The 57099-nt window shown below is 38.0% G+C and overlaps 2 protein-coding genes across 4 annotated transcripts; both read right to left on the bottom strand.

The window, feature by feature from the left end:
* Positions 1–8643: 8643 nt before the first annotated feature.
* adar (adenosine deaminase RNA specific) lies at positions 8644–27600 on the bottom strand. Of its 2 annotated transcripts, none has more exons than XM_048152042.1 (15): positions 27443–27600; positions 19707–21832; positions 19277–19475; positions 18882–19030; positions 16209–16344; positions 15859–16097; positions 15553–15706; positions 14820–14991; positions 14640–14733; positions 13995–14114; positions 13762–13892; positions 11842–12024; positions 11022–11134; positions 10777–10904; positions 8644–10644 (listed from the first exon to the last, which is right to left on the bottom strand). In XM_048152042.1, exons 2-15 carry the CDS (start codon positions 21710–21712, stop codon positions 10293–10295), a joined length of 4176 nt encoding a protein of 1391 aa, XP_048007999.1. In that variant the 5' UTR covers positions 21713–21832; positions 27443–27600; the 3' UTR covers positions 8644–10292. The 2 variants fall into 2 exon arrangements, with proteins under 2 accessions (XP_048007999.1, XP_048008000.1); XM_048152043.1 differs by lacking the exon at positions 27443–27600 and adding an exon at positions 25689–26003.
* A 1161-nt stretch (positions 27601–28761) lies between these two features.
* On the bottom strand, positions 28762–47163 carry snx27b (sorting nexin 27b). Of its 2 annotated transcripts, none has more exons than XM_048152738.1 (13): positions 46590–47163; positions 41039–41270; positions 40729–40921; positions 40544–40608; positions 37040–37144; positions 36869–36947; positions 34366–34529; positions 34189–34278; positions 33159–33308; positions 32881–33009; positions 32746–32805; positions 32609–32671; positions 28762–31993 (listed from the first exon to the last, which is right to left on the bottom strand). In XM_048152738.1, exons 1-13 carry the CDS (start codon positions 46913–46915, stop codon positions 31949–31951), a joined length of 1701 nt encoding a protein of 566 aa, XP_048008695.1. In that variant the 5' UTR covers positions 46916–47163; the 3' UTR covers positions 28762–31948. The 2 variants fall into 2 exon arrangements, with proteins under 2 accessions (XP_048008695.1, XP_048008694.1); XM_048152737.1 differs by having other exon boundaries at positions 32623–32671; positions 46590–47160.
* Between the last annotated feature and the right edge of the window lie 9936 nt (positions 47164–57099).

Raw genomic sequence — 57099 nt, 5'->3', positions numbered from 1 at the left:
AATTTGTGTTCCGAAGATGAACGAAGGTCTTGTGGGTTTGGAACAACATGAGGGTGAGTACTTAATGACAGAAATTTCATTTTTGGGTGAACTATCCCTTTAAGAAATAAGTGAAAAAATAAACCGGCCACATTTGAAAGGGAACTCCAGAGAAAGGAAAGATACAGCAGAAAGCTAGCGGCCCATTGGAAAGGTCAAAGGTGACCGTGCGAGGACAGTGACAAAATGGGACACAGCTGTCCAGTTCTAACTGGAGAAGATGACGGACATGACAGCTAAGAGCACAGCTCAGAGGACACGAAAAATAAAAAGAAAAGGAGAAATCCATCATGCCGATTTCAGTCTCTACGACAGGGAAGGTTATGAATGCGAAGAGATGGGGAGAGTGACACCAAACAAGTGCTTTTGTTCCTTTTGTGAAGAGAAAAGGTCAGCTCGTTCCTAAAGGACACCTATGAAGTGGTGTATTACAGCGCAAAAGTTCGAGAGAGAATGATAAATGCTGGAAAAACACTGGTCTGATAAATATATATATATATATATATATATATATATATATATATGACCAAACAACAGAATGAGCACAGGCAGAGTGGTTACCATGCCAACACCAGAGTACACAGACAGTTGTCTTCTCTTTTTTCCCCTGTTGGATGAAACCATTCTGTCTAAATGCCATACAGTCTGCATCGACACAGGAGGAGGAGCTCTCCATCTCGCCTTGATCTTGTTTTATTTTAAATTGCACTTCTCGCTAATCGACGTGTAGGCCCAGTGCGTTTGATTCACGAGTGCGCGGAGGGGATGACCGCGTCCACGCATCTAAACAGGCCGTAAAATTCCCATCATCTCCACCTGGAGTGAAACACACTCACACACACCCATGGATGCTAATCAATAGCAGAACAGCATCACTCAGTGGGCAGCGGGGCGAAAACAAACCCACCTTATTTACTGCTAATGTGAACTCAGCAATACTACACTTGAGCTATGCATCATCCGCCGGTTCGTTCAAAACACACCGTGTTCTCGAAGTCAGTGGGAGGCGTTGGTGACCCCTATGATTCAGTGGACATGCTAAACTCATGAAACGATCCATCAAATTGAGTCACGGCCCATAATCTTTCCTCCTTCCAGCCATTCGACGACTCTTGCTCCTGCAGTCGCATGCTTCCACATCGTTTGATGGTAATGAACAAAAAGGGTTCGCGGGACTGACAGAGGCAGAGAAATTTGAGAGCGAGATAAAAGGGGTGAGAGTGGGAGAAGGACGAAGCAAGGAGAGAAACAAGGAATAATAAGAGAATGGAAGAAGATAAGGAGTAGAAATGACAGACATTAGATGGTGTGAGTGATGGGGGGCAGAGGGAGAAAGAGAAGGAGAGACAGATGGACAAACAGAGACAAGTAAACAGAAAGAGAGAGGGGTGCCACAGTAACAGTCTGGCGTTACGTCAAACGCTTTGCTTTAGATCCCATACAAGTATGAACACACACACACACACACCGTATATATCCCTTTTCCAAACAAATAACTGTAACCTTTAACGGAAAGACATGGAGAAAACATGCACGCACAGTTGGACTAAAAATATACATGGCCAAAAAAATAATAAAAAAATAAGTAGCATGCTTCTAAAACAGCAGGTGCAAGTCTAAATAATCCACAGACAAATGCAACACAATCGCGGTGACGTCCTCGCTCTCGAAACAAACACACTCAGAGAGAAGTATTCTTCATGTTCACTAATGGACTTCCTTACTGCCCACACGCTCAGGCTCAGTGCTACATCAGCACTCTACCGCATCCCATCCGGCCCTAATGTTCTAGCAGGGTTTGGTCAATGTTCACCTACTGTTCCAACTTGGCTGGGCTAAATGATGAGACATGTCTTAAGTGTTTTGAAAGACAATTTTGAATGGACAGAGTAACAAAAGAGTAGAAGTTGGGAACGTGGCTCTGTGACGCTGGAGAATTCGATCAATGTCTGGCAATATAAAGATGCTCTCAATTTGTGATGCGCTCACTGAATGATTGATGGTCATTGGCATCTTTGCCGGTATCGCTTTTGTTGACCCAATAAGAGCAAAAGCTAGACTCTTTTGTCTAAATATTGACAACTTGACTTTGACCATTTGTCCCAGATTTCAAAAAAAGATCAAACTTTTTTCAATCAGAAAGTTCTAAACATGCGCAAGAGTACAATGCAGGGATTTACAGAGCTTATAAGATACAATTCATCTTTGATGTCTGACTGCTGCAAGTTTTGTTTTGTATTTTGGGGGGGGGTGGGGTTCAAGTTTTGTTTTGTTTTGCAACAAATTATCTTGGATCCTTGTCTTGTACTAATGAGAGTGAATATACAATTTCTCTATAATGTATGACTATTGCAATATTTTTTGTTTGATTTGATTATGTTTGCAAGTTTGTTTTGTTTTTGTATGTGTGTGTTGCCATTTTTGTTTTGCGAAAAATTATGTTGGATCCTTTGCTGCGTCTGAAATCGCATACTGTATAAAGTAGGTATTCCATTAAGTTTGAAACTTACTTCGCAACCGTTAAAAAAATTATGTTCTATACAGTATGAGTGCATGTATTCGGATGTACTATTTCCGCCATGTTGTCAATGTGACCTAGGGCATCAGTTGCTTCAAATCCATTCACAAATCCTCTCCCGTGGCCTCATGGGATAAAGTGCGATTGAATGCGCACTTCAGATTCTCGCCGGAAGTAGTAGGTCATCCGGGTACTTTTCTTTTACTGTTTAATGAATACTGTGATATCGGACATACTACTCGGCTCACATACTGTTTTTCATCTACTAGTATGGAAGTACGCATATTCTGACACAGTGCTTGTCTTTAACTCATGAGTGTGAATACAGTTCATCTTTGATGTATGACTGCTGCATTATTTATCTTTTTTTTTTGAGTTTTTTGTTTTGAATGATGGTGATGTAACAATCGGCCTAATAACTGCTGCTATCCATTACCATTTCATATCTAATTCATTATTAAACTGGTCTTCAGCCAAAATGCTTCTGAAATAAATGTAGTCAATCTTTACTAATTCTGGATCACTGAGAACAAAAATTATGCTTAAAATTGTTGATTGGCTCTAGTTTTCAAGATATGCTATTGGGTCAGTATACGACCCTTGACTTGGGAATGGCAGAGGATAAGTGAGTTATAAAGGGAAGGGATCTCAATTTAAAACAGAAATGACTACAATACATCTTTGACTGGATCTATGAATAAATTGATGACTGGTTTTAGACAGTAGGCCTACTTGCTTTTTAGGCAAAACAGTGAGCGATGCGGTCTGAAGCTGGTATTGTGTCATACATGATATGAATTGCATCATGCTAGAAGTCATGGATGATGCCATCATAATGAAACTTACATCACTCTGCTGAACAAATTGCCCTATATCAGCTCTAAAAATCATAACGCAGGGGTGCAAAACCCAAAAATTGTAGATCAGTATTATTAATATCTACTCACCCCCAAAAATCTACAACAAATCATTTTTGTAACTTAAACTGTGTTTGCCGACCTGCATATGATTTAGAAAATCAGATGACAGCTGCCTGACTGCATTTTGTTTCTCAAATGAGCATATATTGCAAACATTGTGCTTGAGTCTCAGCATTGAGCTGACTGTTATTCTTCACTCTAATTAAATATTACAGACATTCTAATTGAATGCACATTCCAATAAGATGTACTAATACTGGAATAAATGAATTGACATAGTCAACACATGTTGTTAGGCAGCAAATATCTGACTGGATTTTCAACCACTCACCAAAAGTAATAACAGCAATAAAAATCACATTTTAATTCTATAACAGTTGTTTTCTACATGTTATTGTGGTCTTGTAATAAGGGCAGCTTAAAGGCTAAACCACTTTTTGTGGGAAGGTTCACTGCAGTAAATGTCTTGAGTATTTTTATGTTTCAGCCTGGTCACTGTGATTTTGCCAAGTAAGACATGTTCCTGGATCAACATATTTTGTTGATCCTGGAACAACATTCCTGTTCGAAAATTTAGTCTTAACCCTATTCCTAACCCTAAACCTAATCCTACCCATAACTTATTGCTAAAATCAGAGGGGAAAGATAGGTGAATAACACTGATGTAGAAGCACCTAACCCTGGTTGCAAGCCTAAACTTGACATAAATGGTAAACTTTTCCCTCAAATTTGATTGGTTGATTGGAACGTTGTTCCAGGATCAACAAAGATGTTGATCCAGGAACATGTCGTACTTGGTGAAATCACATTCACCTTTTAGCCTATACTGAAGCAGACAAAACATGGGTTATTAAAAAAAAAAAAAAAAGGAAAGCAATTAGGCTCTGTCTATCATACGTTTTGAGGCTTATCACTCTTGACCCCCTTCAAGGTTTAAAAGAAAATAAACCAGGGACTCCAACATAACCCTTGCCACAATTTGAACACTGCCTGTTCTTTGTTCTTTGTTCTCTGTTCCGGCTGTTCTTTGGCATGTGAGGACATTTACTCTGTTCTCTTTCTGCCTTATTTGTGAGCACTGGAAACCTTTTAAAGCTTTCTCATTACACACATACCACCTGCAGCCCCTGGAAAATTCCCTAAACTAAAGGCGAAGCCGGTCAGGGTTAGCCTACTATAAACAGATTACTTCCTAAATACCAGTCCATCATCCCTACCCTCCACTCTCACCTTCCACTCACCTTTTCATTCCCTGCTCTCTCCATTTCAGTGCTCCTCTTTTTCAGCCAATTTTGCTTTCAACCTCTATTAAATGTTGTCTTTCATTTGCTCCTGCATTATGCCTAGGAATCATATTTCTTCATTTAGATATTTTCTGTTCTAATTCTAGTTCTTTTATTGAGCCTCATTGTAAATTAAATTTCTTTTCTCATCAGTGTCACAACATCAAATAAGTATTTTATTAGATCCAAGTCAATAACATCAGTTAATTCATTAAGTATCAGTAATTAATAATACCTTTACATGATTTATTCATGTTAAAAGGACAGTTGACACAAAAAATAAAAAATGTAGCTAAAACATTAGAGCATGGCGCTAACAACGGCAAGGTGATGGGTTCGACTCTCAGGGAAAGTGAGAACTGAGTAAATGTAAATGTGTATCTTTAAATGCAATGTATGTCACTTTCGAAAAATGCGTCTGTCAAATACATAAATGTACATGTAAAATGATCATTTACTCACCCTCATGTCGTTCCAAGCTGAACGACTTACTGTCTTCTGTATATTTTTAACTGTTTTTACACATACAATGATGTAAATGGTGTCCAAAACAACATCGGACCCCATTGACTTCCATTGTTTGGAAAAAAAAAAAAAAACAAGACATTTTGGGTGAACTATCCAAGTTTAACAAGTATAAATTAACATTAATGTTTTAACATAGCCTAATATAGGGCATATTTATACAGTACAATTAACAAAAAATAATAAATACTTTAAAATATATATTGCTTAAAGGTGCTAAAGAGGATGTTGATGATAAAAGACTATTTATTAGGTGCACTGAAAGGAATAATATTAATATACATCATCTGTGCACGAGGTAGGGCCTTAAAAACATCAGCCAATCGTTTACGCGATCATCACGTAAACGATTGGCCCTCTGGCTTGTCAATCACTGCCGTGACGTTCCTTGTGAGAGACGTGCGCGGCTGCGCGCTCCAGCTTTCCACACTCCACAGGCGCCGCATGCAGTGTTTTTGTCAGGAGACAGGAGTAACAACTGCAGATGAGTTACCTGCGGTAAGTCCGACATAATGAATCCACTAACACGACACAGCGAATGCCGGTGGTAAACAAACACTCGTGTTCCAATACTCGTGCACGAGTTTTGGGAGGCGTTCCCTCGAAATGAGCTGTGAAGGAGGGGGGTTGTTCTTACGCATGTGCTCATTTCAAAAACTCACTAACAGTCTTTGGTTTCTCAGTTGACGAAAAGATCCTCTTTAGCACCTTTAATAGTTCATGATAGCTAATAGACTGACTAAATGTGAAGTGTTACCATTAAATCTTTTGGTTGCTATGCTTCTGTGACACCCAAATTATGTCCTTTGAGGTAAAGTCAATATAAAATCGGTTAATTTATGAAAGAAACTCCATATATTTGGCATGCGCTGTGTATAGCAGCACATTATAACCTCATTATGTAAGCCACAGATATGCACAGAATTCTAAATACAGTAATAACACTTGTGCCGCGACAGTTGGTGTGTAGGTGGAAGTTAGAAGGGAAAGCCCTCAGAGGTTGATCTCTCACACACACTCTAAAAGACACACACATTTCACATTACATTATTGCATTTGTCATTTTAGCCTAGGCAGGCCTAACAACTTTGATTTTACTGACTCAGCTGGTGGAAGGACCGTGTGTGTGTTTCAAGGGAGGGTAAAAGCTCTGTGATGACCTACAATGCGCGAGCTGTCTTAAATATTTCGTTTCAGGGCTCAAAACAGTGTCAGCTGTTGCGATGCATCACTTGGATGCCACGAGCACTGGGAGCAACACCCATGAACACACACAGTAGTAGCTACAGTACCAGAGTTTAGTGACCTTTGCTTTAGTATACTCATTAACCAATGGCAGTTAGCTTTAGTTTCGCGTTTCCCTGTTCTTTTCACCGAGGCTTTCCTGCTACCCACACTTTTCCCTTACGTATTCCCTCTTATCTGAAGCATCGATCACCTCATTTACACGGCGTATAGACCAGACTAATATTTCATGTACGCTTGTTTGACATATCCGTCGAAATATTCGCGCGGACCCGGAGTATAATGACTTTTTGTTGTTGTTGGGAGTCTGACAGCCTCGTTTATACTGCATGCGTGCGACGCGACAAGACACGGTGTATGAAAGCTTTATGTGGACGTGTCAGCTGTCAGTCTTCGTTTTCAACTCGGGTTAAAATCGAGACTCCACATGCTTTTTTAATAAAGTGTGAAATTATCAATAAAGTTCACTACCGCAGCTGGTGGTATTTTACTCATTACTCAGCCTATAAAAATGCTCAGAGACCGAATCAGCAGACTTGCCAGTGAAATTAGTGAGGGGAAAATGAATAATTTCACACTAATGTTCTGTTTTTTTGCAGCAATCTCGTCCAGGGGTTTGATCATTCTCAAAACTGTCACCTGTGAACTACACGAAACAGGGAAAGGTCGCCATCCAGCGGTAATAAAACCCTTTAAAAAATAAAGTGTATGTTGTGACAGGTTTTGAAATTGTATATTTGAATTCCACTTTCAATGTCACTTTGTTTATATTCATATTTATGCTATAGCCTAGCCTAGCTGTTGGGTAAACAAACATCACTGGCATACAGCCAGGCAAGAATCAACTAAGATGAAACTGTGTTTGGACAAGTTAATACACTTTTTTATTTTATTAAATTGATGGGCAGGCAGTCACTCTTTTTTAAATGTTATTTCATACAATGTATTAATTACAAAATTGCTTGATATTTTGAGTCAACTTGAAATTTGATGAAATGTGTAGTTGGGTATCCAATCATATCCACTGAGGGCTATGAGGAAAAATAAACACACTGCACCCACTCTATAATATAAAATACTTATTTCAAATTAAACATATATAAGGGCCTATATTACCAAAGGTGAACCAAAGGATACTTTGACCAAGAGAAACCGGTCATTCCAAGAAAATTAAGGATTTTCCTCATAAACTTGATTACTTGAACTGCAAGAACGGAACAACATTTTGTTTCACTGCAATCTTGAGGGTTGGAATGTGAAATAATGTCTCATTTTCAGTCCAATAAATATACACTGTTGTGTTTATTTTTTGTTTGTTTCTGTAATGTATTGATTTTTTTCCCCCACTACATTTAAATATTCACAATATTAAACCTTTGATGAATGTCTAAAAAAAATAAGGGATAGTAGAGCAGTGAATTAATAAATGTATACTGCATTTACCATAAATTAGTTAGTTAAACATGCAAATCATTCACATAATCCTAAGAAGTCATGGAACACTTTTTCCCTACTTATTTTCAATTATATATTCTGGTATCCATTTCAGTCTGAAATACATTTAATATTTCAGGGTGTGTAAATACAGATTATATAAATAAAAATTTGGTCCCACTTTATATTAGGTTGCCTTAACTACTATGTACTTACATCAAAAAAATAAGTACAATGTGCTTATTGGGTTCATATTGAATTGCAAAACACTTTTGCTGCTATTGAGGTGGGATACGGGTAAGGTTAGGGACAGGTTTAAGGGTCGGGGTACGGTGTAAGGGATGGGTCAACAGTGTAATTAAAAATGTAACTACAGAAAGTAATAACAGATGTAATTACATGCAGGTGTTTTTAAAATATAAGTACAATGTAAAAACATGTATGTACACAATAATTGCATTGCATTTAAATTAATCATTTGATACAAGTACATAGTAGTTAAGGCCACTTAATATAAAGCGGGACCGAAAATGTTAACCTTTTCACCTTGATTAGAGGAAAATGCAACACTCTGACCTAAATATTACCTTCCACCTGGGAAAAGAGCATCTCAGTTATACTATGACCAGAGTGCGTTAAGTGAAATGCAAACCATAAAGACATTAATCTGCAGCTCATGGAAAGAAAATGCTTTTTTACTTTTTTAATAGAACAGAACTTGTCTTAAAAGAATCTGGGAGTAGAATTCAATGGTTTGATGACAAATGTTTGGAGGCATACAGATTCACATTTGCTGGAAGAAGAAAACAGAATGTTAGTATTGCTTTAGTCTTGAAGCAGTTCATCAATTAGCAGTGTCTGAACACATTAAACAAGCAATGCAGACTTGAGCTTACAATATAAAGGGTAAAATAATATTCCAAGAAACAGTTCAGATCCACAAAAGTACACACACACACACAAATGCGCATATGATTGGTTTGTGCCGTTCAACCACCCGCTATAGCTTTCACCACTCAGAATGTAGACTGTTTGGCTGCATGCATTATCTACCACAAACCCCCCCTCCCTCCCTCCCTCCCATGTATAACAAAATGCACATCAACGATAGTCAAAACAGAACATACACACCTCATATAAAATTACATCCTAAAAATTAAAAGATAGAAAATAAATTGGATTTCAAAGTTACGAATCATTACAAAATATATACATACAATATATACACATACATAAACACACACGCATATGTATAAACTCGTTCAACAGACCTTATATATACATCTGTGTGCATATGTATCTGTATGTACATTATGTATATATTTCAAGCAGTCTAGTCAAGTGTTGGTATGTGGAACTTGCAAAAAAAAATAAAAAATTGAATATAAGTAAATACAGAAGCAGTTTATCCCACGCAGATTTAAAGCAAACAGAGCATTTATATGAATTCAAAAAAAAAGGTGGGTAAATGACAAATTGGTACATGATGAGCAGCTTAAAGTGATAGTTCACCCAAAAATGAAAATTCTGTTATTTACCCTCATGACATTTCAAACCTATATACATTTCTTTCTTTTGAACACAAAAGATATTTTGTAGAATTTTGGTAATGTTTTTGTTACAACTGACTTCTACTGTACATACAAAAACAACACAAACACAAAATATATTTCTTTTATGTTATCTTTTGCAGGGAAAAAAAGTGATTCAGGTTTGGAACAACACTGAGGGGAAGTAAATGAGAATTTTCATTTTTGAGTGAACGAACACTTTAACCTCCTCAAGTCACAAATGACCCTTTGCAACAACTCAGATAAAAGAGGTGAATGTCAGTAAATATGTACCTGACTAGCATCAGCTGTCATTAAAAATCTTTTTATTAAATGAGAAATACCTAAATGTATAATTTTGAATCGAAAAGACTACGAGAGAGAAAGTAAGAAACAGAATTATTCTTCAGCTATGTGTCTACGCAGTCACACAACAAAGTATTGTGATGGTCGCAAATAAAAAATAAAAAAAACCTCGCAACCCTGTAGTAATGGCTTTCTAAAAAAAAAAAAAAAAGAGAGAGAGAAAGAAAAGGAAAAAAAAAAGGCAAGATTCTACTTCATGTCTCATCAAGTCCAATTTGCCTTGGGTTTACAGCTCTGTTGCCATGGCAGCACCCGTTTCTGCTTTGTCATGATGGTTAAAGTTCAAATCCAAAGCCACAGGCTTACCCTGTTCCTCCCTCTCTGTACCTCCTCAATTCTCTCTCTTTTACTGCCGGCCACTCTTCCACTCCATCCATCCCTTAATCTGTTCTCTCTTCATCTCTCTCTATCCCTAAAAGCCCTGTGTTGCAGACTGTAAATTGTTGTTTGAGCTCGAGCAGCTATTGGGGTCAACTGCGCAACACGGAGCACGGACGTCCCCGCTTCCTCCCCTTAGCTCAGAGCCTCTGGCTTCTCCCTCAAAACTTTTTTCTTCCAAGGGCTTCCCGATCCAGGCGCCATATCCATGTTGGTTCAGCGCCAAGAAGAACAGCCTCTTGGCATCCTGGAATGAAGTGGCAGCCATCTTAGCGTGGGCATAGGACGGCAGTGCCAGCAGATCGGCTCGGCCCGCACTCTGGCACAAAGCTTGGAAGAGACGGAACAGATTGGACTTGGAAACCCGTGATACCTCCATCTTGGGACTGGCATGAAAAGAGAAGGATTGATCAGGAACAAAAGCAGGTGTCTAGGTCTTGAAGTGCTTCGGATAAATATTCAATTAGCTAGATAAGCTGGATTTCCTTTTTACAATGATGGATGCTTCTGTCTCTCACCTGTCCACTTTGCCTTTGGTGCCATCCAGTACCTCGACGGTGAGCTGGTCTGGTTGACTCCAGTTAACGCTGGACTCTTTGGTCTTACTTGTGTGGCGTGCGGAGTCATACACACTCACCCGTCCCACCTGCAGAGAATACAGAAAAAATTGAACGAAATCCAAGTAAAAACAAAAGTTTCATAGTACTAAATGCATTGTGTTGTGTGTGTGTGTGTGTGTGTGTGTGTGTGTGCGTGTGTGTACCTCAGGGTGGTTGAGAGTAAAGTTTGCTGGTAAACTATTTTTGAACACATCACCGTCTCTAGCCAATCGGCAACATACAGCTCGAGTCAGGTGACCATGGCTGTAGAGATACCCTGAACAAATGCATATCAGGAAATAATCCATGAATGAAGCTTGATGCACAATAATAATAAAACAATTTATAACAATAAATTATAATTTAATATACTTTAAACAGATATTCTTTAAACATAAAACAATTATAATATAAATATATAATAATAATAATAATAATATTATAATAACATAATACAAACATTTGAATTTTAATATATAATTAGATATGTTTTATATATAATTTTATACAATTTGCTATTACTACTACTTTTAATAAAAAAAAAAATACACATTTTAATAATTTCATAAAACAGCATTTACATAATTTTTATAATGAATTGTAATTATATATATATATATATATATATATATATATATTTATTTATTTTTTTTTTTTTAATTAAACCATTTATATAATTTCATTATTTTTAAAAATTACAATTTATAATTTTATAAAAATATAATTTAAAACATTTTTAATTATTAAATAATATAATACATTTTATAATGAGTTTTAAATACTAATTTTAATATAATTATCACAATTTAATATAAATTATTATTATTATTATTATTATTATTATTGACAATTTTTCAATCAGTTTCAATTAAATACCTTTAGGACTTCCAATGTAAAGCCTTTATTGTAAATAAAACTAAATAAAAAACACACAAACTTGAAAACACTGGATATCATTACTCAAAGCACGGTAGCAGTGTTTACCAAGAGTGATGGAGCGCAAATAAACGGGGTGGATGAAGTGGCTAAGGAGCGCCCCCTGTAGGCCGAGCACATTCCAGCGCAGGATCTTGTCACTGCAGCTCATGGTCCTCAGGCGCTCACCATGCTGAATGCCATCCCAGGTGGGCACAATATCACTGGACTCCACTGGGATAGTGCCTTCACCTAAAAAAAGGTAAGGTTAATGAGAACAGAAAAAGGAAAAGGTGGGGAATCTTAGTTAATTCAATAATATGAAAGAATATATGAAGTGACAGACATGTAAATAGAGTGTACAGTAGAGGACCAAAAGAGAAGACTGTAACACTGTCTACGGTAGCTCTAGAAAAGTAGCTAACCAGACAAATAGCATTAGCTGGAAGCATAATCTGGCTTATCGCAGGACTGTCAGAAAAATGTCTGTCACAATATATCATGAGGCTGTTTTTTTTACTTCCTTGACAGCAGTGTCAGGGTCGGCACAACAGCTAACCAAGCACAACTGCCAACATCATGTGCAGACTTGTCAAGTTGAATTCACAGACATAATTCCGCTTACCTGCCAACCGCTTTTGCCTTGTAATTGCTTTTCTTCTATCCCACTAGACAATGGCTGTTTTGCCTGGCAAAAGGCCACGTTCACGTGGCTATAGAGAACCTCTTTGGCGAGGTAACAGAGCAGATGGCACGACAAACACTGCTGAGTGCATCTTGTTTAATCCGACAGTTAGCGCACTAGAGTTGTGTACCTGAGGTCCTGGAATTATGCCACGGCATGTGCATATAGTAGTTGGCCATTTAAAGACCATGAAATCAAAACTGACAATTCTTGTTTTTTAATGGAATGTTGTAATATTATACATTTTTTTTTAAATTAATATGCCCTCAATTTTTCATCAAAATAACTCCCCTTTCCAACGACATCTCTTCTCTCTGATTACAGTAAGACTGGATAAAAAATAAAAATAAATAAATAAATAAAAAACCTATCAATTTGAAGAACCGATATCGATTCTTAAATCCCAAGGAATCGATCGTTCAGTCTATGCTGTTTTCAGCTGATGAATGAACCAAACATAGCGTGCCTCTCATCCAATAAATCTCAATAAGCTTTGTTACTTCTGAGATGAAAAAGTCTCAGCTTTATTACAAAATTCAACCAATAAATACGGTTTTGGTGCTCTTAACATGTGGCGTGACAGGTCACTGTAGCGCTTCAGTTCAAGCGAAGTGGCAGCGCTGGGTGCATGTGAACTGCTCATATCTTCTGCTCTAGTACTAATTACAGCACAAAATAAACATGGGAAGGTCACATGTAAATCACTCAGTGTTTCAACCACGGAAAGAAAATTGGGAAAAAAACAGCTTGTAAACAATGTCACGTAATGTTACTTTTACCTCAAAAAAGACATTTGTCAAAGTCATTTTTGTTTTGTATTTGCACACAAAATGTATTCTCGTCACTTCGTAAAATTAAGGTTGTAGTCACATGGACTATTTTAACAATGTCTTTACTACCTTTCTGGGCTTTGAACGTGGTAATTAAATTGCTGTCTATGGAGGGGTCAGAGAGCTCTTGGATTTCATCAAAAATATCTTACTTTGTGTTCCGAAGAAAAACGGTCTTACGGGTGTGGAACATGATGGTGACCACTTAATGACAGAATTTTCATTTTTGGGTGAACTAACCCTTTAAGATCAAGAATTTCAAGTAGAAACTAAGACAGCATGTGACAGCTGACACTAATAGAAATATTTTTTTCAGGATTTTCTGCATTAAGGCACAGATTAAAAGATTGATCTTTGAATTTTTAAGTATAAATATCAAATCATTCAGATCTTGACTAATCTGAAAATCTGTTTGTATATTGTTTTTTTTACCCCATTGATGACGTTATTTACAGTTCTTTCTCGGTATCTTACCATTCTCCACCTTGGTTCTGAGCTTGCCCTGTTTTACGTTCTCGAAGAGAGGCATGTGTCCAGACAAATTTTCTTCAGCGGCCTCGCTGCAAGACTTATCGAACAGAGCGCCATCGCCACATGGAGCAGTGCTTTGAGACAAAGAAAAAGGCACATGAAAGCAGTGTTATCCATGTTTGCGGATGAATATTAGTTCTAAAACTAGCTTGAATAAGAGGAAGTGCATGTCTCACCTAATATAGAGATGAAAGGTGATGTCAGATTTGATCTTCAGCTTACCATCGTCTGCAACCTCAAAAATACTCTCATCACTAGGGCTTTCCCAATGCTTCATCAGCTGACCGTACAAAAACCTGAGCCATACAGATTTTACAAACAAGTGAGTTTTGTTAATACATTGTTTTTTATATTATTTTAAAACTAGGGCTGATAAAAATTAAACAAATTTGTGCAATAGTTAAAGGATGGTGCCTTTTTGTGCATTTGTATAACTTTTTTTTTTAAAATAGATTAAACTGTTAACTGTGCAATGTATGTATATATATATATATATTAATTTATTATTAATTAATATATGCATTTATTGCCATATAAGAATAAATAGCTATTTTAAATATTAATATTTTAATATAATTTTTTTTAATGTTTTATTGAGAAAGACAGAGAAAGAGAAAGACAGCAGGCATATGAGCAGACGCTCTGTCGGTCTCACAATAACATCTTCAGAACACCGAATATAAAGTCAATATATTTATGAGCTGCTGTGAAATAAGACTCCTTCATCTTGAAGAATGAGACAGAAAAAGCTGTAGAATGAGAAGAAAAACGAATTATGGGATTGACAGTGAGGGAGAGAAAGTTCTGCTGCAAGCTGATACCGGATAAAGCCTCTCCTGGAGATGATTTCTGCGTGGCAGTCATTAACGGTGTCCCCTCGAAGACTAAGCTCCTCTCCCTTAACACAGCGGTTTCCTACAGGCGTAAGACAACAATTACAGCACATCTCTAATTACAGTGCACACATCATGTTGGCTCTGTCTGTGTTCAAGTCTATGTACCTGTCCCAAGGCTGACAACTGTTCCAAGAGTATCTGATCCATTTCTCATAACGATGGTAGCAAGAATCTTCCTACCCAGAAGGCTGTGCTGGATGCGTGCTGTGAGTGCATTAAAGCGCTGATGGCTTAGCATGGCGATCTGATCATGCATTGTACTGCCTGATACCGGCAACTGAAACATACAAAAACTATATTACTACTATTACTATATACAAAGTTATATTACACATCTCTCTAAGATTTTGATTGGTCAAATACAGCATTCACCAATCAAATGCTTCTGAATAATGACAGTTGTACAGGGAAATAATGTACAACTGATCACTAATCTTGGTTTCCTATATAATAAAAATATAACTTATTTGAATATTTATATTTTTATATTGTTTATACATTTATAAATTAATAATAATTGCAAAAAAAAAAAATAGTTTTAATATAAGAGTTATATTTAATAGTTATATATAAATCATATGAAAATAAAATGTCAGCACTGGTCTGTTCTTTTGTTGTTGTTGTTTTTAACAATTTAGCATCAGAAGTTTACCAAGAAAGTTTTTCAAATGTAGGGACACATGTAGCAAAAAACCCCCAAAAAGTTAATTTTGTACTGCTTTCAAATATTATGACACCTCAATATTTAATGGTACTTTGTTAATGAGAAGTTACTGCATAGTTAAAAGTTGCTGCTAATTTTATTATGAACTTTTATTAAAGTTTCTGTGTTTAATACCTCTGGCGTGAGCTCTCCAGTACGCGCCGCTTTCTCTGCTTCTCCGATGAGCACTCGTAGAGCAGCGTCCGCTGCCTCCTGCTTCCCCTGCTTCTTATTACTAGCACACACTGCAGGAAACCACCGCCCTCCCAATTTAGCCTGGTATGTAAACCTGTAAAAAAGGGGAGATAAAATTGTGTGACCTGATCTTTTTATTGTGTGACAGAGCAGAGGGGAGACGGACACAATGATGAGAATCCTGCCGATTCTGTAATAAAGACATAAAGATCACGAAAACGTGACCAAGTAAGAGTGCAAGTTTACTTGGGCTCATGTGAGAGTCCGGACTGGCCCACCAGACGGATTTCAGCAGCAAAGCCTCGAGCACGGGCGTACTCGAGGAGGCCGGACACTGCGTTGTTGTTCAGGTGGTTGATGAGGTCACCCACACCTGCTTCATGGGCTGCCTGGAGCTCAGATGCTGTCAACGGGGGTAGCGAGGGGCATGCAGGAATCGCTGGCTGAGACTCATTGTCGCCCAGAGAATGGAAAGTACCTGGAGGCTAGAAGAGAAAGATTGTGTTTAGTCTACCAGCATACAAATTTCTCTTTTTCTTTCCATCTTTCAAACAGCCTTCTTTTTCTTCTTGTACTGTCTCCAAACCTCTCTTTACCTTGTTAAGATGTAGTAGTCCATCTCCCATTAGCTCTTTCACGGCCTCTTCTGCTGCCAGCTGCTTTGCTGCTTTCTTACTGGGTGCTGAGGCTTCTTGGAAGAGACGGTCCCCAACCTTTACACGGAACATAAACCTGACACAGGAAGTAAGAAAAAACAATAAAGATTGTGGGAGAAAGAAGTGAAAAAGACAAATCAGTCACAGTGGACACTATATTTTCAAATCTGTTGAGGCAGTTCTATTCCATTGAGCTCTGAATCAGTTTTTACAAAATCACACAGAACAGAATTGGTCATGAGCATGAGCAAAAGACTTCTTTCAAAAACATTAATAATCTTATGACCCATCTACAACAAACTACCTCTACTTCTTCAGCTATTCAAATGTACCAATATTTGTTACACCAATAAAGCACACTGAAACTGAGAATGATAGAGAAACAAAAATATGCAATTATGCAGACAAGCATGCTGTCAAATCATGCTTTTGCCTACTAGAGCCAAAAAATTGTCTAGTAACCAGGCTAATTTGGCAGGCAGTGCTACATTTACATCAAGGCCAGTAATTAGAGTCGCTCTTTTGCTAAAGGCCATGAATATCCACTGGCACATGACAGAATTATATATAAATGTTTGTGTAGGCTGTCCTGAACCAAACCCATACTAAGATTTCTCATTTAATAAGTTAAACAAGAAATGAAGAGAAACTACATTCATCAACTTCATCAAGATATTATACTTGAACGATATCTGCAAAAATACAGCAACACAATCTAAAGAACTGTAACTTACTGCTCAGTCCTAGAGTAAAATAAAGCTTTTTTCCTCAACAGAGACAAAGTTTCTCTGATCTATCGGTTTTGTGTTGTTAATTAGGGTGTGCCTGAGGGTTTTTCTTTCACACTTGTACAACTTCTAGAGATGCACAATTTGTTTTTAAATCAAATTGTGTTTTGAAATGTGATATAACACACATTTAACATCTCATATTGCTGCTGCTTAGATATCAAGGGTAATAATGACAGAAGGTATAAAATCAGACTGAAATTACATTGGGATTACATTGCAACAAATTTCTCATTTGCAATAAGCACTTAATTTCAAATCTGACTTAGACCAGTTCCTAACATGGGTTTGTGTGGAGCGCTGAGATCAGTGAAAACACTCTGAAGCACACATGCAGACTATATATTAATTTCATTAAAGGTTCTCTAAGCGAGTAACTTCCTGTTGACGTTCGAAGTGTTGTAAAACAAAACAGATGCTAGCTAGACCCTCCCTCCTCCTCCTCCTCCCTCCTCCTCTCCTCCTCCTCCTCCTCCTCCTCCTCCTCCTCCTCCTCCTCCTCCTCCTCCTCCTCCTCCTCCTCCTCCTCCTCCTCCTCCTCCTCCTCCTCCTCCTCCTCCTCCTCCTCCTCCTCCCCCCTCCTCCCTCCTCCTCCCCCTCCCCCTCCCCTCCGTGCTTCCTGAAACAGTCATGAACGAGCATTTAAAATCGTTCTTGTCGGTTATTGGCTGGAGCATGTTTATTGTGATTCATGGTCCAGGCTGCACCAGTTTGTTTTTATTGCCGTTTTCGGAGCTTGTGGCGACTACAGAGACCACGTTTTTTACAGTGTGTTCAGGGGACAGGCAGCTAGCGGATAGTGAGGAGATGTTTGCTGTATGTAACAAAAAATGTTTTGGCCTAAAAACATGTGACATCACTTAGAGCACCTTTAAATATTCAGTTTAATAATCAAATTAGGCCATATCATGATTTCATTTTTTCAATGCAAAGTCCTTTAAACGCTAATGGACAAGAGCTTCTTTCCACATCTAATACTTCTATAAGAAGCAAACTCAATTTGGGGAAACAGTGAAAGTAAGATTAGTAAAAGGAAGATGAGCAGTAAAAGGAGGATGAGCAAAAACCAGGAGAATGCAGACAAAACATTTCAGGCCAGGATCAAACAAAGCAGACAAGCATTGTGTTTCACAGCCAGCAAAATCACTTTGTAGGGGCAAAGGTAATAAAGGACAGAGAAAAACAAACGGCGAGAAAAAACGGAAAAGAAAAAGAGATAGAGGGATAAGAATAGCGCTACCAAAATGACAACATAAAAGCTCAGCAAGGGGCAATGGCGACAAGGGGAAATGGTGAAAATACATTTAAAAAAAAATAATAATAATAAAAAAAAAAAATCACTATGTATGGGGCAGTCGTGCCCTAATCAGAGAGTCAGACTGGTAACCCGAAGGTTGTGGGTTTGATTCTCAATACCAGCAGGAGCTGACTGAGGTGCCCATAAGCAAGTCACATAATCTCCAATCACTCCCCAGGCGCCGCAGCAAAATGGTGTGTGTGGGTTCACTACTCACTACTCCTAATGTGTGTGCACTAACTAGGATGGATTAAATGGACAGGACAGATTCTGAGTAAGGGTTACCATACTTTGCCTTCATGTCATAGTAAAAAAAAAATAAATAAATAAATAAAAAAGGAGAGTTGAGGAATAGCAAGAATGAGAGGAGATAGTACAGAGGGTGTGTGGAGATGTGAAGAATGTGAGGACAACAAAGGGGACAGAAAAGCCTGGAAAATACAGACATCAGGACAAAAAGCATGTGACTTTCTGTAGCAGGTTTAAAGGGATGTAACATAAAGCCCTTTACTGTGGGATGTATTTTACCGTGGATCATGGGGAGGCCCTTCCTGTCCTGTCTTGATAAACTGGATGGCATTCCCACTGCGCTGACTGTGTTCCATCAGGACAGAAACAGGATTCTTTCCTCCAGGTAGAGACCGAGACAGAGCCTGGGGCGGAGTATCTGTCCCACTCTTTAGAAATGATTTGAAAGAGAGAGAAAATAAATAAACAAAAACATTTTATATTAATTTAAATATAATATTAATTTAGTTTAAGATTTTTATATTATATTTTATACACAACAAATATATTTTTATAAACATACATAAATTATAAAGTTAATGAAAGGTAAAATAAGACATCAAAGAGATTATCTATGGGAAACTAAATGATCAGGTTTCATGCAACTTTGACACAGAAACAGAAAACAAGCATACTGGCATATCTTCTGCCAGGTCAGTAGTTGACTCAGCTCCCTCAATGCTCGGTTCTTCCTCTTCATCTCCACCTGCTCCCTTCATCTCCCTCCAAAGAATCCTCAGGGTTGTGGCTGCAGCATCTTTTTTGGCCACTTTTTTGTTTGAACCCTCAGCTGGTGGAAACCTGCGGCCATCTAACATGACCTGCATCCGGAACCTGGAGACAAAAAGGGGAGGGAAAAAACTCAAGCTATAAATCCATGTAAACACAATTTGTGTCTAATTCTTAATCATGCAATCTCATTTCACCAAAACTCACTAACAAGAGAACATTACTTCTTTAACATGTCCAAAAAACTATTGGGTGTTTCACAAATTCTTAAATTAATCACAGCTGTCTTAACACAGACAAACAAATGCACTATAAACAAACTTTTCATCTACTAACCGGGGGTCATGTGAGGGTCCAGACTGGTCCAGAAGTAGGAATTCACAAGTGTGTCCAAGATGCTGAGCAAACTCCATCAGTCCACTAACTGGGTTCTTACTACGGGCTTCCTTCAGTTTCTGGAATCTGCTTGACTCCAGGCTTTGGGTTGGGGGAGGGGGAGCAGCCAATGAAACAGCGACCTCAGAGCGGATTGTGTTCAGGAATTCTGGAATATCATCAGATGCCCACTGTAAACGTTCTCCTCCATTACTGGCCATATCCTGATAGTAGGAGAACTGATGGGGAGGAGGTTGGTAGGTGGAGGTGGAAAGCTCACTGGGTTTGGGGGCTATTGGCTCAAGGCCAGGCATATCAAGCTCTGTGTTACCAAAAATGTTGTTGTTGTCCAACATGTCCACCAATGGATTTTCACCCCCTTCCATCGGAACTGCTTCAAAATCAAATTCATCATCTGCTTCCAACTTGACCGAAGCTATGTCTGCAATCCCTTCAGATGCCAAGTTCAACATCTCAGCACTGTTCACATCCTGTTTTGCAGTCGCAGCTTTTCGTTGGCGGTCCATCTTTTCCTGCCGGTGTGCACTAAGTCCCCAGGTAGGTGGAGTAACTTCGGTGTTGCGCCTTACATCACCTTGTTTCTCCATGGCATAGAGGGTGGGATTAACCTGCTTGGCACTGCGCAGACCGAGGTTCTTGGCGATCACAAGCGCATTACCCGTACCCACTTCGTAGAGGTACTGTAGAATCTTCTCTTTGCTATCTTTAGACTCGGCCATCGTTGACAAGGTTTCCAACTGCACTGCAGGTAAAAGAATCTGTTGATCCTGGACAGGAAACAACGTTTCACAGGTATCGTCACCTTCAGAATCCTCCGATTGGTCACTGATATTGCCGTCAGCCTCAAAGAGGATCTGAGATGCAGAGGGAGCGCCGGTGCTGGTGGGATGCTCTCTAGTCTCTTGGTTTATGACTGAACTCTGACCTGGCTCTTTCTCCAAATCCTTTGAAGACTGCGATTGGTCTCTCCCTTTGATGGGCTCACCGTCCTCTTCCTTACAGAGTCTCCACAGAGGAGGAATCTCACCTTGCTTCACTGCTTGGTTTGTCCTTAAGAGGGCATATAAAGCCTTATTAACAATCGTCTTGGGGAGATTCAGCTTTCTGCCCAAGGCCCTTGCGTGAATGGTCTCGTCTGGCCCGAGTGACTTCAAAAAAGCAAAGACCTGTTGCTGGATCTCAGGGGTCAAATAAAGAGACTCTCTGACCGAGTCGGGAGAACTGGAAACCTTGCTTGCAATGCTACTGCAAGACAAAGTGTCAGAGTCGTCTACCCTTGTTATTCGGTCACCTAAACTCAGACTATGAAGGCCAGAGGACACATCATCAACCTCTGTATTCCAGTAATGCTTAGTGTGTTGATTCGGATAATAATGTCCCTTCTGTTGAGGGTAATTCCACCCTGACTTTTTCTTAGGTCCAAAGTTATGCTCCCTTTGCCAGTTTCCTCGGCCTCTGCTGTAGCAGTCTCTTCTTCCAAAACTGTTACCGCTTCTTTTGAAGTCGCGATAACCTGTCTGGTAATGTAGAGGCCCAGTTGAGACCTCTTCCCCTTGGCTGGAGGTTTGGGACCCTCGCTGTTGAGGTGCTTTGAACTGCGGAGCGTGTGCACTCTGCCCCCTGAGGAACTGCACCTGATATTGTCGGAAGCTTACACCATTTGTGTCAGAGATCTGATCACTGCTGTGCTGGGGGGGTGCCCACAGGGGTGGTTCAGAGGGACTAGGGGGAAAAGGACGACCACGTGGAGGTACGCCAGGAGCACCCGGGTAAGAGGAGTAAAGAGAAGGGTGCGGATAGCTGCCAGATACAGAGCCGGGGCTTGGGACACAAGGGCCCCGTGTACGACCAGTGGTTGTGTAGGAATGAAACTGAGGTTTTCCCTGTTGGGGAGGGAGGTAGGATCGCTGACAATCTTTGTTAAACCCTCCTCTACCACTGCTCATAGCGCAGGGGTCGGGGGCGAGGAGGGAGTAGCGTTGGGCTTGGTGGATGTGTTAGGATGAGACTCAGCTGTCTGGATGTAATTTCACAACGATAGCAAAGGCTTAATCTGTGCACTGCTTCTGCAGAGAGACAGAGAACAACAGAAAAATCCATTAAAGAATGCAAAGTGAATGCAGGTCACTGCGCAGACACACAAATTCTGTCGGCACATTTCTTGGCAACACAGCAGACTGTAATTTGAACACTTGGTAAAAGGCTCACAGATTAATTATTCATGCTTATTGTGAAACAATCAATTTATTTCTGGCTTAGCGAGTAATTTGCAGATCTTTATGGTGAGGGAAAGTGGTCATGGGTATTAGAGGAAAGCACTTTCAAGGACATTCTCTGCCAATGTGAGCAACTATAGTAGCTAAAGCACAAGTAAATGAGTAAAGTGATGAGTAAAGCTGTTTTAAGAGACTGGTAAAACATTGGAAGACAGAAAAAAAAAGTCAGTGAACCTAATACTTGTTTACAAAATGCAGTACTCTACAGCATAGTGTAGGTCTGGTGTGAATTGCTGTGAGTGTTTAAAATAAGTTGCTTATTAAGACTCTACAGTCCTCACAATACAGCAAATCAATAGACCATATTTAGCCAGCAAATTCTTTTATGGATTCAGGAAACAAAACCTCAGAAAAATAAAGGTTATCAGTTATCACACATTACATGAGACGCAAAGCAAAAAAACTGAATGTCAGAGCTACATTTCTAACCACATACTTTTTGCATGTTACTTTTTGTTACATTCCAGTGTACAATGAAAATGAATATTAAAAAAAACAAAAAAAACAAAACAAAACAATTACATGCCTAAACTTACAGCCTCCTATCAAACACTAGCATGGACAAGAGATAATTCAGCACCTTCGTCCAGCTTCACATTTAACTTCAGACATAATAGCTCACTCTATAAATAAACTTAAGTGAGATGGAAAGTGATTCTGCTCAATCACTTTCCATGTGCTTGCTGAAGTTCCACTTGTAACTTTAATGTTTTGACATCACCAATACAAATCTGGCATTTTAGTGGCCATCCCTTACAAAATATACTGAGGTAACATAGTATAGTGATGGGACAAGACTGTAATTCCATGTTATTTTTAGATATATCCAGGTACTAAGTACCATGGTACTATGGCATTCCAAGGAATTTTAAAGAATACCATGTCGTCACCACTTGTTCACACTAGAAAAAAAAAAAAAAAAAAAAAAAAAAAAAAGTACAGTACCAAATAATAAATGGTTTAGATTGGAAAAAGCATGTTAGAAGGGTAGAACGATAATAAGCCAATTAGCCATTTAAATAAATTAATGTCTTCAAACTAGGCGTGACTGTATCAAACTTTCATGTTGCAATAATTTCTGAAGCTTTTATCATGGTATACAGTATTATCACGGTATACAGTATTAGTAGTATAGATATTGAAATAAGTTTCCAAAAAAAGTGTTGTCATAGTATAACAGGTTTAAGGTTAAGTACTCTTTTTCTTATAACAAAAAGAACTCTGGACATAAAAATTATAAATTAAAATGTTTCAAACAGATTAAAGTGCAAAAGAATTATAAAGATCAACAGGTATCACTTTACAATAAGGTTTCATTATTTAACGTTAGTTAATGCATTAACTAAGATTAAGAATGAGCAATAGCTACATTTATTACAGAAGGTATTATTTTTTGTTAATGTTAGTTAATACAACTGATCATTGTTAGTTTTATCTCAGGTCCAAATAATAAATAATAGTTAAAACTTTAGATTTTAGTGATGTTATTAAACATTAACTAAGAAATTAACATTAAGACTAATAAATGCTTTATAAGTACTTTTCATTGTCAGTTTCGTAATAATGAATTAACATGTTAACTAATGAAGCCTTATCTCACTAAGGCCCGGTTTCACAGACAGGGCTTAGCCAGGATTAAGCCTTAGTTCAATTAGGATATTTCAGTAGCATTTAAAAATGTACACTAGAAATAAAAAAAAAACTTTTCTGGTCTGCATCTTTAGACAAAACAATGGCACTGAAATATTTTGAGATATGTCAGTACAAGTTGCTTTCCGTTAAAATAGCTCAAACATGCATTTTAGTCTAGGACTAGCTTAAGCCTTGTCTGTGAAACTGGGGGTAAGTGTTACTGAACAATAACAAATAATCAGAACATTTTCAATCATTAGGGCATGTTGCAGTCCAGATTAAAATATAAAAATATTTAAGTTTGAAAATAAATAGCCTATTACGTCTTTAAGTATTAAGTGCTGTAATGAACACCATTTCGAATTAAAAAAAAAAAAAAGTTATTTGAAGCAGTTTAAATACAGTTAGGACAGTAGCTTTGTTTACTGGATTTCTGGGGTAACCGCAGCATTTCTGCTGTTCCATCAGCGCCCTCTGCTGTCAGAGAGTGAACGTGCACTTTCAGTGCGTCTGCTTCACTCCTTCAGCCATATGCTTCTCGTGCACGTTGGGCTTGTTTACATCCGAGTGTGCATGTCCCTTTAATGCAGCATACAGCGGTGTTATGCATCTTATACGGTTGATGGGTAAAGTACCCTTAAAATGTATTATAAAAATTAATAATTCATAATAAATAGTTATTCACGGTACTTTGAAGTGCCCACGATAACAACATTGTGCATATTCATTATCATGATATATCGTATTACCAAATATCGGCACATGTCTATTTTAAAACTGAGAGCTGAGGTAGATAGGTTATTAATCATTTATTTAAATTGAAAATATTAGAAAATGACTATGATCCAAAAAATAGGAACCGTTACATTTAACGGTTAAATTTAACCTTTTAACCAATGAATTTCCACATTTTCATTATAAGGAGTTTAAAAATATTTTATAGAGATTGCATTCACATAAAACAACTGCATATGCTGGACACAAATGACTTCTACAGGATGTCTGTAAAAAATTATTGTAATTTTTACTGTAAAATATTGTAAAAATGCTACAGAAGGAAAAAAAACTGTTAGTAGGTTAACAGCAAGTTCCTGTACTATATACAGGGGAAAAATGTAACAGATCGAACCGGACATTCCATGTATTTTTTACAGTAAAATAATGTTAAAGGTACATTTTTTTAGAAATTAAAAAGGCAAACCAAATTATAATTTACAGTGAAAAAACTGAAAACTGACATTCCCAGAATTCCCTGTGTGACATTTTACATTTGTATTTTGTTTAAATAATTGTGTTTCTTAATATTTTTAGTTATCGGTTATGCACATTTGGGTTTTATGTTACATCTTCTGTTGGTTAATGATTGTTTATTGCATCATTTTAGTGTCACGTGTGTTACCATGATGGTGTTTTGTGTTTGCATGAATGACTTTGTGCACCTTCTATACACTAGTATCATTCAGTTTGTGAAAAGGCTATTTGTGATGAACTTATTCATGATTCTTCATGTGGCTTCCTCTTTTACCACCTGCATTATGATGGTTGTCAGTACAAAACAGATTTTAGTAGCTGTGTGTGTTGTTGGTTTTACTGGTTAAAATTGCATCATTCTTGTTGGTAAGTTACAGTTTTGTGTAAAATTTACAGAATTATTCTGCCAACCACAGCTGCCAGGATTTATTATTTTTTATTTATTTATTTTTTTAAGTTTTTTTGTTTTTGTTTACAGTGTACATTCCCATGACTTCGCAAAGTGGTCTGGATTCTGTAACTCACAATTTTAACTATTCTCTGATAGTTCTAGGTGTTCCACAACCTTGGAAAGATGGAACAAATATTATTATATATATATTATTACAACACTCTTGTATCTAAAGCCTTCTTTAAAATGAAGCACTAACTCCTAGTTCTAGCACAGATTCTACTGTAATGGTTCAGTCACTTTTACAACAAGAAAGAATATAACCTACACGAGTAAAAATCCATTCAGACGAACCAAAAAAATTATACATACCACAAAACAACTGAAGGCAAAAAACAGATGAACTTGACACAGATGAACTAGATAAGGCCCAGACTCGTGCAGTGACTAAACACTGTTCCGCATGAAAAATGAAAATGAAATAGACGGATTGCACTTCAGCGTTTTCCGCGGTTTGCCTTTGCAAATGGTTTAGATCCACAAACTCCACAACACGAGATGATCCCGAGACTTGTCTACACTTTTGGAAAGTGTGCTACAGATATAAATCAGATATAAAAGAAAATAGAAAGCACGCGGGATGTTGCGAACTAGGCACAGATCTCTTTAGGTTTCGTTTTCTATTCTTCTCCAAGCTCTCAAAACTAATGTCTGCAAATTCACTAATTTCTCCAAATGACAGCAGGGGGCGCCATTAGTCGGAAGCGCTTGAAAGTTTCACCAATAGGCCTATTTTACAGTTTGACAAATGTAATTACACCATTTGACTTATAACTACATCCCAATGAAGTAAAACGTATCTGAAAACATATAAATGCCAAGAAATCATTCCTAGGTAAATAAACTGTGAAACAACTCGTGCGGGACGACTGTATTCATATTACTGCATATCAGTTAACAGTGCGACATATTAATACTGCATCGCACTACTCATTTTATCATAGCCGTTGAACTATTGGTTTCGTTTCAGATTTCACCAGCCAGCAGACGGAAAGCAAACCTCCACCTGCGACCCTCTCAGATGCATAATACATGAGGTTACAGTACTGTGACCGACATGAAACTGCACTGCAGTTTATAACCTCCAGCCGAAGCCTGAGGTGCCAAAACATCTTCAGAAGCTCGTGAGCGCGGAGGGTGCGCGTGCCTCGACTTCGCTTCTCTAAAAGAAAAAGTCCGAAAGAATACAGATCATGTACGGGACAAATGTCTCCAGGAGGCGCTTAATAACCCAGTTTATCCAATTCACTCAGTCACGCGAAGTTGTAGCCCAGGGCTTTAGACTACAGAGCATCATAGACAAAATGACAACAACTGCTTTCATCGCCATATTCAAGAGTAGATGTGTAACATTAAAATTCATGTTAATCTATTATTAATATTACTGCTATCCTTTTATTATTATTTTGCGTCACTGCATTTATTGTGTGTAATACTACTAATATAACCCACATTTTTAATTAAAATGTCTTCATACAGGAGTATTGTGGTGTTAAGGTATTTTTTTGTTGTTATTTTCCGGAATCTCTATTAGAATAGTTTGATTTTTAAAATTGTATTTAGTAATTAACCGCAGAGATAAATACATTAGTACATTTTAAGAGCATTGTGGTTCTATGGTTTAATGTTATGGTAATACCATGATATTATTTTTGTTCTTGCTCAACAAAAACATCTCTTTTTAAACTAACCCCAAAATAATCGTTTTGGTCCAGTTTCAACAAGCCCTTCAAGTTCTGAAAACCGACAACTAATTACAAGGACATCGGAGGTTGATGTTCGGTTTAAATGAAAACATCGCTGCCTGAGTAAGAAAGCAAATACAACCCGCTATTAATAATTTTCTAGTCTTTAATTTAATTGCAAGCATGCAACAACATAAAATTAGAGGTAACTAGGGCGGAAAGACTCAATGGATACGCGATTTAATGCGACAGCCAACGGCAAACAGCGATCGGAGAAGCTTTGAAGCATCTCGATCCCTCCAGGACAATCTAGTTCCGGAAACGCATTGATATCATAAAAAACATACAGCTATGTAAGTTAGAAGGAGTAAATATACTTACATGCGCAGACGACGTAAACAATTCTGCAACGTCCCTGCAAGAGGCCACATGCAGATTGAAAACACAACGCTGGTGAATGACAATGAAATGTGGCGCGTAGCTGCGACGGTGTTTTTGACGCTCTCTGATGACGTAGGATTTCGCAAGGACCCGCAATGTGATCCTGAAAACACGTTCGGTTATTAATGAAATTAAATAGCTATTTGTATAATGCTTTTTATGTAAATAGCGCTCGTTATGGTTTATACCTAGCAGTATTCCCAACGTCGACGAGAAATAATATAATATGATATTATAATATAAATAATAATATTAATTTGTCTGATTTTACTGCCCTTTTCCTCACTCTGGAAGCAGGAGTTTTTCAAACTGGAGGGCCGCAAGGAAGTGCTAGGGGGTCCGTGGACAAATTTAGAGAAAAGCAGTGTAAAAACAAATATAATAGTAATTATTAAAATAAGATCAAACCAACCAACTAGCTACATATATAAAGACATTCAAAATTGATTCAAATAAATAAATTAGCCTAGATTAAATAACTAAATAAACAAACAAACGTTTGATTAAATTAAATAAAAATGATTAAAACAGTACACAAATTTAGATAAAAAATATATATTTTTTGTTTTAAATAAAATTTGATGTAACTATAGTGAGTATAAAAAACAATGTAACAATATTTTACAAATATTTTACACATAGGCAATTTAAAATATACTTTTCTAAACAGTATTAATTGGGTCTTTTACATGAAAATATGTAGCTGCCTTTAAAATTTGATGAGCATCCCTAGGGATTGCAGGAGTTTAATCATATTTGGCAGTTCATGGCATCTAAAAGATTAAAAAGCCCCTGCTCTGGAGGTATATGTCCAGACTTGTTTTGTCTGATTTGGTGAGCAAACCTAACCAGACAGTTCTAAAGGTGTACATGACAGATTCTGTGACTACTTAATAGACTCGTATCAGCAGCTTCAGTGGCAGGTTGAACTTCCTCAGCTGGCAAAGGCAGTAGAACCTGTACTAGGCCTACACTCACGCTGCTGCTGAAGTGACACAAGCCGTCTTGTGTTTCAGGCCCCATTTGTTCTTTAATTGTTAAATGCCTGATAAAATCATTGGGGTGAAGGTCAGTGACATGACCCACAGAGAGCAACACTAATGTTACTAATCCCATTCACAATTTATGCGGCTGCTAAATTATTCCTGCGTTGGCACCTCGTCCCCACATCTTTTTCATGTACTTGATTATTCCCCTGCACCTCTGATATTGTCCGTCACTGGTTCAGAAAAGCTGTATCTCACCACCAAAAGGTCAGCTTTGGGTCAATAAATCAATTTATTTAAAAGAATATGTTACAATTTATTATAATGCTATGACCAAACATTTTGCTTTTACATTAATTCATGTCAACTTGAGATTTCGATTTCAAAACCTCCTCCAGGTATACCGTTTGTTTTATTTGCAGTATGTGCCCTACATTGCTTATTTTGTTTTTTACTACAGTCACTTTGTAAATGTACTTGTGCCTTGTTTTTGAAAAGGTTACCCAAAAACTCACAGCGCTGAAAATACTGTACACAGAGATATTTGTGTTTGAATTCCATATTCAAATAAATTAAAGTTTTAACCAATAGAGAAAAACAACCAGAGCAAACAAACAGAGAGAACGAAAGAGTAAAGAATGAGAGAGGGGGAGAGATACACACAGACGAAGCTAAAAGTCTCATCTTAAAGTCTATGACAAGCCATCTGACAAGAAAGAAGAGATATTTGATCTGTACGCTTACGCAGAGGCTTTGCATGTATCCCATGATAACCAGCATAACCGTTATACAAGACATCTGTTGTAATTCAACACAACATAAATCCACTGATTTTTCTGTTCAAAGGCGTTGCTCACTCAGTTTGTCTATTAAAGGAATAATCCTGGTTGAATACTGGCTAATTCATTTTGATTCGGGTCTTTAGTATAAAAAAACAACAGAAAACAAAGCTAAAGTCAAGGTTATGGTTGGGCTAATATTTAGAGGATTTAAAAGCAGAAATATGAAGGTTATAAAACATGGATTTCTCTGATAAAACTTGTGTATTATGTGAAGTTGTTCATCAATGTCGTTTTAGGGTTTAGAAGTTATGTTGTAATAGCTACGACATTGTAAAATTACACAGAAAGCGTAAACAATCTGACACAAAAATTGTGTTAATACACATTATTATTGGCTTGTGACTGTATTAAAACAGTCAGTATTTCCAGACTGGCCCCATTCATTTCCATTATAAGTGCTTCACTGTAACCCAGATTTTTTTTAAATTACTTTTTGTGGTAATTAACATTGTGGCATTGTATTGAACCAGGAATATTCCTTTAAAGTCAATGAATGTGATGAAACTAATGGAACAATGCAGGACAGAAATGGCATGCTATCAGTCTTTTAACACAAATCACACATACGTACGTCATTTAAAAAGTGCAAAACATGTCCTGACTGGTCTGAAGTGACAGATTTGTATGCGCCTGCGCTACAAGAAATAAAATGGGTGGGGGGGGGGAAGAAGAAGAAACAATCAAACGCTCACACACTCAGACATGGTTTGATGCAGACAGCTTCCTGTGCGGTCAGAGCCACCTACTGCTGGATGAAGGCATGGCATCCACAACCAAGCAGCCAATTCAGTGCTTCACATTTATAACACTGTTAATACAGCTGAAGTTATACATGAGCAGAGAGAACACCCACACAGAACTGTTACAGATTAGTGGGCAGGTGTTCAAGATCGATGGCCAGACCCACACAGACTCTCTGCAGATTTACAACACTTATAATTCATATTCCCCAGCCCTTAAGTGTTCACTTGATAAATATTTTGCCTAATTTAATCATAAATTAGCTACAAAAAGTACTGTGTCAGCTGTGTTTAGGTCAATGACATGCAAGAGTGTCCATGAAAAAAATAAAATAAAAAAAAATTATTATATATATATATATATATAAAAAAACATTATTAGATTATTCTGGTTAACTAATTTAACATACGGACACTCCCAGTTTTGACAAAAAAAAAAATTGAAATCAAAATATGGGCTTTGTAATTACAGCAAAACATCTCAGGGGTATACAAGGGGCTTCTGAATATTGAGAACCACTGATTTATGACATTTTCCAAAAAAAAAAGTATTGTTTTTACCATTATTATGAATTTGAATTATCATTATATTTTGGAGGGAGTCACATCACATGACATTTAAAAAAAAAGGTTATGTATGTATGAATCACATTTTTAACATATTTTGAATAAATAACAGATTTAAAAGGAGTGTCACGTCATTGACCCGTTTAACACATTTTTACTAGGAGAAAATCCCATTAAAATCTGCACAGAAATTCCATCTGGGCCTGGCGATGGCCAATGCAACCAAATACTGCTTTGGAGAATAAAAGACAAATGAGAGCACAAAAAAAAATTAAATTAAAAACCTCAGTTCAGCTAAAGGGCTGAAAATCTGTACAAACCTACTACCAACACTGTGGCAATAGTGAGGTAAGAGACAAATTAATGTGGAAAAGCATGGAAAGTATTGATCTGTCTCTCTTGCCCTCGTTTCTACTCGCTTGAAAAGCTTTTTCTCTTTCCCTCTCTCACTCTGATTGTCCAAGTGGAAAATGAAGTAATGTTTCTATTTTATAATCATTTTTTTTTTTAAAGGAGCACTATGTAACTTATTTTCTTTTGAAAATGTACAAAATTTATATAATGAGCAAAATCCATCCTCCAAACTGTGTTTTTGTCTTATTCTGAATCACTACGGTACGCCTATAATAAGCGTATATTCGGACTATTAGTAGCCCAATACCTGTGTGACTCATTATAGACATAAACAGAGAGAAGTAGCTCCGGCCACAATGTTCTTTCGCAAGACACATGCGGTTTTGTTTTTTAACCGCTAGAGCGCCAAACAAGTTACATAGTGTACCTTTAAACTGATACATTCTGAGAGAGCATCTCTGCCCTCACAGGTGCATGTGTTAGTGTCATCATGATGCCTTAGTTTCCACGCCTTTAATTTGACGCACGCCCCAGAAGCACAGTTCAGTCTCTCAGTTGTCTGCGTCTGAAGACCTCGTCTTGTGACCAGTCACATGACATGAATTAGTCACAATGCTGGTGCCATGTCAATGACCACGTCCGTCTCCTGGAGCAGCCTTTCAGTGTCGTCTCTCCTGTCCTGAGCTGGCGGTCAACTCCAGTACGTCCAACATAATTCTGTCCAGTCCAATGAAATGAAATGATGGCGTAAGTCTTTAAAAGTCTCTTGTAGTTTCTTATTTTCATCATTGCACTGTAGTTGTGTCATTTCCTGTTTCATATCTTCGTATTTCAGTATGTGTGTATCAGTGGTGGAGTACAAGTAAGCATATGGGACTGGTTTGAAATGTCTCTGTATGTGGCTTTTAGTGTACGTGTGCATGTATTTGAGAATTCAAGAGGAGATGATCTCTTCATTCATGTGCCTCCATCCCTTCTGTGTCTCAACAGCTGGAAGATATTCTGTCAAAGATAGACAGGATTCAGAAGAGCACACATTATGGATGGACATTAAAGGGTTAATTCACCCAAAAATGAAAATTCTGTCATTTATTACTCACCCTCATGTCGTTCCAAACCCGTGAGACCTTCGTTCATCTTCAGAACACAAATTAAGATATTTTTTATTAAAGCAACGTAATTAACGTCATTCAAGGTCCAGAAAAGTAGTAAAGACGTTGTTAAAATAGTCACGTAAACTGCGTAGGAGACTGACCGGGGACAGACAAATTTGTTGAATAAAGTCATTATTTTTGTTTTGTTTTTGCACACAAAAAGTATTCTTGTCGCTTCATAACATTAAGGTTGAACCACTGTAGTCACGTTGATTATTTTAACAATGTCTTTTAACTACTTTTCTGGACCTTGAATGATGGTAATTACGTTGCTTTCTATGGGGCATAAAAAAAAACCTCTTGGATTTCATCAAAAATATCTTAATTTGTGTTCCTAAGATGAACGAAGGTCTTACGGGTGTGGAACGACATGAGGGGAAGTCATTAATGACAGAAATTTCATTTTTGGGTGAACTAACCCTTTAAAGTCCACAATTCTATATGGAGGCAGGCAAAGCCTTACCTTACCGCACATACCATCTTTACTGCAGTTTTTATTGTCCTTGTCCGTGGCCTCCTCTTCAACCTGAAAAAATATATCAATCTTATAATAACAGAGCGAAAGGCAAGCAAACACTGATTTAGAACTTAAGTACCCACCTCTTTTCTCCATTTGAGCTCACAGAAGACTCTCTCAAAGCACTCGTGCATGTAGTTGAACTAGAAAAGAGAAGGCATCTTTAGTGCGCAAGAATAAATCCAGGTTGCAAGATCACATGTACGTACGAGACTCACATAAGGAGTGAAGATTTTGACCCAGCGAGGTTTTTTCTCCCCTCGTGCGTACTCAAAACAGAAAGCCATTCCCTCTTCATCCGTGTCCCATCTCTGCATCTCGGACCATTCGAACGCTATCACCTGATTCTGTAACGACACAAAGGGAAAATCATTAAGCAATATAAAATTGTCATCTGAACTTATAAAAGTAAGTTACTGAGTGGTATCAACAACACATACTATAATCATTACACCAAGTAAGCAACTTTTCACTCCTTCAAAGCAAACACATTCACCTCTAGAGTGCCATCCTCTGTGCACGCATGGAGTTTAAAGTGGCGGATGCTTATCGCCGTGACGACGTGACCTTTCCTACGCGAGTCACAGGAGCAGTGCGGGAAAGTGATCTCATTGTAGCCCTCGCATGTCCTCAGAATACTTAAATACTACAGAGGAAGAAGGTACAGGAATATTAAGATTAATTTTTCACAATCACTTTTCAATTAGGGATGCACTGATATTAAAAGTTTTTATTATTATCAATGTTTAAAACAGTTGTGCTGCTTAATATTTTTTAAAAGAACAACATTTATTTGAATTATAAATGTTTATAAATATTTAGAAGCATTTTAAATGTCTTTATAACAATGCAATGTATGAAAAATTGTGGTTTTATACTTTAGATTTGCAAATCTTACATTTAACAGTGTTATTAAATGATTACAGCTATTAAAGATTAACTTAAAGTGAGTGTTAGATGATGGCAAATATAATTTAATAGTAATAATAGACAAAATGACAATAATCAATAACATTCTATTTTTAAAAAAATCAAATAAAAAAATAATCTAATCTTACAAAAATAGAATATGTGCTGTTAATCTATATATTGTGCATCCTTTTTTTCTTCAAGCTACTTCAAAAGGAAATTCAGTCATATACTTCTAATGTCGTAACAAACCTGTACGCTGTTATTTTTTCTATGGAAACAGAAAAATAGTCCACATGACCTGTGTTTGGCATTAAAAGTCTTCTGAATCCTTACGATAAATGTGTGATAAACAGACCATAATTTAAGTTAACATTCACTCTCAAATGTTTAAACGTCATGAGATTTAACCTTCACCATGTGCAATATTTGATTTGAGAGCTGGATAATTCGAAATTTAAAGGATACCAAGATTCAAAACTTTCTTTTTGCCTTCCACAGATGACACTATGGTGAGTAAATGATGACCGTTTTCATTTTTTGGATGAACTATCCCTTTAACCCACAGACCTCCACTAATTCCAATAACTGTGAATTTGCATTGTTTGGTGACTGACCATGGTCATTTTCCTCTGTTCAGTGAGCTTTTGGAGCTGGTAGGATTTTTCTCCCACTTTGATGAATCCCTTTTTCACATCATCCAAAGCCTGAGAGAGAGGACACAAGTAAACACTAGAACAGACTGAAAATGCATTGCCACAAACACACATTTTCTTGAAAACAAACACACAGACCTGATGGAAGCAATAGTTGATAGCCAGCTCGTTGTCATTGAGCAGAATCTCTTCCTCTGTGGTGAAGAGCCACTTGCGGAGCGTGAGGCAGGTGCCTGGGACGGCAGATGTGTAGTTCTGCACATACAGCTTATGTGGAAACTCATTAGGGGCCAGCTTGCGTGCTGAGAGATCGAGAGAGACAGAAATATAGGCGTAGATAAGCAGTAAGAAACCGGGACAGGGAGAAAGTGTGAAAGATGAAGATTCAAGAGTATTTAATAAAGTTGTAAGGACTTTATTATGTACTTCATTTATTAGTATATATTACTTAACATTATATCATGAATATTATAAATTTATATATGAAATATATATAAAACTAATCCATAAACATTGAGCTTGATGTGAACACAAGACCCTGCTACTAGTTGAGACATCCTGGTGAAACATGTTCAAAGCTGCTCTATGAAACACCAAATACACAGCACCCACAAACTCTCCTATAAACACTAACTAACTGCTTGGATATTTTGGGAGCAATTAAAGATACAAGTACAGCAATTTTGTGACGCATCAAATCTTAAAATGTGGATGGGGCTGTGAAGTAATTTTAACATGAATCACAAACTCACACATACTGGCCGAGCACATTTTGCCTTCATTAAGTGACTGGATAAGAAGATTAGTAAACAAAGAGGCTTGTATAATTCAAGAGCCGTGAGCTAACAAACCCCATACATGTAGAGCGCAGACAAGACAATGAAGACCTTAGTGTGTATGTGTAATTATTTTAAAAACCCTATAAAACAAAGGCTGTTTCTGCTTCAGAATAAAAAGGTAATTAAAAGGATTAAAGTAACACAAGTAATACAAGTAACACTTTACTTAAAGCCTTTATGCATAATTCATTATTAAAGTATTTTTAATGCATTAATTATGCCTTATAATGCATTGTGTGGTCTCATGAATGATGAGATATAAAAAGCATATAATGCAGCTTTAGAAAGACAACCAATTTCAGACGTATCAATGAATCTGTAAATATTATAATGAATTTTAACTGGTCCATAAAAATCCCAGTTACATAAAAATGATATGAAAAACTACAAAACTTGAACATACCCAATTCGTTATAAGAAATGATAACAGAAACAGTTCTACTAGGGGTGAAATGGTTCTTATATTAAAAAAAGATCTGCCACATACAGTACGATGTATGTTTGTATTGCATAATTGAGTAATGAGTAATTATGGTAATTCTGCATCAGTGAATTGGTTTACATTTAGAGAGAAAAAAAAACAACGAATCTGTTTAACAATGAATTAAAGTACACTTTATATAACTTGAGGAGAGCAAACAAAATGCGTAATTATTTTGTTTCATAAAAGCTTCATTTTTTTGTGATTTGCTTTACCTAAAGTGCCCCCTTTATGCTCTATCTAATATTACCTTTCATCCAGTGTGTAATGTAGCGGTTAGTAAATGCAAAAGGTCTGCAAAGTTTTAAAGATCAAAGTGCATCAGAAAAACAACTTGTCTCCTAAAAGAAACAGTAATTCTGAACTGCAAAAACGAGTCGTCATTAATTATGTTACATACCTATGTCACAACATAAATTTGCATAATACCAGCCTGTGGTATTCATTGGCTGCCCACATCTACTTTGACCCGCCCTCAAACACTGTAGTTGTTGCTGAGGCCTCGAAGAGTTTGGTTAGTGTTGTTCATGTTGAGAAGATGCTGTTTTGAGCTCTGTGAATCCACTTTGCATGCACTTTCAAAGGATGAGGACTCGCACTGGAATTGATACTGAAAAACCAGACGCCATTGTTACTGTTCGTATCACTGTGTATCAAGCACTGAGGAAGCCTCCTGAGCTGAAAATTAAATATGGTAATAGGCGTTTCATTTCTGACACGCGCTGTAAGCGGTCGACCAATCACAACAGACTGGGCCATCTGGCCAATCAGAGCAGCTTTGTGGAAAGGAGGGGTTTAGCAAGACTAAATCTTCAAACTAATTGTTTTCAGAGTTTTTGAGAAATCAGGTAATGTGTAATGTATTTGATGAAAAAATTAAAGTGTTTTTTGACCTTTAATGCATGTAAATCTATTATACGAGACCTCCAAAACAAAATGAGGAACCTTTAAATAGCATAATAGGGGAGCTTTATCATCAAACCTACACTTTACCTACACAGGGAAAACTAATCAGACAATAATGATTTGAGTTAGTATTAAATACATCTCTCGCTCTCATTTCTGCCATGTGATTTTGAACATTCATGGTGTTTACTATTTTGTCAATGATCTTTGTGATAACATGTTTATATCTGTTTTATTTAAATTGCAATACATGTTAACATTGACCTTAATGTTTGCCAGCAATTTCATGGTTTTCAAATATTTTTACTGACCAAAATTTTAAAAATCTGAACTATTACACCCCTAGTTACTAGTATTACTAACCACAGGCATATAACACTGTCATACAGGAGAAATGATGAAGAGGAGCTCTTACCAAAAGAGTGGTTAATGACTTCAAACAGAGCAAAATAACTTGCAGTAATGCTGTCCATCCCAATCTTTGTTACTACCGCCTGAAAAAAAGAAAGACAGGGAGAATGAATGAAATGTGTGGATATGGAAACTGATACATTTGCTATATTGTCACATGAATTAAATACAGTACCTGGTAGACCTGGTCTGTTGTGCAATTCTTTCGCACCCGGACAGTAACTGTAGTTTTGTCTGGCATGGCTATCCTTAGCTCCACATCAGAAACACCATTATAGTTCTAGGAGAAATGAGAGGGGGACCTAAAAATACAGTACTGCTTGTCCATTGTGTGCCTGAGAAACACCCTGACAAGGTACAGACTCACACTCACAGCTGAGCAATAGAACATGCAAATGGGTTCACAAATAACAACAGGACTGCCACATTTTTAAATGCTGCTTTTTCATACTGAATAAATACATGAAGATCCTCAACAAATTAAAGGTGCCCTAGAACTTTTTTTTAAAAGATGTAATATAAGTCTAAGGTGTCCCCTAAATGTGTCTGTGAAGTTTCAGCTCAAAATACCCCATAGATTTTTTTTAATTCATTTTTTTAACTGCTTATTTTGGGGTATAATTAGAAACGAGACGATTTCAGGTTGTGGCCCCTTTAAATTGTGCGCTCTCCGCCCCCAGAGCTCGCGCTTGCCTTAAACGGTGCATAAACAAAGTTTACACAGCTAATATAACCCTCAAAATGGATCTTTACAAAGTGTTCGTCATGCATACTGAATGTATGCGTCAGATTATGTGAGTATTGTATTTATTTGGATGTTTACATTTGATATTGAATGAGTTTGAGGCTATGCTCTGTGGCTAACTGGCTAACACTACACTGTTGGAGAGATTTATAAAGAATGAAGTTGTGTTTATGAATTATACAGACTGCAAGTGTTTAATAATGAAAATAACGACGACTCTTGTCTCCGTGAATACAGTAAGAAATGATGGTAACTTTAACCACATTTAACAGTACATTAGCAACATGCTAACGAAACATTTAGAAAGACAATTTACAAATATCACTAAAAATATCATGTTATCATGGATCATGTCAGTTATTATTGCTCCATCTGCCATTTTTCGCTATTTTCCTTGCTTGCTTACCTAGTCTGATGATTCAGCTGTGCACATCCAGACGTTCTGCCCTTGTGTAATGCCTCGATCATGAGCTGGCATATGCAAATATTGGGGGCGTACACCCCGACTGTTACGTAACAGTCGGTGTTATGTTGAGATTCGCCTGTTTTCCGGAGGTCTTTTAAACAAATGAGATTTATATAAGAAGGAGGAAACAATGGAGTTTGAAACTCAGCGTATGTCTTTTCCATGTACTGAACTCTTGTTATTTAACTATGCCAATATAAATTCAATTTTTAATTCTAGGGCACCTTTAAACAGATATAAGACCAGATCCATCTGTTTTGGAAAGACATACAGGCATTTTTACGCCCCGGGAAGACTGCCTTGATCCTAATAACTTTTAGGAGAATAACTTTTTTCCTTGAAATTTTATTTTCTTATTTCATACTTCAATTTCTCTCTTTATTTGCATAATATGGTAAATGTGGTATCCTAATTACATATATTAAAAAAAAAATATATATACATATACATTTCATTATTATACATTCTTTCTTTAAAAAATGGCAGCTGTTAAGGCAATGAATTAAAATAAAAATATGATTTCAGCTGACGTCTGGATTTCTTCTTAATTTGAAATACTTTTAAGCCATCTTGTGGCCCCTTTGGAAGTATGCTAAGGTCCCCTGGTTGAGAACCACTGCTTTAAGGACCACTTTATAATTGACTGATCTTCGGGTTTCCCCATTTCATCATATTGAAGTGACAAACATTGAACTTTTACTGTAATACCATAAATAAACTGCATTCAATATGAAAACAAAAGTAACAGTTGAACTGAATTGAGTTGAATAATCTCTAGTCTCTTTATCAGTTTGTCCCCTTTGACAGTCAAAACGTGTTAACAGGCATGTTTTCTATGCTAACTTATCTATCACACTTTGTCATTGATGGGTCTTTTTTGATCGGTGGCCATTGCCCATGATCGAATTTCTGAGTCAAGTGTGATTGCAAAGCTGTGTGCACCATCTTTCTGTTATACACAGTTATAATCAAGCTAAAGTAGGTTTTTGCAGGGCTACAGTCTCCTTCTCTTTGTCCAGTTACTCATTTAGCTGTCTTTCGAAGTGTCTGCACAAAGCAGAGACCAGATGATGTGTGATTAACTGTATACATGAACTGTAGTCCAATAGAGTGCTGCAGGGATGATGTATTTTTGTAGGCCAAAACACGGAAACAAGTCAGCATTTTAGCACTTCCAGTTCCATCGTCCCCAAGTCAACAGGTTTTTTTAAATGCCTGAAATAAGGTCTGTGGTTAAAGACAAGCTCAAGATGCTTTCACATTTTATTCTACAACATAAAATAAATCTGTAATACTCACTTGTGATTTAATTTAAAGCTTTTATTTGTCTTGAAAAAGCCTCTCTAGGTACTAACATGTGGCTAAATGGGACTACAGAGGGTGCCAGGGACATTAAACAAAATAACGCTGAACAGGAAAATTATTTTCCCCCCAAACCAATTCAGGACAAACTCCACCCCGCAGCTGCAGCCGAAAGATTTCATTGGTTGTGTCAATCAGTGCTGATGCCTGCACAATGCTACAACAAATACTAAACTCTATCCCTTCCCAATGAAACTGGCTGCAGGGCGGGATTTGTGCTGAACTAGTTGAGGGAAAAAGACAAGCCTTGCAAACTATTCTAAATGAAACATCCAGGGAAAATGTTTTTTAAATAAAGACAGGAAGAGTTGTCGGAAGCTTAATGATGGTGACGTTGAAATCATGCGACCACAGTGTAGTTCGATTATAGCCAACATTTAGCTTTTACTTCTGCCGATTGTATTTAAGCTTTAAAATTCATAAAAGTTGTGTTCATTTATGAAGATTATCATGATAAACAAAATGTGTAAGAATCATAAATGTGTTGTTTTTGATGGTGACACTAAACCAAAAGCCAATGGAAAAATCCTATTGAATTTTTGTTGAGGGAACCAGGGTGATGCTAACTTCTGTGTTGGCCTATAAAAACACATCACTGCAGTGCTCTATGCCTGTTAGTCTGTTGGGTAAGAAATGGCACAAATAGGGAATAAATGGAATAGAATAAAACAGGGCATGAAATCTTTTTATCATCATAAGATGCTTAAAATCAGGCCTGTCCTCCCTACCCCAGAGAACATACTGTGCATGTCCAGACAGAGTGGTCATGTGATTACTGAGGATGAATGGCACCAGACATTCCCCATGGTACACAGATACTTCCCATTTCTGTTTTCAATCACCAAATGAGTGTAACCACACCAAACCACCTCTAAGCTATCCTTCCTACTTCAGATGACCCTAAGGGCAAAAACTTTGGATAAATATCAGCTGGAAAGGCACTGTTTGCCTTTTATACATGAGACATACCCCCGTCTGCAGGAAGTGACGATTAACAGCAAGTTCTTTTTGTACGTTTTTATACAGTTATAGTTACAAACTCTATTGCAATAATACAATTACTGTGATCTGATACCTTGACAGCCCCAATATACACAATGCCTTACCTCATCAGACTCTGACAAAAACTCCTGCATGATGTCGCTCTCGCCGATTACCCGAACAGAACATACTGGTGAGATGAAGAGGGAACAGCAAAAAAAAAATAAAAAAATAGACAGAGAATGTTGGAAACATCTGTAAACAGTTATTTTCTAGATTTTCATCTCATTCCTGTGTCGTCCCCTCTTACCTTTCTCCAAATATTCCTCCAGTCCCCGTCTGCGAGCGTCTAGCTGCTGCTCAGACAAGGAGAAAGGCCATTTCCCTGGCAGCTTGGGAAATGCAAAGTTAGCAAATTCCCTCTTCAGATTCTGATGCAAGATGGCAAACTCTCGATAGCGCTTCGAGCACAACTGCCTGCCTGCCATGTACACGTTGTAGACCTGACACACACACACACACACACACACAATCCTTTTAAAATGATCCTGAAATCATCATGGAAAAAAATATCAGACTGAACAAGAGGCGTAAGCAGGCACAGCAGATAGAACACTCACAACAAACTTCTCCCCATTCTGCTCCACATGTTTGTAGGTGGGCACGGAGATGGGCACGGCCTGCTTGTCACTGTAGTCATAGCAGGACTGCGAAGAGCCATCGTCCCCAGGATCAAGGCTGTCCGTCTCTGGCTGAGGAACCGACAGGACAGCCAAGACCAACTCTTTCTCTCCTGCTCGGATGAGATCTACCACCTGCTTATGAGTGGCCCCTTCCACATTCACCCCATTTCTGCAGATTGAAAAGAAGAGAGAAGGATCTGGTTACAGAATTAAGCCTTGACTCTCAGTCAGTACTTTATACCAATGTGACATTCAATGGTTAATGCTATAAATCTTGCCTTACCAGGACCTTTTAGAGGGTTAAGGTCAGATCAGATATCTCTTAATCCTGAATTACTACTTAGGTGGAGCTTCTGGAGCTCCTATTTTATGGTCTAATCTTTTCAGGACTCAACAATAAGAATGTGGGAGAGTTTCGGATCAGTTGACGAAACTGTTACTTGCCCTTTCAAACAAGTGCTGTGATGCCACTGAAGATTTTACATTTGTTGATCCTGTACAGCCATTTTATGCCTTGCCAGCAAGAAAACCAAACATTTCACTTAGCATCAATCTAGCTGGTTAACGTAGATGGTTTTTTCCCCATTTTTCCAAAAAAAAAAAAATGTAAGAAAGAGAAAGAGAAGTAAGAAAGTGTTAAAAAATACTAACCAAAATTTGCATCCTATGCCATTTTTCAGCAAGTGTATTTATGAATATAGAATTACATTACAACTGTATAATATCCAGTTTGTTCCAAGTTTTAGTTTTGTAAAAATGTATTACTGTTCAATAGTTGGGGCCAGTAAGATTAATTAATTTTATTCAGCAAGGATGCATTTAATTGATCGAAAGTAACAGTTAAAGGGTTAGTACACCCAAAAATGAAAATTATGTCATTAATTACTCGCCCTCATGTCATTCTACACCCGTAAGACCTTCATTCAGTGGCTTTGCTCTCAGTTGAGGCCTCACGGAGCCATCGGATTTAATCAACAATATCTTATTTTGTGTTCTGAAGATGAACAAAGGTCTTACAGGTGGGTGAGTAATTAATGACAATTTTTATTTTAGGGTGAACTAACTCTTTAAGACATTTACATGGTTACAAAAAATGTCTGTTTGTTCTTCTATTCAAAGAATCCTGAAAAAATGTTTCCACAAAAATATTTAGCAGCACAACTGTTTTCAACATAGATAATAAGAAATGTTTCTTGAGAACAAAATTAGTAAATCAGCACAATAGTATGATTTCTGAAGGATCATGTGACACTGAAGACTGGAGTAATGATGCTGAAAATTCAGCTTTGCCATCACAGAAATAAATGACATTTTAAAACATATTCGAATAGAATAGTTATTTTAAATTGTAATACTATTTCACAATATTCTAAATAAAAGAATATTCTAGGAGAATGAAAAGATTTCATTTTGTCTCAAATATAAAAATGCATATGTAAAAATAAAACTAATCCTTCCTTTGTGGCCAGAGAAAATGTTGGCATGTCAAATAGAAATATGAACTGCTGGCCCAACTGATTAGTAGGGAAAAAATCCATAGATTTCAGCTCTGCTAAAAGTCAGGTTTGATTAAAACAGAGTTCTCAAGAGATGACTGAGCAGGTCTCACTTACTCAAAGTGTCAGATCTTCTGCCCTGATAACCTGAGTTTGACCTCAAAATCTCTATTGTATGTGGTTGAAGCGTGGAAGCTGTCGGTCTGACTGTAATGCAGGTTTCAGACAGCATACAGGACAGAAAACAAACCCTGATACCCCAAAGCGAACATGTGGTCCAAAGTGAGCTGAAGGGTTTCAGCAAAAACAATGCAGTAAAATCACTACAACAAAGTACTTAAGAGTTACTCAACAGCAATCAGCAGTGCACTGACATACTCTCTCACTCGTCTGTTTCTCGTAGACACTCAAATACGCTCGAAGTCAGCCACTCAAAGAGCTCCACTGAGCGCTCACTCCTCATCCTTACTGTACATAAAAGACTGGTAAATATCACGCCAGTGAATCATAGTTTTGTGTTGCCCAACCGTGGCTCCAACCTACAGTTTGTCCTCACAGCATCTCCCTCTTTTTATCACTCTATAACAGGGATTCTCTAGCCTGGTAATACCAGACTCTGCTACTTCACTTTGCTTCGTAGACAGAGTCTGGAATGGCATAATAGAGAAGTGTTTTCTCTCTCGCTAGGGGGCGCTTGTCTGAAGTTTAAAATCATTGGTTACCCGTAAGCCAATCAGATACGTTTAGTTATGACGTATGTTATGGGCCTGTACAGCCGCATCGAAGCACAGACATCATGCATCGAACTCAAATCTATGATTTAACTTCCACTGTAAACCTGTTGTAAACACATGATGATGCGAGCGAAATACCGGAGTGAACATGGCTGTAAACGACTTTTGCAGATTATGCGAAGTTAATGCATCCCGAAGTTTGCATCCCGTGTCTCGTTTCCCATTTCCGCGGTCGTTTCGGTTTTCGATTTCTCTAACCTACAATGTAAAACTCGGCGCTTAGCATTACGTCACGGCTCTCAGCCCGCCCTCTGTTCGTTGATTGGCCCGGCTGTTTCCATACCGGTGGCAAACACAAAGCTCTGACGCTGTATCAGACTGAGTACAGAAGCGAAATGAAATTGAGCGGAAGTAGGAAGTCTGACGTAGTCAGGCTAGGGATTCTCAACTCTGGCCAAAAATAATAACAATAATAATTTGTTACATTTATATAGTGCTTTTCTGGGTACTCAAAGCACTTACATAGGGAAGGGGGAATCTCCTCAACCACCACCAATGTGCAGCATCCACCTGGATGATGCGACGGCAGCCATATTGCGCCAGAACGCCCACCACAAACCAGCTTATTGGTGGAGTGGAGACAATCGGTATATGGGGATGATTAGGAGGCCATGATTGACAGAAGACAATGGGCACATTTGGCCAGGATGTCAGGGTTATACCCCTACTCTTTTCGAAGGATATCCTGGGATTTTTAATGACCACAGAGAGTCAGGACCTTGGTTTAACGTCTCATCCGAAGGACGGTGCTTTTTGACAGTATTGTGTCCCCCGTCATCCCTGCTGGCCTCACTAACACCTCATCCAGCAGCAACCTAGTTTTCCCAGGAGGTCTCCCATCCAGGTACTAACCAGGCTTTGTCCTGCGGGAAACCAGTCTTGGGCTACAGGGTGATATGGCCAGCTTTGCTGCAGTCTAATATATTATATATATTATATACACAGCAACCAGGGAGCACAGAAAATTAAGCAATTTGAAGGTCTGGGTATTGATACAGGTTTCCAGATTCAATTCTGATTGACAAGTTCTTGAATCGATTCTGATTCAGTCGGTATATTTGAGGTTTTTTCTCTCTCTGCTAAAGGTGCAGTCACATTTCCCATTGTTCAGCGAATCTTCGCAGACGAAATAGTCGTTTCAATAGGAATCCATGGGATCTGCAATTTCAAGTGAGCGCAAATAATTTCTCCACGCAGACTTTACAATGGGTTCAAGTTGGTCACGTAAATTCACCATGATGATTTTCAAAATATTATAACGGATAACTTGTCCTTTTGAAATATTCATTGAAAGAACACTCTCATAAGAGTCATTCGTTTCAAGAATCAAGCCATATCGGCCACGTTATTTCACTTTGGATTCATTAAAAAGAACTGGCTCAGATTCATTTGTTTGTGAATCATAAAATATGCAAATCATTTCTTGTAATTATATCAAGATGATTATTACAGTCTTTTTTATTTGCATCCCATTAAATAGAGAATGCAAATGTGAATTCAAAAACTATTAATGAAATAAGGCCCACACTATGCAGTTAAGTGAATTATTTCAGTGGAATGAAGAGACATCTGCAGAACGGGCAGTACTGTACAAATAAGTTTTATGCAGCCACTAAAAACAAGCATAGTTTAAAAGTATGCTCTTTGGAGTTTACAAATAGATTTGAGGTGCATGTATCTGAGGGTGCTTTGCAAAAAGTGTGCACATGGAACATTTTTATGTGCTATACTAAAACAGTACATCCACAGTACAAAAGAGTTGGAGATTATAAGATGGATGAGCAATGTTTTGTCTGCCTTTCTGTCCTGAGTTTACACTGACTGATGCTGATGCTGAGCTCTGTCACCTTCAACGCCACGGAAACCACTTGTCACCATAGCAACCTATGCCAGCATCAATGAGGTGCCCTGTGAATATTAACATGCAAAACCGGAACCGCTCCAGTGCAGATTTGAGACACAGTAACATCAACAAATAATAAATCGCAACAAATTATAACCCAGACATTCCTCCTAACATCCGATAATGTAGTCCACAGACAACAAGTCTGCAGTTACATAATCATGCTGCAAATGTTTGCGATCACCACGGTTATAAAAAGGATGTGCCGATCACTGAGGAGTCTGCGAATAAAAGCTATTGTTTGCCCAATTGTCCATTGAGACTTATTTCTATTTTGACCCAGTATTGCTCAGAACAGTGCGCAGTCAAGATGAGAAGGAATGAGAGAGCTTGTCTGTTCACGGTGCTGTATGTGACCTGAATCTGCAATGAAGACAAACACGTCCAAACACAAACCTCCTTTATCTGGTGGAAATGAAGCAGCCATTCACGCAGACACATACACCGATGCATATGACAGGCACAGACACTGTGTGCAAAGAGACGTTAAAGGGATAGTTTAGCCATAAATGAAAAGCATGTCGTTTACTCACCCTCATGTTTTTCCAAACCCGTATGACTTACTATCTTCGGAGGAACGTAATAAAAGAGACTAGCCTGAATGTGACAGCCTCCATTCACTTTCAATTAATCTTTTTCCATACAATAAATGAAAGTGAAGCTGTCATTCTGTTCTATGAAAAAAAAAAAGTCATACATGTTTGGAAAAAGGGTCAGTGAATGATGACATCATGAATGGTGAGGGACTGGCATTTGTGAAAACAAAGCCAAATTCTGTGACTGACTGCAATTAGGTGTCTATTAAATTAGTCTATAAAATCAGCTTCTAAAAATAATATTTGTTATTAAACAACTATATGGGATGATTGTGATGCTGTGTGTTTAGAATATGAAATCCTTCACATAAACTGTAACCAAGTGGACAGATATGTTTTCAGTGAAGCACCATCACATTTTTGTATGCCATATAAATGTTATGTATTTTGAATATACAGTATATTTCGCGACTTAACAGCAGATATGTTGTACTGCAGTGACATGGCTGGCTAACTTTCAGCTAATCCAATATATATCAACCACTTATTAGCCAGGTTTGCAGTTGTACGGCGTAATTTCTCTTATAGGAAGCCTTTAAGTGACTCAGAAACACTGTTTACTCTCGCCTCTGGTGTTTAAGACCAAATTAGATCCCTTTCTGTCTAATAAGGGACGACGGTTGAGGTGGGCAAAGCGGTTGCTCGCGCTCCTCACGCGCGTCTCGATGAAGTCCACAGATTATTTACATATAAACTTACACTTCAAGAATACGGTCGCCCTTTGAGATTCCAGCTCGGTCTGCCGCGCCGCCCGGTAACACGGCGCTGACGTGCTGCAGCGGGGCGTAAAGTTCGCCGTTGATGCTCCTCAACTGCCCTCCTTCGCTCACTTGCCCGCGGACATTGAAGCCGTAGCCCGAGTCCGACTTGACGATGCGGACCAGCCGAGGCCCGGAGGTGACCGTGGTTGCGACGAGGCCGCCGGCGCACGTCCCCGAGCTCATACCGGAGCCGTTGCGAGCCGCCGAGTGAAGCGTGGACGGGGCAGCGGAGCGAGTGCCGTCTCCTTCGACAACATCTGCCATCTTTATTTGAAGAAATCCTGCCTCCACAGCGGGTTCGGGCGCCGAAGTGCTACATGAGCTTATTGGCTGGCGGAGTGCGTCAGACTCCAGACGGGAAAGACTGACGCTAAACCGCCCCCATCACGAGACACTGCTGCATTTGCGTGCCTTGAAAGTTACTTCTGGCACGTAAAAACAAAGCAGTGCACCATGGGACATGTAGTGCGGAATATGTATAGTGGTTACTCACTGGACAATGAGGACATAGATGTTTTTGACTTTTCATTCCACTGCATGTTTTGCATAGATTCCAGTTCTATTAAAAATAGAAAATTTATTTTATGTAGAATATATACTTAGAAAAATATAATATTTTTATTTAATTAAGTCAAATTTACAACTAGCCAATAAAACTAAATTTCTTAAGTGGTTATTTTTACGAAATATTAAAAAGTATTACATAATAGATATGTCAACAGTTAACAGTTATTACTCTTTATTGGTTTAAAGAGTAGTAAAATAGGCATCCCATCCCTTTATATAGGCTACCTAAAATGGTGCCTTTGGAGGGCACTGAAGTGTTTAATCATTATCAACATATATTTTTAATAAAAATAACTCTATAATGAGTTCCAAATGACACTCCCCAGATAGCAACTTTGTGCCGGCCCAAATCCGTCCCACAACTGCCACAAGTGGTATGATGATCTGGGCCACATATGGTGTGGTATGATGGCACTTGGGCAGACCGCTCCTGTTTACCAGATCCTAGCCACAAGCAGGCCATAGCAAAGAAATAACCAGAACTAGTGATGGGACGGTTGATACCGGGGCTCCGATGCTTCGACGCAGTTTTCAAAGCACTATTGTATCACACACTGTACCGATGCTTGTATCGAATTGACAATACCACGTGATTGATGACGTTTGAAGCTTCGAACGTCATGCAGTATCGGAAAGTCGAGACGGCTGGTTTGAAAAAAATTGGCGTTTCAGCTGATGCATTTAGGAAAATGCATTTAATCATGTTTTATGATATCGGTTTTATGATAGGTCTAAGAGACCCTGAACAGAATATAAGGGTTAACCAGCTCATCCAAAGTATTTCAACTAGCCTACTCATGTCAGTTATGATCACATCATTGTATATTTTATATTATTGATCAGTAGCCTATGTGAATCCGTTGCAGGCTACACATGACACGAGTGGTGGTCTCATAGTCACAAATTAATTTAGACGACATTAGACCAGATTAGATAGAACTGATTCAAGACAAGAGTGATTCCGTATGTCACGGACTTCCGAAGCTATATGGTGGAGAAAAAAAGTCTGACCACCAGATGTCGCTAATGCGCACTGTGTTAAAAGCTTCGAGTAATGAACCGTTTTTCGGCACATTTTGATGAAAGCCTCAAATGCTTCAGAAAGCCTCGGTTTCCCATCACTAACCAGAACTGGACCTTATCTGTGCCACAAAATCTTATATATATATACAGTACAGTCCAAAAGTTTGGAACCACTAAGATTTTTAATGTTTTTAAAAGAAGTTTCGTCTGCTCACCAAGGCTACATTTATTTAATTAAAAATACAGTAAAAAACAGTAATATTGTGAAATATTATTACAATTTAAAATAACTGTTTTCTATTTGAATATATTTCACAAAGTAATTTATTCCTGTGATGCAAAGCTGAAATTTCAGCATCATTACTCCAGTCTTCAGTGTCACATGATCCTTCAGAAATCATTCTAATATGCTGATCTGCTGCTCAAGAAACATTTAATGTGTACAATTGTACAAAATATTTGTGTACAATATTTTTTTTCAGGATTATTTGATGAATAGAAAGTTCAAAAGAACAGTGTTTATCTGAAATCTAATCTTTTGTAACATTATGTCTTTACTGCCACTTTTGATTGATTTAATGCATCCTTGCTGAATAAAAGTATTCATTTCTTTAATTTCTTTTCAAAAAAATAAAAATTCTTACTGACCCCAAACTTTTGAACGGTAGTGTATAATGCTACAGAAGCTTTGTATTTCAGATAAATGCTGTTCTTTTGAACTTTCTATTCATCAAGGAATCCTGAAAAAAAAAGTACACAACTGTTTTCAACATTGATAATAATCATAAATGTTTATTGAGCAGCAAATCAGCATATTAGAATGATTTCTGAAGGATCATGTGACACTGAAGTCTGGAGTAATGATGCTGAAAATTCAGCTTTGCATCACAGGAATAAATTACTTTGTCAAATATATTTAAATAGTACACAGTTATTTTAAATTGTAATAATATTTCACAATATTACTGTTTTTTACTGTATTTTTAATTAAATAAATGTAGCCTTGATGAGCAGACGAAACTTCTTTTAAAAACATTAAAAATCTTAGTGGTTCCAAACTTTTGGACTGTACTGTATATATATATATATCAGGAGCACTTGATAATTACAGACAGGTGTGTTGAGCAGGGCTGGAGCTGAATTCTGCAGGAATTGGTAGATCTCCAGGAACAGGGTTGGGCACCCCTAGAATCATCTTAGCATTAACAAGCCTGTTAACAAGCAAAATCACTGAAGGAAAGAAGAGAACAGAAAAAAAAGAGACAAACAGAAACACAAGAGCTACAACTGACTTCAGCCACAGCCTTAGATGAAATCATTTAAAGATAAAAGAGGACATTAAGGGCCTCATTTACAAAGTGTGCATACACAGAGATTTAGAGTTTGATCTAAGAATGACATCAATTAAGTGTCATTTACAATGTGGAGAACTGAAACCATTCAGCTGCGTGCAAGTTCAAGATCGTTTGCGATTTCTAGATTTCACATCTGAAAGAGAGGCGTACGCTCGTTTTCTGTGTGTACGTTCATTCTATGAATCACACGTATGCACCTGAGACATTTAGGATGGTTTCTGTGCAACTTTTTATAAATGAGGCCCCAGATCTCTCCAGGTCTCACCAGAGGAGGATTAAACAACTCCACAAACAGCATTATAGCTTCACATATTACTAACCAGACTGACTTAATTTCTGTCATTCATGTACAGAAGTTTAACACTCATGTTTGTTTCATTTGTAGTCACTATAATGATGATTGGTGTTTCCATTAGTTGGGCTCTTAACTCTTATAATATGTTGTACTCATAATATATAACTCTTACAATAATCATTGAAATAACATGAATACTGATATCGTTTGAAAAGTAATAATTGTGTTTTGTCCTTAATACATTTTAATTACAAAGTCTTTTTTACTGAAACATGAGATCATACAAAACTCAGAAGAATGAAAATAAAAAAATATGAGCAGAAAATGATGAACTACAAAGACAAACACAGATATGAGCAATCAGCGCATGAATCTCAACAATGGTGACAAGAAAATATTCGAACAATCAGATCAACTCTGGACATCACAAAAAGCAGACAGAACAAAATCCACAGCAAAAAAAGAAGCAAATAGTTAGAATTAAAGAAAATAATAGGACAATTCAGCTGCATAATTTATTCATGCTGTGATGCATGCTGGGAGTTTTGTACTGTTGTTCCCAGCATGCATTGCGGCATGACACTTTTGATTATCACCATTTTTAAGATTCATGTGTTTATTCTTGATTTCTTTGTGTGTCATCTAGCAGTTTTTTTGTTTGTTTGTTTTTTTTGTTGTTGTTGTTTTTTTTTAAACAGATTTCTGCAAAATATCATATAGCATGATCTCATATTGCAGTAACAGGGTTTGTAATGTACATGTATTACACTGCAAAAAGTGCTTTTCTTGTTTAGTATTTTTGTATTAACTACACATACTTACTAGGGGTTATATTTAGGGTTAGTTGAATGTAATTATGCATAATTTATAGTTATTATTACAGTATCCACATGCAATAGGTGTAACAAGGACACTGTAAAATAAAGTGTTACCAAAAAACGTTTCTGTTTTTAGTACATTGTTGTCGAATAAACATATCTTTAGTGTTAGTTTTTCTCTTGCTGCTGAAATGTTGTTAGCTGTGTCAAAAATAGTAAGGGAAAATGTGTTCAGGTAAAACAGAATCAACTGTTTCATCTGATAAAGAGGTTGTCATCATCTAGTGGTCTAATCTTACACAGTGTTTTTTAACATGTAGATGAAATGCAGTTAATCTGAAGCTTTCACCTGCACACCCACTGAAGCTAAGCAGGGTTGAGCCCAGTCTATATCAATAAAAAAAATAACGTTTTAAAATAAGTTTTCTATTTGTTAACATTAGTTAATGTATTATCTAACAATGTGCAATACATTAATGTAATTATTAATCTTTGTTATTGTTAAAAATACAGCTGTTTGTTGGTTGTTTACTTCATAGTGCATTTACTAATGTTAACAAATACAACCTTTGATTTTAATAATGTATTAAATGTTGAAATTAACATTAACAAAGATTAATAAATGCTTTAGAAGTGCAGTTCATTATTAGTTAATGTTAATTAATGCAGTTAAATAATGTTAATGAAAACTTATTGTAAAGTATTACCAAAAAAATATCTTCTGATTTAAGACAGAACAAGATCAGGCTCAGATCATCATTCCCTAAATACTTAAAATGTGGAAATCAAATATACCACCTATAGTGAATTTGTTTTGAGGTCTGGTAAAACATGACATACAAAAATTACTTAAAGGTGCCCTAGAATTAAAAATTGAATTTATCTTGGCAGAGTCAAATAACAAGAGTTCAGTACATGGAAATGACATACAGTGAGTCTCAAACTCCATTGTTTCCTCCTTCTTATATAAATCTCATTTGTTTAAAAGACCTCCGAAGAACAGGCGAATCTCAACATAACACCGACTGTTACGTAACAGTCGGGGTGTACGCCCCCAATATTTGCATATGCCAGCCCATGATCGAGGCATTACACAAGGGCAGCCAGTATTAACGTCTGGATCTGTGCACAACCAAATCAACAGACTAGATAAGCAAGCAAGAACAATAGCGAAAAATGGCAGATGGAGCAATAATAACTGACATGATTCATGATAACATGATATTTTTAGTGATATTTGTAAATTGTCTTTCTAAATGTTTCGTTAGTGTGATATGGTGATTAAGTTCTCAAAGATAATATATAGTTAATAGTATTTTTCTAATATTATAAAATTGTATATAATTCATTATATGTGTTTTTTGAGAAGTAAAGTCTGTTTTGTGCATTTCCTAAATTAATTATTTTCATTTGGCATACCTGCGCCATGACGTCATCGCACAATAAGTTGGTGCACGCCTGTGATGTGCTTCATTCGTTGCAAATGAAGAGACGAGAAGCCATCACAGCAGACTCTATCTTCTTTCATTTTACTTCTTTCCAGGTAACTGCGAAGTAAACTGCACAAAACACACTTTCAGTTTTAGCATAAACACTGTCTAAAGTAAAACGAGCAAGTTGTATGTGTTCTAAGCTGTTATTTTGTAATTTACAAAAACTTGTCGTGAGTTCAGTGTGGTTGAGCACATGATTAGCATGTGCTCCGCGATTAGCGCGAAAGCCCGCCTATATTATAATGTTTATAATAGAAATATATATATATATTATTGTTCTAACGTTATGAGATATCTTCATTTTGCATACATGGTTGTTTAATTCATGGTTATTTGCGTTACATTTGACAATATATGTGACGAGTGAATTTCATATTCAATATAATGCATCAGAATGAACTGGGAATATTGTTCATCTTCTAAATGTATTTATTTTGACATAAATTTCATGTTATTATTTAGATAAAGGTTAAATACTAGTGATGTCAAATATATACATATAGAGAGAGATATTTAATATATGTTTATTATATATATAATATATAAATGCGTTTGATGCTTGTCTGTGTATTTCAGGAATCTTAATCTTGTAAAAGAATGAGACATTTGAGTGTCACTTGGTGGATTCTGATGATGAGGAATGTTGTTGTTCATGTTTATACCCAGTCATTGTTGTACAAATGTACAAGTCATATATGTGCTGACCACTGTAATGTGACAAACTTTTGTTATATGCATTATTGATTGATTCGTTGCAAATGAAGAGACGAGAAGCCATCACAGCAGACTCTATCTTCTTTCATTTTACTTCTTTCCAGGAGTGTTACAATTTTGGAGGCACCGCTGGGATCGATGTTCGGTGGAGTGACTCCCTGACCGGCAGAGCCCATCAAGCAACATCATCCCTCGCTAGCGAACCAGTTGAGCTACAGGGTGATACAGTCAGGACGAGTGGTGAAAACGATCTGATTGAGCAGTGCGTGCACTGGTGGTTCAGTTTGATACCAGCGACGGCTAAGTCAAGTCAGTAAGTGAAATACCACTCTCAACGGCCTGTCTATTAGCAGCTAAAATGGATGAGCTAAAACATCTTCAAGAGGAAATTGGTGAGAAATTATGCACACTATCATGTGAAAAGCTGATAAAACTCTGTGTCTTCCTTCGGCTGACGCAAGAGGATGAAACACATGTGACACGTTTGTCCCTGTTAAACCTCATTAGTAACTATTTACTGAGAGCTGAGCTAGAGGAGTTCGAAGATGGCGGTATGGCCGAACTGTTAACAATTAATGATAAACTGAGCCAGCTCACAGGAGTCACAATTACTGCTCCTGAAAAAGATACAGAGAGGGAGGAAAGTAAACTTGGAGATGTTAACACAGCCCAGAGAACAATACAATTAAGTGGAGAGAATACAGCTGAATTGTTTTCTGCCATGCACATTAGCCCCACCGCATCACAAAATGCAGCCCAGAACCTAGTTCATTCTTCACCCGCTTTTCAGAGACAAGTCACCTCAACATGGCAGAAGGACTTTAAAATTTCTGGTCTAATAGGAGATCTAGGGCAGAAGGATCGGCTCTCATTCTCCAGTCTGGCACGGCAGATAGAAGGTGGGCTCAAAAAGGGCTATGCAGAACAGGAAATAGTAGATTCTGTCATCAGGGCTATCACACCAGGGCTTCAGCTGCGGAGCTATCTTGAGGGAAAGGCAGGGCTGACGCTCCCAATGCTAAGGCGGATACTTCGTTCTCATTATCAGGAGAAAAATGCGACTGAATTATATAAGCAGCTCACTACAGAAGCTCAGCGCACTAGAGAAACGCCACAAAGCTTCCTAATTCGAGCCCTTGATCTGAGACAGAAAATTCTGTTTGCTTCCCAGGAGGATGACTCAGGGTTGAAATATGATCCCGCCCTAGTTCAGAATATGTTCTTGCACACCGTCTTGACTGGATTGCAAAACGATCGAATCCAAAGTGACCTTCAACCATACCTTTCAGATCCCGCTGTCCCAGATGAAGTGTTGCTGGAGAAACTCAATGTCGCTTGTTCCAATGAATCTGAAAGACAAAATAAGCGAAAATATGAAAAAAATGGTACTGTTCATGCTGTACAGTTAAATGAGCCTACCCCTGAACAAAAACTTCAGTGCAAACAGTCAAAGTTTGATTTAATGTCACAACTGAAAAGCCTGAGTGATGATATCATGCAGATTAAAGAGTCAATTCAACAGCCCTTATCTGTCCCTCAGCAGTGTTTTGCAGTTTATGACAAAGAACCAGCAGCAGCGTCCCAACAGACATCAGGATGGACCCAAGTCCAAGAGCATAAGACCTGGAAACCTGATACAGTTACACATCAACAACAGGGAGGTCCATACATGTCTCCACACCAGTTCTCACAAAGCCAACAACAGGTGAGGGAACAGAAAATACCTCTTGTACCTGCAAATCCAGCTCAGTTGTCCACTGTTCCACCAGAACATTCTCTCCAGTCACGTCAGCATTATTCAATTGTAGAAACTCACCATGGACAGCCGTATGTGTATCGCTCTCCTCAGCACTACCCCATGTCCATCAATTATGAATCTCAGCTGTCAAGCTTTGCAGCACCGCAGTATTATCACCAGCAGTATATGGTACCACCACAGCAGCACCCTCATCAGTTCCGCCAGCCCCGTCCCTCACGAGCCAGACAATGTTTCCATTGCCAGCAGCGCAAGACAGAAGAACCTTGCACCCATTGTTATCACTGTGGCAGCAGCGAGCACTTCTCCGCTGGCTGTAAGAGTAAAGGTGCCAGGCCTCAGCTTGGAGCTCCGTTAAACAGGAGTGGGTTACCCCCAAGGGACAGGGTGTGACCCGAACGGCAGAGAAGTCCCAAAAACATGAGAAATGTAGCATGGGCCATCAGAGACATTTTGAGTCCCAGTTATTTGATAGTATTTTAACTGCCCCTTGTCAAGTTAACCATCATTCGGCCATCACGTCCTTAGTGGGGAAACAGTGCCTTGTTACCTGTTATCTACAGGGAAAAAAGACTGAAGCATTATGGGACACAGGCTCCCAAGTATGCATTATAGATGAGGAGTGGAAGGCCAAATATGCACCTGAGGTGACACTGAGAAATATTTCAGAGGCAACTGAAGCACCAGACAGCTTGCGCCTGGTGGCGGCCAATGGGGCAAACATGCCTTACAGTGGATGGGTGGAGTTGACTTTCAAGCTGGCATCTCCGGTGACCAATGAGAAAGAGTTAAACATTCCTGTGCTCGTTTTGAAGGACCAAGAATTGCCTAGACCCATCATTGGGTATAATGTGATAGAACAAATACTGAAACAAAGTGAAACAAGTGGATCTCTTGATGTGACTAATGCTTGTTTGTACAGAACTGTTAGAAGTGCTTTCCCTAGCATAAAGAAGAAAAGTGTACATACCTTCATTAACTTGGTGACTGCAGAGGACCTCAGCGAGTATGTAGTAAGAACCAGGAAGGAACCTGTGAACATACGGAAACACACCGTTATGCAACTTCAGTGTCTGGTAAACGTGCCTCACGTGCAACAAGATACGGTGCTACTGTTTGAGCCACATGTTAACCCAGTGTACCCAGATGGCCTTGAACTCTTCGATACCCTCCTCATTCTGGAAAAGGGGGCCCGGCCAATAATTACTATCAGTGTGCAGAATGGAACCGATCACGACATCACGCTCAGTGGTAGAACAGAGCTTGGAACTCTGCAGCCAGTTAAATCCGTCTTACCAATATCAAATACACAGGGTGAAGCTACAGCATCTGTTACTCAGGTTCTACCAGAGACAACTGAGGGAGATAGCAATACAGATCGATGGGACCCCCCGGTGGATGTGAACCATTTAACTCCGCCCCAACAACAACAAGTTAAGCAGATGTTACGTGAAGAATGTCATGCCTTTTCGAAGTCGGATGACGATATCGGTTGTGTTCCAGGTTTGCAACTGAGTATCTCATTAAATGATAACACCCCTGTTGCCCGAACATACACATCAGTCCCTAAACCGTTATATCAAGAGATGAAGGACTACTTACATGACCTGATTGCTCAAGGCTGGGTGGCCAAGTCTCATTCCCCTTACTCGTCTCCAATCGTCTGTGTCCGTAAAAAGGATGGCAGCCTCAGGCTGTGTATTGATTACAGGGACCTGAACAACAAAACAATCCCTGATCGCCAGCCAATACCCAGAGTGCAGGATATCCTAGATGGGCTGGGAGGTAACGCGTGGTTCTCGCTGCTAGACCAAGGAAAGGCATACCACCAAGGTTTCATGTCTCCAGAGAGCAGGTACCTGACTGCATTCACAACACCGTGGGGCCTATACGAATGGATTCGTATTCCTTTCGGCCTTATGAATGCGCCTGCAGCATTCCAACGATTCATGGAAGAGAGCCTGGAAGGGTTAAGAGACAAAATTTGCATACCGTACTTAGACGACATCCTGGTCTTCACTGAGTCCTTCGATGAACAAGTGGAAGCGGTGAAGAAAGTACTGCAGAGATTACAGTTCCATGGAGTCAAGTTAAAACCAAGAAAATGTGAGCTCTTTAAGAAAGAGGTACGATATCTTGGGAGAATTGTGTCAGCTGAAGGCAGTCGTATTGATCCTGCAGACACTGTTGCTGTAACGGCACTGAAGGAACAAACACCAAGCACGGTGGGGGAGCTACGCAAGATTCTTGGCCTGCTTAGCTATTATCGGCAATACATTAAAGATTTTTCCAGAATTGCCAGTCCCCTCTATGACCTGCTAAAAAGTAACATTGAGGATGCTGGGCCACAGAGAAAGGGAAAACATAAAGTAAGAAACAACAAAAGAAATCATGTGGTGCCATCAAGTAAATCAATTGAGTGGACAG

The sequence above is a fragment of the Megalobrama amblycephala genome, linkage group LG13, assembly GCF_018812025.1.
Source record: "Megalobrama amblycephala isolate DHTTF-2021 linkage group LG13, ASM1881202v1, whole genome shotgun sequence".
In the NCBI taxonomy this organism is placed as follows: domain Eukaryota; kingdom Metazoa; phylum Chordata; class Actinopteri; order Cypriniformes; family Xenocyprididae; genus Megalobrama; species Megalobrama amblycephala.
The sequence above is the reverse complement of the archived record's forward strand: the minus strand, read 5'-3'. Positions and strand labels throughout refer to the sequence as shown.

Coding starts and splice junctions, on each gene's coding strand:
- snx27b (XM_048152737.1), bottom strand. CDS start 46,915: ATGGCAGATGTTGTCGAAGGAGACGGCACTCGCTCCGCTGCCCCGTCC. Junction 41,271..46,589: donor GGCGACCGTATTCTTGAAGT/GTAAGTTTATAT, acceptor TTCAATCTGCAG/AAATGGGGTGAATGTGGAAG. Junction 31,994..32,622: donor TAAAAACTGCAGTAAAGATG/GTATGTGCGGTA, acceptor TATCTTTGACAG/AATATCTTCCAGCTGTTGAG.
- adar (XM_048152042.1), bottom strand. CDS start 21,712: ATGAGCAGTGGTAGAGGAGGGTTTAACAAAGATTGTCAGCGATCCTAC. Junction 16,098..16,208: donor GACTACTACATCTTAACAAG/GTAAAGAGAGGT, acceptor TTTCTCTTCTAG/CCTCCAGGTACTTTCCATTC. Junction 13,893..13,994: donor ACCTTTCATCTCTATATTAG/GTGAGACATGCA, acceptor TTTGTCTCAAAG/CACTGCTCCATGTGGCGATG.